This window comes from Camellia sinensis, chromosome 3, assembly GCF_055761805.1.
Source record: "Camellia sinensis isolate YWXY chromosome 3, ASM5576180v1, whole genome shotgun sequence".
NCBI lineage: Eukaryota > Viridiplantae > Streptophyta > Magnoliopsida > Ericales > Theaceae > Camellia > Camellia sinensis.
The window spans coordinates 111469444-111541532 of record NC_138963.1 but is presented as its reverse complement, the minus strand read 5'-3'; the positions used below and the strand labels follow the sequence as shown (position 1 = coordinate 111541532).

The 72089-nt window shown below is 37.3% G+C and overlaps 3 protein-coding genes and 1 long non-coding RNA gene across 5 annotated transcripts; 3 read left to right on the top strand and 1 right to left on the bottom strand.

Moving 5' to 3' along the window:
- The first annotated feature begins 19715 nt into the window (after window positions 1–19715).
- On the top strand, window positions 19716–21167 carry LOC114261465 (SSUH2-like protein). Of its 2 annotated transcripts, XM_028201740.2 has the most exons (5): window positions 19716–19841; window positions 19921–20148; window positions 20598–20657; window positions 20758–20804; window positions 20902–21167. In XM_028201740.2, exons 2-5 carry the CDS (start codon window positions 19939–19941, stop codon window positions 20987–20989), a joined length of 405 nt encoding a protein of 134 aa, XP_028057541.2. In that variant the 5' UTR covers window positions 19716–19841; window positions 19921–19938; the 3' UTR covers window positions 20990–21167. The 2 variants fall into 2 exon arrangements, with proteins under 2 accessions (XP_028057541.2, XP_082776672.1); XM_082920546.1 differs by lacking the exon at window positions 19716–19841 and having other exon boundaries at window positions 19852–20148.
- Window positions 21168–23038: 1871 nt separating this feature from the next.
- LOC145822730 (uncharacterized) lies at window positions 23039–23969 on the bottom strand. The gene is made up of 2 exons (XR_014364412.1): window positions 23832–23969; window positions 23039–23490 (listed from the first exon to the last, which is right to left on the bottom strand). It is a non-coding gene; the product is annotated as an uncharacterized LOC145822730 (long non-coding RNA).
- Window positions 23970–34709: 10740 nt separating this feature from the next.
- On the top strand, window positions 34710–35486 carry LOC145821762 (uncharacterized). The gene has a single exon (XM_082918324.1). It carries the CDS (start codon window positions 34710–34712, stop codon window positions 35484–35486), a length of 777 nt encoding a protein of 258 aa, XP_082774450.1.
- A 20409-nt stretch (window positions 35487–55895) lies between these two features.
- On the top strand, window positions 55896–58374 carry LOC145821761 (uncharacterized). The gene is made up of 3 exons (XM_082918323.1): window positions 55896–56920; window positions 57002–57789; window positions 58319–58374. Exons 1-3 carry the CDS (start codon window positions 55896–55898, stop codon window positions 58372–58374), a joined length of 1869 nt encoding a protein of 622 aa, XP_082774449.1.
- Window positions 58375–72089: the final 13715 nt, after the last annotated feature.

Below are 72089 nucleotides of genomic sequence, written 5' to 3'. Positions count from 1 at the left end.
ACTTTAAGGGTTCGTGGGAGAGGCATTTTCTCTTAGTGGAGTTTGCCTATAATAATAGCTTCTAGACAAGTATTAGTATGACACCGTTTGAGGCCTTGTATAGTCAACTGTGTAAATCTCTCGTGTGTTGGTCCGAGGTGGGTGATGCACCAATGTTGGGCCCAAAGTTAGTCCAAGAAACAACGAAAAAGGTTGCACTTATCCATAAGAGGTTAGCTATAACCCAGAATCGCCAGAAGAGTTATGCTGACCGCAGGAGAAAACCCTTGTCTTTTGAGGTGGGAGATCATGTCTTTTTGAAGATATCACCTAGGAGAGGTTTGATGCGATTTGGAAAGAGTGGGAAGCTGTCCCCTCGATTCATTGGGCCTTTTGAGATCCCAAAGTAGATTAGGGAGGTGGCTTATCATTTGGCCTTGCCGCCACAACTTTCCAAGGTTCATGATGTGTTTCATATTAGCATGCTTCAGAAGTATGAGCTGAATCCATTACATGTGTTGGATTGGACCGCCTTAGAGGTAGATGAGGATACCTTGTATGAGGAGAGACCGGTGAGAGTCTTGGATATTCGGGAACAAGTCTTGCGAGGCAAGACAATTCCCCTGGTTGAGGTATTGTGGAAACATCGTGGGGTTGAGGAAGCAACTTGGGAACGCGAGTTGGAAGTCCATAAGAAATATCTGGGCTTATTTGTTGATGTTTGAGCATGTAATGAAAATTTGTTATGTTAATGAAATATAAAAACATTGTGTATGTTTTGGATATAAGAGAACATTGTACATGTTGCGTATGTTTTAAAAACATGAATTTAATATAAACATTGTAAATGTTTTGGGAGTGTGGACTTTACTTTCAATATCGGAACTTGTGTATCAAATTGATGGAAAGGGATGACCGGAGAATGGATCTTGGTATTGGGATTGATTATCTATCGTTATTGAAATTAGTTTCAACTTAGTTTTAAAACTTGATTTAGAATTTAAGGGACGAAATTCCTTAAGGGGGGACATTATAGTGGTTCCGGTTTTGACTCGACCTTTGTTATATTCTGGACTCGGGTTTCTTGGTTGCGTACTGTTGAATATGTCTCGCTTATCTTCTTTTCCCTTAAACTTGGCTATTGGATTGTTATGGTTGTGTTTGGGACCAGTTGGTTGTTCAGTTTCCCAACTCTTGCTGCCCAGAATTTTGCTCTTCCACTCGAGCAACACTTCTTACGCTCGAGCAGTCTTTCCAAACTCTCAGTACTTTTGCAGATCTGCAAAACTACTAGGAGAGGGTTGTAGACACCCCATTTTTGACCGTCCTCAAGACTTGGACATCATCGTTTGAACACTCGATGATCATCCATGATTGTGTTCGTTTTGAGTTCTCGGAGGTCTCGGCTACGCGCCTCGCCTCAAGATCTCTCAACTTATTTGTTTTGTGCTTGGTCATGGACCAAACACTTGTGTTTTTGCTTCTAAGGTCAGGGAATGGCTTGTTGGCCATCCCCACACCTCACCGGCCATGGCTTGAGGCCACCGGACCTGTTTTCTTGCTACCCGCCAAAGGTATTGGCCGGTCGACATTGTTTGTGGTCGGCCGACCATTGTTTTAGTCAATTGGCCACTTTTTCTGGCCGAGACCTTTTCTTTGCCTTTTTCAGGCATTATCCATACCAGTTGTACCAGCTGGTAAGCATAGACCCTACCCTTCATACACGTGTATGGAGGATTTGCACCCTTGTTTTAAGCTTCTTGAGAAAGCTTGAACCTTTTAAACTTTTGTTTTAGCTTCTTGAGGAAGCTTGAACCTTTTGAACCTTTTTTTAGCTTCTCCAAGAAGCTTGAACCTCTTTAGCTTCTCCAAGAAGCTTGAACCTTTTTAGCTTCTTGAAGAAGTTTGAACCTCTTTAGCTTCTCCAAGAAGCTTGAACCCTCTTGTTTCTCTATAAGAGAGGGCCTCCCTCTCCTTTAAAGAGGTTCCAAAAGAATTTGTTTAAGGCAAGAAGCATATATCTCTCTTTCTCTCTATAATTTAGGCTTAGAAAGTGTTTGTTCTTGTCCTTTAGCACCACACCTCATAGCCATACACCTCCACCATTGACCTAAGGTTCTTGGAGGGTCTTGAGAGGTCTCAAAGAGCTGGTTTTTGGTCCAAGAAGTTGCTGGTCTTGTTGAGCTTCAAGGGTAATCGCTTTTCCCTCTTTATTCCCCATTTTTGCACAAGCTTTTAGCCTATCTTGCATGTTGTTTTGAGCTTAGTGTATAACTAATAAAGTTCTATTTTTTCATACTTTTGAAGTTTGTTTAAGATCACTTTTGTGTTTGGGGTTGTTTCCCCCCTCTTAGGCCTTGTTTGGCCTCATTTTTGTGCCTTTTTTGTGAGCTTCGGGACCACCTTGTATTGGCCTTCTCACCACTAAAATCCAGAGGGATCCAGAGGGATTTCAGTGGTGGTGATGGTGTTTTGAGGTCCTAAGAAGGAGAGGGTCATCCCCTCTCCTTGTTGTCTTCAATACTTGTCATATTTGCCTCATATGTGAGCACCATTGTTAAGTTCATGTTGGCCATGTCTTAGCTGGTATTTATGGTTATTTTTCTGTCATATGCCACTGTTTTTGCCTATCTTGGTCAATCCATGCTTGGTTTATACACTTGTAGTGTAAATTTTGCAAACTAGTCTTGTATGCTTCATGTTTGAGCATGTCCTTCTAGCTCATGTTGGCCTCATTTTAGTGGGTTTTTGGTCATATTTTAGTATGCCATGAATCTATTTTTGGCTGGTTTGGTGGTCCCTCACATGCTTCATAGGCTTGTAGTGTAACTCATGCTTACTAGCTTACATTGCATGTTGCTTTGGCCCTCCATTCTAGCACATTTTGACCTTGATCTAAACTGATTTTGTTCATGATTTGGGCTGCCTCAGCTCTGTTTTGTGGCCTCATGGTCGAAAAATGCTTGCCATGCATACTTGTTGTGTAATAGCATTAACTAGTTTTGAGTTTTGAGCACTCTTGCATGCCTAACTTGAAGTATTTGCATGTGTTGGCATCATTGAGCATGATATTTCAGAGCTTATATGGGTGCTACACTTCCATATTTTCCATGTTTTCAGTGCTCCTTAGAGTTGTGCTTGTATGCCCCATTTATGAGCCATTGCATGAGCTTCATGTAAATGCATTCTGAGCCACCATCCCAACACATTTTGCCACTGATTTTGGTCTGCATAGGGACTGTTTGGGATTGGTTTCATCATTTGAGCATCGCTTTGCATGTCTATAGTGTATTGCATTTCACTAGTTTTGGTGCTTAAGTCTTTAACAATGCATTACATTAGTGTTTGCATGCTTCGGAGTCATTTTTGGAGTCATTTAGTATGCCATTTCAGAGCTGAAATGTACGCCATTGTATGCCATGTTTCATCTTTGCCATGCTCTTGGGGAGTTGCATCTTGTGCTTTAGGCTCGGGGCCATTGCATTGTGCATGTTTGCATGAGTTTTGGTGCCTTGTTTGCATCATCTTGGCCGCTGATTTGGGCCTATTTGAGAGCTGCCCATATTGGTTTAAGACCATCCTTTGTATGTTGTTGCATGCTTGCCTTGTATGTTGTTGCATACTTGGCCCATTGCATATTGTTGTATGCTTAAGTTGTATTTTGCATGCTTGTTCGCTTGCATTTTGTCATGAATTTAATATGTTGTTACATGCTTGCATGTTTGCATGCTTGTTCACATGCTCATATTGCATTAGTTTGCTTGCATGTCAAGGTTGCATAGCATTGTGCATATTTGCATCCCTTGCCTCTTGATCAATTATGATAGAGGTTAGGATCATTGTGTGTTTGTATGCATTTCATTTGATATCAAATTGCACACTTGGCACCTTGGGTCATCATGCATTGAAATGCGTGATTGATGGCCCGAGGGTCGAGAACCACGCTCCTCTAAGTCTCAAACATGCTGAGGAGGGTGGTGGTGCATAAATTGCTTTGAAAATGCATTGCCATGTCTTGTCTGTCCTATGTTGCAGCAAACCAGTCTTCTGCAGGAAGAAATGGCCGGTCGGCAACTTTCAGTGCCGGCCGACTATAAATACCCAGCCGGTGATCTAATTTTTGGTCGATGACCATAATTCCAATGGCCGGTGGCCTTTCCTTTTGGCCGGTGACCTTCCACAGTGCTCAGAAGGTGGTTCAGAAGCATCCTTGGGACTTGTGCAGTTCTCAGAGGTGCAAAACAGTGTAAACAGAGGCAACATGTGGCATGGCAACGAGTTTCCGAGCGAGGCGAATCGAGTATGCATCATCCCATCATTCCGAGACAGGGCTGCGGCCACCTCCTTTTGTAATTAATTTGTTAATTAATTAGAATTTTGTAATATTTAATTAGCTAGAGTAGTTAATTATTTATTTGGTTTGTATTATTTATTCGTACCCTCCGAGAGGGGGCAATGTTGTAATAAGTGTGCGTGAGTATGTGCATGTCTTCTAACCCCCACTTTTTTCTCCCTTTTAATTACCTGCTTTCAATGGTTAGTTTTAGGGCACGTTTCAATTAGCATCCTTATGCTCGTATGTTTGCATCCATTCATCTGTCTTGCATGCACCGGGCTCTGCGCATCATACTAATTGCATTGTATTTCAATTCCAAGTGGAATACATGTTTTCTGTTGCATTTCATATGCCATGTTTAGAATAGCTGAGCCTATCTTAGTTGCATTTTGCATGTGTTGCATTAGCCATCTTAACATGAACTAAGATCATGCTTTGATTACTAACTAGTTTGTGTTTTGGCTTGGAGTACTCGGTGAGTGTTTATGCTTCAGCACCCTTGCATGCATGTGAGTGACTGCCATGATAGCATGCTTACCATGAGGCTATTTGCTTTTGTGATATAACTGCCCGAATGCCTGTGGGTGGAGATTGGGTTATTTGAATTGTAACAATGCATTGAATGAGAGTTTTAAGCCTACTTGAGATTAGCAAAATCATGTTTTCTAAGCCCACCTGAGGGTGGCAAAATCCACGTCTTAGCCTACTTGCGAGTAACACCTTCAAACCATTTTTCAAAATGAACATGAGATGTTTTGTTCCAATTTAGGCGACCCAGTCTATACTTGTATGCTGTGCATAGTAATTCTAGGCTAATAACTGGAATAAGAGCGCATATGTTTTCGATATCATGCTTAGTAGTGGCCGATCTTTGATCGGGCGAGCGGGGGTGCTCATAGCTGACCTTCTCTAATCGTACCCAAGTTCCCGAGCCGAGGCAACTTTCGTGATGACGGACACGTGGCCTTAGGCAACGAGTCAGGGTTTCCTAAATTTCCCCAAAAATAAATATTTAGGTGGCGACTCTGTATCTGGCAAAGCAGTCCATGTTTGGCACTTCTTTCTAAAAATTAGTTTTTCAAAAATGATTTGCCGGATTTGGACTCTTTGATGAATCATCGGTCTTGCATTGCACTCTGCGAGATTAGATACAAGACCGTGACATTGAGTCTTGAACTGTAGTAAGCCCAAATGAACAAAACGGGATTTCTCTCGGGGCGTTCGGGGACATCTACAAGTGTATTCTACGCTCGAGTGGGTATCCGCTCAAGCGGCCACTCTTACGCTCGAGCAATGTTCTTCTGTCTACAAAACTACTGGATGTGTGTATTATGCACTCGAGCGGTCACTTCTTACGCTTGAGCGGAAAAATGTATTATGTTTGACGCTCGAGCTTCAACTCTTATGCTCAAGTGGACTGTGCGTATATCAGTTCGCAGCAGCATCTTTTTGCATCACTTTTTCATCTCTTTCTCTTTCAAAACCCTATATCGAGACCCTCTCTCTCTCTCTCTCTCTCTAAAATCTACATTTTCTCTACTTTTTCATCTAGATCTAGTGATTTCTCCACCCTTGTGCCTTTGTCAAAAAGGGTGAGCACTTCAAGAGCTTTGTTTTGATCCGAATCAATCTTGGTTTCGGCGTCTTTGGAGTTTTTTCACTTCTCCCTCGGTCTTCTAAGCTTGAGGTAGGGATTTTCTATACTTTTATATGGTTTTTAACTTAGCTATTTGATGTTATATGGACAAGATTGGGATTTGGAGAATTGTAGACAAACCTAGGGTTTTGATTTAAAGTCAAAAGAGGGATTTCCAAATGAATGTATTAAAAATGGTTGTGGGTGTAAATATGAGGATGTATTGTGTTAGATTTATGGATTTTAATACATAGATTTGGTTTTGAAAGAAAATGAGGGATTTTGCCCCAAATTGTCTCCAATATTGACTTTGCATAAATAATGAAATTGGTATTGAAAATGTGAAATTGGAGGGTTATTTATATAAACGGTGTAGTTGGATATGTATTATCTCTCACCTATGAAAATTTGGCTAATTTATCTATCTTTGAGATTGTATATCTGTTTAGAAATATCTGTTTTGGGCTATCGATTGAGGATAGCCATGATTGTTGTAGAAAATTGCATGAGGACAAGGCAAATTGAAACTAATCTCTTATTGGTTGTCATTGAATATGACGGTGTTATAATACATTGTATATGTATGATATTTGGGAGAAGAAAGAGGATGTACTCGATATGTGGGAGGAGAAAGGGAATGGACTCTATTGAATTAAGTTGGCTTGTGTGTCCTGGGTGTAAGTCCCGAAAACCGGTGTGCATGGATGCCGATTCTTGCGGACGAAATTTTCGTAAAATGACAAATTGAAGTGTTGTGTATTGATTATGTATGCTTGAGAATCACTAAGTTATAGTCTCAGCTGGGTTATCCAAATAATAATGAACGTGACTCATGAATTGATATTAATGAAAATGAGCTAAGACGGACTGGAATAAAAGAATTTGGCATATTATGATCTTGTAAGATCTAATTGATTCTATAATGGGTATTAGACATGCATTTCATGCTTATATCTTTGTTAAGATTCATATATTGTGTTACATTGTTTCTACTGGACTTTGGCTCACCCTACTGGGAAAAACCATTTTCAGGTGCTGGTGATATGCCTCCGCCAAGATAGTAGCTTGGAGAGACTTGGAGCAAGGGTTCATTTTTGTTGTATTTAATTTGTAAGCTAAGGGCTTTAACTGTATTGAGCTAGACTCATTTTGTTGTAACCAAGGAATGACTTGGAAAGATGCAAGCCGTTAGGGCATTTAAATATCTGTTCAACTTTCATCTTTTGTTTACTAGTAACACATGTTGTAGATTCAGGATAAGACATTTATGAATGCATATCGCATGTGTCACCTTTTGAATATTAACTCTAATGAATGAAAGTATGTTGTTTCAATTCTATTTCTGCATATGAGATGGGTTTGTCATATTTATTTTGGGGTGTTTCGAAAACCCTAACTTTTCCTTTTGAGTAGAAAACATTAATTAGTGTGGAATCTCCTTAAATTCCTGTAATGTTATAAATAAAGAGATAAAAGATGTGGATGTTGATATGGTACTGGAATTGTGGCTTGGACCTTGGCTTTCTTTGAATGTTAAGTTGTGTTTCATCTCTTGCTATGTTGGATGCTTGTAAATGGAATGGAAATGTGATAAAATTGTTAATTATGCATGAGTCCGAGTAAGAGTCGGTTTTGAAAATGTAGTGTTGAGTTAGTACCCGTGCGGGGAGTTTAAAAGGTGCCCAAATGCCCTGTCTAGACTTATCGCCGAACGAATGTCAAAAAAATATTTTTGGGTGTCCACTGGTCCTGCTGTATTGTAGTCAGTAAAAGTGGAAAAACAGATGGTTTTGGGTGCCCACTCCCTGCCATATAATAGTTGGCAAATGTGGGGATGTTTTTTTAAAACAAAAGCAACTTGTGTTTTGATGTGGACTCTTACAAGGGACTCATGGCATGTTTTCTATTGATGTGATTGTGCGATTGTGTGTTGTAAGGTTGTGAAATGCAATTGTCATTGTTGATTGTCATGTTGTTTACCTAATTGATGAAGATTACATGTGTACACAAACTCCTCATAGTATTTTGTCTCAAGGATGCTATAAATTTATTTGAACAATTAAATGCTCGGTTAAATGTACTCCTACTAGGTATATAGCTCAACCCTATTTATTTTTCAGGAAACGATGAAGTACCACCTGGTTGATGGATTGGAACAAGCAATAGCTCATTTTGGGAAAAGTTGATTCATGGATGTTTTGGATTTTTGAATTGGAATTATGTATCAAGACTATTAAATTTATTTTGTCATTGTGGTATGCCCTAGAGGCTCGTAATTTGTAAAGTCATCTAGTTCAGTGAACTGGAATGCAAATTTCGGGAATTATGGGAATGTAAATGTTGAATTGTAATCTCTTAACTCCTAGTTCAACGAGGAATATGACTTTTTGGGTAGATTATTGTATTTATCTGGGCATGATTTTGTGAGGAATGGCAGGGCGTTACAATATTGACATATTGTCAAATATTGTATTATGTTTCATTGAGTTATATTTTCTGTGAGAAAATTTATTGAGATTTTAAGCAAAAGGTTTACTAGCACCTATAAAGCTAGTGGTGTAATTACTATTTCAAAAATAGTGGAGAAATTTTCAAGGAGGATACTTGGGGAGTGAACGTAGGTCCGACGTGCCGAACCACTATAAATCGCTGTGTTTGATTTCTTTTCCTTTGCTCATTTTATTTCATTACTTTATTTTATAGTGTTGAGCATATTTATTTATTTGTTATTTGGGTTAATTTTTAATTGGACAATTTATTTAGAAACTCAATTCAACCCCCCTCCCCCCTCTTGGGTTACCTACCTAGGATAACAATTGGTATCGGAGTTTAGGCTCTTGCATTTGACTTAACCGTCTAAGAGTAGATCATGGCAACCAATTTTGATGTTTATTTTGCTAAAGGACAATTACCCTCTAGACCACCATTGTTTGATGGCTCAAATTATTCTTCCTGGAAGCAAGAATGAAAATTTTCATTTAAGCTTTAAACCATGACCTATGGAGAATTATAGTCAATGGTCACAAGATACCCTCCAAAACTATTCAAGGGCGAATCTTGCCCAAGGAAGAACACGAATGGAACAATAATGATTTGAGAAGCATTCAAATGAATGCCAAGGCCATGAATATTTTATATTGTGCTTTAGATTCAAATGAGTTTGATAAAATCTTCACATGTGAATCGGCCAAAGAAATTTAGAATAAATTAGAGACCATACATGAAGGAAGCAACCATGTTAAAGAATCTAAAATTAGTAAGTTGGTTCATGATTATGAGCTTTTTAAGATGGAATCCCATGAATCTATTTTTGAAATGTTTTCTAAATTACTAATATTATTAATGTTCTAAAATCTCTTGATAAATCTTATACTAATGTTGAGTTGATAAGAAAACTTCTCAGATCTTTGCCAAAAAATTGGAAGTCAAAAGTGATTGCTATTCAATAAGTAAAAGATTTAACAAGATTGAGCATGGAAGAGCTTTTGGAGTCTCTCATGACCCATAACCTTGTAATGATGAATGGAAGCAAAAACAAAATTAAACCCGCATAGGGAGATAGCGATGAAAGTGACTCAAAAAACGATGACAATAACAATGAAGAATCCAACCTATGCCTAATGGCATTTGGAGATGATGATGAGGTAAACAACGACTCTTATTCTTTTGATGAATTACAAATCCGCCTTTGAAAAATTGCATGATGAATCTAGAAAACTTGGTATTAAAAATATTGCTCATAAAAAATTACTTTCAATTTCAACAAAAGAAAATGAATTTTTATCCAATAAAATTGAAGTGTTACAAAAAGATTTTTCAAATATAAAAGAAGAAAATGACATTTTGAAATCAAAAGAATTTCCTATTTTAAAAATTGAGCTAAATGATTTGAAACTTGAAAATGATGTTTTCAAAAATGAAACTGTAATATTGAAAAATAAAAATGAAGTCTTTAAAAATGAAAATGAAACTTTAAAAAATAAAAACAAAAGTTTAAAAAGGAAAAATGATTCTCTCAAGAATTCTTCAAGTGATTTGAAAATTGAAAATGATTCTTTAAAAGAAAAAATTGAAGATTTAAATAAAATAATTTTCAAGTTTACCCATGGAAGAGAAAATTTAAATAATCACTTGGAAATCAAAGATGTATTTTTAACAAGGCCGGTATTGGGTACAAACCCCGCAAGAAACAGATGGTTTATAAAAATTTCTTTGTTAAAGAATCATCATTTAGTAATCATAATATTGTATGTCATTATTGTAATAAGAATGATCACTCATTTTCATTTTGCCCTTACAAGAAAAATTTATTAGGGACAAATATGAAATGAGTTCCAAAATCAAGTAATCTTAAAACTAACATTCACGGATCCAAAAACGTTTGGGTACCAAAATCGAATACTTGATTTGTTTTGTAGGTGCTTTAAGGTGAAATCCGGTAAGAGAAAATGATATTTGGACAGTGGATGTTCAAAATATATGACCGAAGATAATATTAACCACATCTTCTCGGATGAATAGTAATCACGTAACATTCAGTAACAACAATAAATAATTGGTGTACGTGACTTCAGTAAAATTTGATTTTCTAAATTTGAAAATATTTCATTTGATGATATTGTTCTCATACTTACCTCTAATCGTCATTGATTTGCATATATGAACATATTATTACATATAAGATTATCATGACATGCCATACCATGTATACATGAATACATCATGCATAAATACGACACCATGCATGCTAGTACAGAATGGAGTAGAATATTACCATTACATGGTTCATGCCTCAAAATAAATATTGTTCAAAAATAATCAATTGCTATATCATATTTTGTGCTTGATTTTTAATATTTATGTTTGAAAGATTGTGATTTTTGTCATTACTTTGATTATCTTTATTGAATCACATTTGATTTTGATGATGTAGTATATTAATTAAATGTAATATTTTTCATGACACTTTATATGTGATACATTTTGAAAATTTGATTATGTACTCATTGATAAATGCATGACTTGATATAATTACATTTTTATTAAAAAAAAAATTCATGATGATTTGTATTATGATTGGATATTTTTTAAAGTCACAATAGAAATATTGCATAAACTTATTTTTTAAATCTTATAATGCAATTTATATATTTGAAAATGCTCCATGGGAGAAATATTTTTTCACAGAGGAAGTATCATCTTAGGAGGAGTTTTATAAAAATAAAAATAAATAAAAATAAATAAATAAACATTAAAAAATAAATAAATAAAATAAAATTATATTTTGATTATACGCATAATCTTAGGGAGAGTTTTTCTAAAAATATATTTTGAAATTATACTCTATTTTTATCTTACTTATTATCAGCCCACAATTTCTTTTTATAACAAAGAAGGAAAAGTTTTGATAAAGAGAAATTCTTGCAATTTTATTTCAGAATAATAAAATATTTCGAGATTACCTGTTAGTTCTGAGTAGGCTTCACAGATTTTTTTTACTTAACTTCTCTCAATAGCTTTTCATGAGCCTCAAGCTTAAACCTCTCTATTTTCGACCTATGTGAGTCTTGGCACTATAATGGTTTCATAATATTGCACCGCATTCTAAACTGTGAAATTTTATTCTCAATAATTCTCTTCATCTGACGAGTTTCAACAAGTTGTTTTAAAATGATTAGTTCTTCTTTTAATCGCTGATTCTCTTGGCTCCTTGCTTGTAGTTGTTGAGCCATATTAGAAACTACAATCATCGCCTGTATACTACGAGCCATAGTGTTATTGATAGCCTCTATATCACTATGATTACCAAATACACTAAGACTCTCAGTTACTGGAATAACGTGTGAATGCACTATAAGTAACCTTTTATTTGCCTGAATCTCAGACACCTCATTCATGTCAGAACCATTGATGACTAAGGCAAGGAATGACATGATTACACAGATAGTGAACAAATTTTTTCTGTAAGAATACTTGAAGGTTTCGTATCTCTGCACATCATCTATGTCACTTTTTATACACACCATAGCTACAATCATTGATGCATATCCTGTCAAATCTCATGTTTGACAACATTATAGGCGCTGATGCATGATTTGTTTTAGCGAATCTTGATAATGATCACGGGGGAGATATAAAAATAAAATATAAAAAATCATATTATTTGCTCTATCTTTGAATCATTGATCAATTGTGTTTACATGATTTTCATTTTGGGCACCGAAAATTTTCTTCTCTATAAATAATTCGTATATTAACCTTTTATTTTGATGATGTCAAAGAGGGAGAAGAAATATGATTTTTATATAAATGTTTTGACAAATAATTTGTTAATAAATTGGGAGAAAATATAATGCAAATAAATATTTATATTATGATTGTTGAAAATTTTTATGTTGCATTTATTCTGTAAAATTTTATGTCAAATTCATGTATATATGGCCATTATCAAAAAGCAGGAGATTGTTAATCATATGGTTTGATTTTGATGATGTTTAAAATATTATGGGATAAATTATGACTTTTTCAATATACATATTTTACATTCTTTGACACAAAATATTTATTGTGCATGTTTGAAATTCGTAAAACTTAATGTGCATAAAATCCATTTGTCACTATTCAAGATTTACGTTTTGAAAAAAATCCGTTTATCACTATTCACTTCGTTTGAAAAATTTGATATACTTACACGGGGTGGTGGATTATTTTTATATATCCAAGATTTTTACAATAACTACAAAGATTTTTGAATGGCGTATATAGCTTTAGATTGAATATAAATATTATTTAATGAGATTTTACTATACATCTTTTAATATTTTAATGAAAAAACGCTATGCAAATCGCTGTGCACTGATTGAATTCGAAAGGTTTTGGAAGAAAAATCAGTCGGTTATTGTGCGAACAGTATTCATAGAAAAGCGAACCTTAATCATTAATTTGCAAACCTATGCCTACAATTTTTGAGAAAGAGGAAAAAACGTGCGCGGGTGTCCATGTGACTCAGCAGATGCCTCGCAATGGAGCGGCTATTCCTTCAACAAATATATGTTCAATGGATATATTTTATGTTCAATGGATATATTTTATATTTATATAGAAGTGTTTTAGTGTGAAAAAAATAAAAAGTGAAGAAGGGAAAAATTTGTGGTATAGAAATATTTTTAAATATTGTATTATATTTTATTGAGTTATATTTTTTATGAGAAAATTGATTGAGAGTTTGAGCAAAATTGTAAAAGAGTTTTCTATATCTTATTCATATTTTGGGTGTTTAGGAAGTTGTTATTTTAGTAAGTTATTTTAGTTTTTAACTATTTTAGGAGGCTAAAATTTTTGTGTTTGGAAAGATAGTTGAATTTTTTTATAATTGAATGTGATATTTGTGAGAAAAAAAATGAAATGATTATAGATTTAATGTAACATTTTGTCTTATTGGCTATTTCAGTCTATTTTGTCTTTTAGTGCTATTTTAGCTAAAAAAGCTATAAAAAAAAAAAAAAACTTCTTGTAAAAACATAGAGTTTTTGTGAGTGATTTTTTGGATAAAATTACTTGGGTTAGGTGTGACTAGGCACCAGATTCAAAACTAGTTAGGATATTTTTGTGAGTGGTTTTTGAGATAAAATTACTTGGTTAGGTATAAGTAGGCACCGAATTCTAAACTAGTCAAAAAGATTGGGATTGGTCACTTGTTACAAAGGTTTATTTGCACTCGTGAAGCTAGTGGTGTAATTACTGTTTGAAAAATAGTAGAGAAATTTTCGAGGAAGATACTTGAGGAGTGGACGTAGGCCCGGGTGTACTGAACCACTATAAATCGCTACGTTTAATTTCTCTTCCCCTTGCTCATTTTATTTCATTACTTTATTTTATTTTGTTGAACATATTATTTATTTATTATTTGGGTTAATTTTTAATTTGACAGTTTATTTAGAAACTCAATTCACCCTCCCACTTAGGTTGCCTACTTGGGATAACAATAATGACATTAGAGGTGATTAGGGACCTTAATTATACCTTTAAACATGATCTAGTTAGGATTATACTTAATTGAAACTAAGCTAGTTATAAGTACAAGATAAATTTCCATGAATCTAGAGCCTTGATCAAAATTCTCCCATAAATCAAGCAATGTTGCCTTCAAAAGTACACTACAATTAGGAGTGTAAAAATGGCCACGGCCCGTGGGTGGCGTGAAGCCCGCCCATGGCCTGGGATAGGCCTGACCCATTTAAGCCCGTTTGGGCCCAAGCTCGAGCCCCTGGGCTAGGGCCTGGGCCATCGTTTTGAGGCCCTGCTCGGCCCGGCCCATGGCCCAGTCCATTGGCCTGCTTAAGGCCCACTCAAGGCCCAGCGTATTTTTTAATGGAAAATAATAAAAATATGATAGAAAAAATTTTAAAAAACAAAAAAAATGGTCAGGCCTGCCCAAGCCCGACCCAAGCTCGAGACCCGGCCCACCAGCCTGCCCAAGTCCTGAATACCTCTGGGCTTGGGCCTGGGCCTATTTTTTGTGGCCCGTGGGCCAACCTAGCCCAAATTTTGATGGGAGCCCACAAGGCCTGACGGGTCGGGTCAGATTTACACCCCTAACTACAAGTGTATTTACTAGGGTGGCTGGCCCGTGTAAATGATTTGAGGGGATTTTTCAACTTTATTTTGTATGCAGATTGATATAAATTGAAGATATTTGTGTACAAAAGATTAAATAAGAATAAAGGTACAATATATATATATATATATATATATAATGGTACTTGATTTGGGATCAAACTATAATTCTAATAAAGTATGAGGGTCTGGCTCAATTTATGAATTAGAATTCCTAATTTAAGTGTAGAATTTAATTGAATCGGGGTTAGGGAAAACAATTCGATTTAGGTTTCTTGTTTTCGAATTTAAAAAATGATCGATTGAACGAACATTATGGGAACCGGAAATCTAGGATTTTTGAGCGATCAATTTATAATTAAGGAGTTAATTAACTAGTGCTAGGATATTAGAAGTGATTCCTAATTTACTATTAGGGTTCCCATGGTTCCGATCGGGATGCGTTCTCAATTCTAGGGTTAAAATTGCAAATAAATGAGGAATCGATGGTTTTCATTGAAATAATTCAATAATCAGGGTCTTAATGGAAATACGAAATCCAGGGGCCTCACAATTAGAGTTTGTACGAGTTCGCCTGCGATGCGTTTTCTATTCTACGGTTAAATATGCAATTAAACGAGAGATTAAGAGCTTTTATTGTAATAATTCAAAAGTGAAAGACTAAATAGGATTTACAAAAGTTAGGGACCTCACATCAACCCAAACCCGCCCCTTCCTCTCTCTTTCTCTATCACCGTTCTTTCTCCACACCAAAACCGTAGCTCCAATCTCCACCTTATCCTCTTGTCGCACTGCCCCTAACCTCCACCTTGTCCCTCTATCACCACCACCACCCCCACGTCCTCCTTTGTGTCTAAATAAATAAATAAATAAATAATATAAAGAACACCATCACCTGCGATGGTACGATGACTTGGATCTGGAAGCATGATGGTGTGATGGATTTGGTAAACAACGCGACGACATGCTATCAGAACCCAAATCCATAGGTATGACCGACTGTGAGCTATAGGCTAAGGCCCATGGGCCACGAAGGCCTAAATATCCACATGAGCTACCAATTGAAATAGATACTCCCTCCGTCCCATAATATTAGTTCCTTATTCCATTTTTCATTGTCCTAAAATATTTGTCCCTCTTCAAAAATCAAGTACAAAAATAATATAAATTTCCCATTTTGTCCTTCTTTTAAATTCATAAATAATATAAAAAGTACAATTATGACATTGATATTCCCAAAAAGGTATACTATCAAAGGGTAATTTTGGAAAATCAACTTTTTAAAAGTACAATAATTGTACTACCAAAAAAAGTTGGATTCCCCAAAAGGGACCATTAATTTGGGACGGAGGGAGTAATCATAAACGAATATCTTCATATGAGTTTATAATAATAGGACCTACAAGGCCCAAGCCCAAAATGTACAACTGAAATATCATAAACGAATAATAAAGTTCAAGCGGACTTTATGACAAATACACTTTTTATTTATTAGATAGGTTCCTAAGAGATCACTGGAATTAGGTCCATGATAAAACAAGTCCTCTTCTAATGTTCCAACTACTCACCTGAAATGTTAATGAATGGAATGAGCTCACAATCAGTGAATGGAAAACATACATAGTAAAATACAATTTTTAAACGGGGAATAAATTAATTGATATAGCGACATAGCATGGTATACAGTGATAAATATAAATAAAAAATAAAAAAAGGTTACATTTTTCCTCAATAATGATTTTTGAATCAACTGTAGCAAGAAAATAATGACTCGTCTCAATTTTTCAAAATAAAAGTAATTGTACCAAAAATCATTTGTCGATGTCAAATCAAGTCTCAACGATTTATATGGGAACCATAATCAATAACTGTAATTGCCAACATTATAACTCAGGGCAACCTTGGCTCTTAGATCCAATATCGCACGTTAGAGTCACCCTAGGATGGCGCCCGAGTCTTTCTCTATGTCGATCCGGATTAAGGTCATCTGATGCATCAAAAATGTTCCTTAAGTCGTTGAGCACTAGAGTTATCACAGTCCTGTCATAACAGCTGTGCCTTTTCTCTAGATGCTAGATTACCACAGTCCCATCACAACGGTTGGACTTTTCCATGTACTTTTAACAAATTTCCAATCCACAATCACAAAGTCTCATAATAAAAATATATAGCATTGGCCACTTTAATATCAAAACAATTTATTGTATGCTAGTTCAATACATAATCATAATTAAATATTATAACTTTTCTAAAATAATTTTTCAGGCTAATTGGAGAATTTTTATGAAAACAAGGAGCATGCTAAACCACTCACCTGATGTTAAAAAATACAAAGTTGAATGATTATTGATATCGTCAATCAAATATAAAATATAATTTCTATTAATATGCTAAACTAATGATTGAAGAAATTTAAATGCTAAAAATATGTAGCACAATCATCTATGATCGAAGTCGCGCAATTTGTCTTTTTCCCAAAGTACCATTATCAAGTCATTATTCCATCTCTTTTTAAGTTATCAATCAGATCATCAAATAATTAGATCTCAACCGATTAATTTACATATTTAAGTTCAGGGAATAACCTATTAAAATTTCATGGCAATCGGTTGAGGTTTCTCTGTTGATCGTCTCAGATAGTCATATAAATCAACCCATTTCATGATCAGAATCAAGGTAAAATAACCTCAAATATGAATTTCACACGTCGAAAAATCCTAGGATTTTCATTTTTTCGAGGTCAAAGTCTTACCCAATTGAGTTCAGGCCACTAGGGTATAACATAAACTTATAGATGTGAGCACATAGAATAGTTTCTTATGTCTTGCTTTTATAAATGTCTATCTAATTATTTTTTGACAGAAGTTAGTCTTAGGAATAATTTGAAAAAATTTAAAATATAAAGAGTGAAAGTAAAAAACTAGAAAAAATAAAAAAAATAAAAATTTAAGAGTCAAAGTGAGAAAGTGATAAAAGATAAGGGAGGCAAAGCGTAATTTATCCACAAATAAACCTTCACGTAGAGAGGAGAAAATCATCATGAAAGAAAGAAAACTTCTACATAAAGAGATATTATTATAAAAAATATAAAATAAAATAAAATGAAAAATTACCACTAAACAAACAAAACCAATCACTTTCACGAACCCTTCATCGTTATAACCAATAACTTTGGTATCTTAATCCCGGCCTCTTCATTACAAAATAAAACATTCTGAATCTGAGTAGTCACATAGCATATAATAACGCATTCAACAGTATCGGATCTCGATTGTGAATCAGATCTAAGTCTAAATATGAAAGCTTCCTCGATGACAAGTCAATGATAGAGATAAGAAGAACGGTAGTGGCTAGCACGGTGATAAAAATCGCTGGAGAATAAATGGAAGGGTGAGGAAGATTAAAAACATGCTGATTCTTGGCCCTTTTTAAATGCATCTAATCTTGATCAAAAAAAAAAAAAAAAAAAATTGACTAAATTTGAAAAAAAAAAAATAGTAAAGATAAACGAAAACCCATTAGGTTTTAACTTTGTAACAAAATAATTCTTGAGATTTTTGTCAATTTAAAACTTAATCTTTTGATTTATTTTTAATATAAACTATATGCCTATTTTTGTTAGGCAAAACTAGCGTAAAATGAGTAGTTTAATTATTAAACTCAGTGTAAGCATACATCAAATATCTAAAACATCTATTTAATTAAATTTAATGACTAAAATATTGATTTTTCCATTGACTTTACTTAACAAAAATAGGTCAAATGTTTTAGATGGAAAACAAATTCAAAATTTAGGATTTAAATTGATAAATTAAAAATTAAAGATTTATTTTATTATAAGACTCAATTTTTGAGATTTTTTTTGTAAATTTTTTTTTTTTTTATATTGGGTAGGGTGATCTCTACCTGGTAATTAGTTTTTCAACTTCCATTATATAGTAACATTTCATATTCTTTTTCTTTTTTCACTTTTAAATTCTTATCAAAATTCATGATCAAACTACATCCTAAATATCTCGATGACATATAAGCTTTGGAATGAAAAAATGGTACCCAAAAAAAAAAAGGTAAGGCTACACATCATGTAAAAATAACATGAAAAATTTTATGAAATTAATTCAAAGGTGATTGTATAATATATAATAAAATATTATAAACTAATTTTAAGAGTAGAGAATTTTCATAAAAACTTTTCATAATATTTTTCTTCAAATTCTTAATATTATTGAAAAATAATTTATATATATATATATATAAAAATAAAAATAAAAATAAAAATAAAAAAGAAAGAAAGAAAGAAAGAAAGAAAGGACAAAAGAGTTAAGTCTGATGCTTTTTGGTTTTTAGATTTTAACGGCACAAGAACCACATATTTGGGGAGTGGGGCAGGAAGAGTTTTGGCCTTGGGTTCAAGATTAAATGGGAGGTTTATTTATTTATATATCGGTATTGTTAGGGGTCAAGAATTTGACCCCAAAAAAACATATAAACAAAAATATATTGATTTGATTTTCAGAATTTTCTTTTGAAAAAAAAAAAACTTAAAATTTTGTTTGATAAAAAGAAATTAAAAAAAATTAAAAAAATACTTATTATATTTATATAATTTTGTGGGAAAATTAGTGAAACATCCCTTTCCAACTTTGTGTAGTTGGAGAGGTCCAAAATGTTTATTTATTTATTTTTATTAGATAAAGTCTCTCAATATTTTCATAAAGAAAATTCGACTCAGAGAAATTTTGTCCGGCTGAGATAAATTTCAGCTCCGACTCAGAAAAATTTCAAAATTTCTTTGGTATGATCACAAAAAAGCTTTGAAATTTCTTCGTGAAATCAAAGAAATTTCTCTGTAAAAATTGAAATTTCTCTAAGTCGGACAAAATTTCTTTAAGTCAAATTTTTTCTGTAGAAATGTTGAGGGATCTTAACTATTATGAAAAATATTGTATGTCTTTTATCTTATAAAATCTTAATATTAGGGGCCTTAAAAAAAATTTCCCTAATTTTATCTTTTGAAAAGACTAAAATAAATTTTAATAATTAAAAAATATTTTTTGATATTAATTTTATCAAATAAGTTTCTTTTTCTTCAAAAAAAAAATTATAATTTTTTTTTTTCTCACAAACAAACCAAACAAGGCCATTGTGGTCCAAATTTATTTCAAGTATGGGCCCTATTATATTACATCACACTATTTTTCTTTGTTAATAATTTTCTGATTGAATTCTTGGTTCCTAGAGAGGGGATACATGGGATACCATTAAGAGAAATATGTGGGTGTCATTAAACTCATTATCCACTACAACCATCTTCTTCATTTTCTAACATAGTGCTTAAATCTGTGTATTACAGTACAAGATAAAAAGAGAAATGGCCAAGACTTTTATTTGCTTCAACAACTGGATGACTTTGCCTGCAGCAGCTGCATATGCATATGCATTACCAATTCGCGTTCATCCGAATGTGCATAAAAGTGATATTAATCAGCAACAACATCAACATAGAGGCCGCCCGAGTTCTACTACTAGTACTACTTTTACCACAAGTGCAACCAAATCTGGTGGCTTCTTTGTCAACTCAGTATGCTCTTTTTGCCTTGTAGCTTTACACAAATATATCAATTTGACTTGTATAGATTGGCACAAATATATCAATTTGACTTGTATAGATTGGAATATCATAAGAACCTCAATGATATATCATAGCTGAAACCAGTCGATTCATATTTTACGAAGATTGCTTTCTTAATAATGGTGTAATTAGTCTAAATAAAATACATGAAAGGATTTTAAAAAAATTGTCCTTTTTCCTAGAGGCAGTGGAGTAGGGATAATAAAGATTTTTTTTTTTTTTTAAATTTAGAAAATATAAGGATGAAAATGTAGCAGAATTGTCTTTTTCATCAACATCCCATATAAATCTTGTGTCTCCCTTTGTCCTTAATTGTTTTTCTTTTATCTTATGCTAATTAGTAATACTGCATATTTGGTAATGTTCATATCATGGCCTTGGTTGGTGGTGGTGTGTAGATCATAAAAAGGTGCCAAACATGTGGAGGCCAAGGTGCGGTTGAGTGTTCTGGATGCAAGGTTGTCATATATAACTCTTTATTTATCTCATTTTCAAATTCACAATATATAAAACTTAAATTCAAATTCACAATAACATGTTTGATATCCATTTACTCAGGGTACAGGAAAGAATAAAAAGAATGGGAACATCTTTGAGCGTTGGAAGTAAGTCTTTCTCTTATTTTACGATGAAATAGAAAATATATCAGATTTTTCCTTCTAATTAATTTGTATATTTTAATACATCTATGAATTTTTTTAGATGCTTTGATTGCCAAGGATTTGGGTTAAAGAGTTGTCCCAGCTGCGGAAAAGGCGGGTTAACACCAGAGCAAAGAGGAGAGAGATAATGTGTATGTCTTGCTTATGTATATACAATAAATAGCTTTCGTGCACAACTCTGTAACTTATAAATTTCAAAATATTAACTGAACACATGTTTACAAAGAGTTGAGAAGTTCATGCCTTGTAGCATAATTTGTATCTGTTATTGGATATCCCTTATAATAAGCAATTATATTTAGAGTATTGCTACTTAGGCTCAAAAGTTAGACTCACTCTTTTGATTCAGTAATGTGTCAAGAAGATAATTAGTTGATAATTAAATATTCTCTAATTATCAACCAATAGAAATTGGGTCTAAAAAGTGAACAACATGTATATCATTTTCCATTATATTTATATAGTTAGATTTGCATCTTTTAATCTAAATTTTGGTTGCAAATAGCTGAATGGTTGGAGGTAGACAATTTTTATGCCTATTTTTGTATATGGAAGTTGAGATATAATGCTCTCGTGTTTGTTTGTTTTTGTTTTAAAATTACTTCTTGTTTCCTATTTGATGTTCATATAAAATTTTACTTGTCCTAATCTTAGAATGCACTTTGTACTCTCATCTGTCGGACAGGCAAAGTGGAAAACAAAGAATCCAGAGAAGCATTACACCTACTCTTTCTTCTTTTAGAAACTTCATTTATCTGTATCAGTTTAGGGTTTGGTTGGTTGGTCTGTTTGTCTGGCAGTGAGCAGTGTTTATTTTTTTTTGATCAGCTAAAGAAATAGCTTTATTGATAAGACTACGAAGATATTACATCAATAAAGAAAAAGATGAGTACAAAGAATATCAAAGCGGAACATCTCAATCCCAACTAAGTTGGCACCAGGACATCCACTCAATCATATGCTAGCACACTATCAAAAGTTGGTGAGAGACCAACGATGAAGAAACATCCAGGACCAAAAAAAATGCACAAGAAAAACTCCCACTAGCCATGCCCCACAAAATACACCAGAAGATAAACCCAAGAGCCACGTAAATAAGCACACGAGCAAAACAAGAGGCAACAGACACAAGGACAAAACAGAGCACCAACAAGTCACCAAACCAGGGCACCAGTAAGGCAATCCTCCAGAACAACCACCAACCAAACAAACAACCCAGAAGTAGAACCAACAAGGCAGTGAGCTAGAGCAAACTCTAATCAAATCCCATAACTGCTGTGATACCCTAATGAACTCCAACGTGCAACCCTCCTATAAACACCTCGATATACCTGATGGGAAGCTCAGTAGATGGTTTAAAGAAAAACCTCTACATTCCCATTTCATTGAGCAGTGTTTATACCAGCAAAAGTTTGCTTGGACTGACTCAACTCTATCCATACAGCCAAAGGAAAATACAACATTTTGCAAATGGGCAATTTTAACAACATGAGCAAGGACTGATTATATTATGCAATCCACACCATACCCATCCACCAACCTTTGGAGATGAGAGATGGGATGGCAACAGGTTAATCTTGAAATGAGTGGCCAAAATGTCTACTCTTAGGCTATGTTTGGATAGTGGATTTGATGGGGCAATGGAAAGGGAAAATGAAATAGAAAAGAAAAGGAAAAAGAATTGACAGAATTCGTATTCCAAACTATGTTTGGTTGAGTTGAGAAATGGAGAAGGAAAAGAAATCATCTTTCTCTCCCTTCTCTTGGCGTTTCTCACTACCATTCTTGGATGACCAAAAAAACACATGTTTTGAGAGCAGTTCCTTTTTACTTTTTACATTTTTTTTTTTTTTTTGCTGAATTTGCTGGAGTTTTTTTTCTTCTTATGCAATTGATTTTTGTTGCCAAATATTTCTGACGGCAAGATCATCACCACTTTCCAAGTTTGTTTTCTAACAGATTAATTAGAGACATAAGGGAAATGAGGTTATGGAGGATCACTATTATTTGTTATTTCATTTCTCTCTCACTTTCTTTTCCCCTCTATTTTCCAATATAACTAAACAAAAAGTGCAATTTTGTTTCCTTTTTCATTTCCATTTCCCTTATCAAATCTACCATCCAAACACTACCTTAAACAGTCACTAATTTGGAATTGGAACTCATGAAACCATGAATGGATATAAAAGATGCATAGACATCTATATATATTTGTTGCACAGAGGCACAACTATTTTTTATTACAAAAGAGAGACTACACTTGGTAATTTTGTACACATGTATGTTTTGTTTTGAACTAAGATTATTGTAACAAACAGTGTTTTAGAGAACACAAAAACTGATGGCAAAACACACCACTATGAAGAGACAAACTGCACTTGATTGTAGTCTCATTATTATATAATATTATTTATATATATATATATATATAAGGAGGGTGCAATGTTGTAGCATTAGCAGGTTTCAGAGGTTCCATCATTGAAGTAAATGGTGCAACCCTTCCCTGCCAAGCAACAGTTGCATGCCGGACTGAGCCTCTGACTGCCTGATGACTCGCATATCATGTAGTCTGCTCTGAAACAATACAGAGGGCAAGCTTCGGCAGTGTTGTACTCCAATAAAAACATGCCTGTCAGCATCCAAAACACCCAAAACATTTTTATTTTTTTTTTTGTAAAAACAGAACAGTATTGTTACAGAGCGATATATCGTGATTCGTGCGAAAAGAACAGGATGTGACAACGAAAGCATGATATTAGCAGCAGATGTTGTGTACTAAACTAATTAGCTGTGATTTTTGCATAACATGCTCGTAGTTTTTTTTTTATCAGCAAAGTGAAAATTTTATTAAAATCATGCACATAGTTAATCACAATACTATCTTAAAAAGTTTATCGGAAGAAAGAGAAACTACAAATCTGTAAGCCATGAAAATAGAACAAATGGAGAGGACGAGGATAGCATACATACCACACACAAGGAGTAAAACTAAGACACTAGCTCTGTTTGCTTCCATGCTTTCTTACCTCTGTTTGGACATTGGAGGGGGTTGACCTGGAGTCATTTATAAGGAGAGGGATTTGCTGAAACGCTTAGGATTGTTTGTTTGGTTGTGTCTTCACAAACTAAACAATCAAAAGTCTGAAAACACACAACGTTTTTTATTATTTTCACAGCTCTCTAAAAAGGATAAATTATACTTTGTTCCTTTAGATTTGACTAACTTTTTACTTTCACATTTTTTTTTTTTTTTACTTTGCCCTTTATATTTTAAATTTTTCTCAGTTTATTCTTAAAGGTAATTTATATTCAAAATTAGACCAAAAAAAAAAAAATGCATAATAATTATATATATATATATATATATACAAATTGGAGTTTAAGTTTATATTAGAGATGTGAGTTGTGGGAACCCGAATATAGAAAAAAAAAATGAAGTAAATAATTAAATAGTAATAATAATAATTTTACAATTTCAAATATTTTGATAGTAAATCCTAAAGTACAAATTAAATATTTGGGGGATCTTTAATTAATTTTTAAACTATAAATAAATTTTTAGGGAAGTCCACAATTTTTAAGACTATTGATAATAATCTTAATGATAGTAACAACAATAATAATAATAATAATAAACTAGTTAGTAAGGGGTCATTTTGAAAATTTATTATAGGTGGATAAAACCCTAATGGTGAGCTATCAATCCTTTTCTTAACTACCCTAGTATCAGCCGTGAGATATAGAGAAACGAAAGAGGGAAAGAGACGGCTTGTTTCAGTTTTGTGGTGCCTATTAGCATGGTAATCTTCCTCACTATCTTCCTTTTTGTTCTTATTTTCTTTATTTGATTCCTTGTGCCGTTGTGAGGGTTGTGTGGCTGGTCGATTTTGGCATTATTTTATATAGATATACCTACATGCATACTTATGCTAATGTAGCAATAGAGTTAATTGGGTAGTCAAATATATTACATGTGCATCTCGGTTAAGAGTGGTGCATCTGTGGCAAAGAAATTGTTGGGCATGCCGGTGTGTGTTTTATTATTTCTTTATATTTAATTGGTGGTTTGGTTATGCTGTGGAGGAGTAAAAGAGGGAGGTATTTGTATTTAATAATGGATTTTCTTGTGTAAATGGGTTGCTGGGAAGTTTTGTGTTGCAATGGTGGATGGAAATTCTTGATCCTAAAAACATAAACTTTAAATTTTGAGGAATCATATCAAACCGAGGAATTTTGAACTGAAATTTTTACGGTAGATTAATTACATATTGAATTGCATATCTGAATTTTTTTCATAATTTTTGGGAGTCAAAATCCATATAATCTAATGCATTCAAATCTGTACAGAAAACTGGTTTTAAACAGTAATTTCGGGAGTGTTGTTCTCTTTGGGTATAAATCCAAAAATTATCAAATCAGCATCATTAGAACCGGTTACGAGTCTAGTTTCGTACGTTTTTGGCCTTGCGTTGATTGCTCATGTATACTAAGAGAACCGTCAATTTCTTTAAAGTCTGCAGAAAACAATCTGTTTGGGCATAATTAATTATAAATAATTATTTTGATAGGCAAATCAAGTGAAACCAATTAGGTTTGAGACTTAGGATATATTAGTTGATAAATGGAGGGTTTTAGAATTTTTCGAACAACGTGGAGTGGGTTTTTAATTTTCAGAGTTAGCAAATAGATTGGAAAAACTCTGTTTTATCTTAAAGTCACTTTTAGTTAAGTTTCGATTGAAACCCATGTCTGGGGTGATTTTTGACCTTGAAGAACATTAACTTAGGTATTATTTAAGAGTAGCGGTGAGTGGGGTTGAGTTGTGTTAGTGCGCTTTAGTGTGGGGTACTTAGTTTATTATTCTCTTTAGTATTTTCAAATTAGTAGTGACGTATAGTCTTCATACTTGGTTTAGGGCACTAGTTGGACTATTATACTCAATTCGAGGATTACATTATTTCATTCTAGGTGAGTAGTTTCATGCTACGTATTTTTATAAATGTTCCCCTACCTTGAACTGTTAGAAAAATAAATTGTTGTCTCAGGACTAAACTGTTTTGATAAATTATTATATTATCAATGGAATCAAATTATTTCTGAAACATGTGTGAACTTGGCATACTGCAAACTATTTGTTTTGGTCTCATGTTTATAACGATGAACTACCATGTTTTGCGAAACTGGTGTCTATTGATTATTGGGACCATATGTGTATTTACTCCAAGAAAATTATTCCACTGTGTGTGGTGACTCTGGCCACTAGGGAACAGATCCGGGTTGGACCGTGATGACTCTAGTGCTCAATGATTGTAAGGAAAAGACCTACATTAAACTAGGTGACCTTCAATCAGATCGTCTTCGAGAAAAGGCCCAGGTTGCCACCCTGAGGATGACTCCTAGTTCGATATTGGATCCAACGGGACTTATAGCCTTGAGAACTGTGTGGCATATTATTTGTTTTTTCTTTGGTACCCAGAAAATTATCAGTGTTCATGTTGTAATCTGTTTTAAGTGGAAAATGTCATTTATCATGTTCTTGAGAGACATGAGTATTTTAACTGTTGAACTATGGAACCTTCTTTTAGAAACAGATTCTCTTTACCAAACTATATGGCAATCTAGTTTCTGTGATACATATCTTACTTTGGAATTGAACCCTGTTCCCAAAACTGTATTTACTATCCATGTTGCTACTCACTGAGCTATCAGCTGACTTAGTTGTCTACCATTTCCAAGTGTTAGAAGGACTTAGAGTGGACTCATGGCGTAGCGGTGACTCAATTGCATGAACCTCTAGGGCATTTATTTAATTTGTTTTAGGTTGCTTTGTCGGGTTTTGTGCATACATTGTGGTTGGGTTTTATTAAGAATTATTTTATTTTGTGGGCGGTTAGTGTCCCATTTAGTATATATATATTTTTAGGAAGTTGGTTATGACTTGTTTTGCACTTGTGGCATGTCACTAGATTGAGTGTTGATTTATTTATTTCTGGGCTATCATCACATTTATTCTTTATGGTTTTGGGTTCATGTTTAGGCTTACGTGTGCCTTGGGCCAAGTCCCTGTGGGCCACGGCCGGTCATGCCCGGATTTGGGGTGTGACAATTGTGGTATCAAAGTTGTAGTTATCGAGTTACATATCTTGCATTTCATCATTTAGACGAGGTCCGAGTCCCTATAGTCCTTAGTCGTGTTTGGTTAAGTTAGTTTTGTTTAAGCTTGTGTTGAGCTTTTCTAAATTTCATTTTGAAGGATAAGAGATGGCACCTAGGAGAAGAAGTGTCAATGCTCTTGGAACTGATCAATCAGCCGCTAATCGTAGAGTTCCCCCTGTTCTTATACCCCATACCGCACCACCTGTTGCTCCAGTCGTCCCTGAAGCACCAGGAGTTGTTCCTGTTGCACTAGCCGCACAGGTTTTACAGTCATTGTCGGGATTATTGAACAATCATGTAGCCCCACAACCAGCAGTTCACCCAGCTTTAAGTTTGGATAGAGGTTCCTTATTTGAGAGGTTTATGAAGGCAAAACCTCCAAAATTTCAAGGAACAGTGGACCCTACGGAGGCAGAGGCATGGGTACTGGAGATGGAGAAAATATTTGAGGTTCCAGGTTGTTCAGCAGACCAGAAGGTGGCCTTTGCAGCTTTTAGGTTCAAGGGTCAAGCAGAGCATTAGTGGCGCATGGTGAAGCGTCAATATGAGGGTAGAGAAACAGAGCTAGTGTGGAGCAAGTTTCTAGAATTGTTTAACGAGAAATACTTCCCTGAAGCGGTGCGAAGGCAGAAACAAGTGGATTTTCTCAATCTAAAGCAAAATGGCATGTCAGTGGCTCAGTATGAAGCCAAGTTTGTGGAGTTGTCGAGGTATGCCCCACATCAGGTGGCCACAGAGGAAGATAGAGTGATGTTGTTTGAGAATGGCTGGCGGTCGGAGATCTATGCAAAAGTAGCTATTTTGGAGATGAAGACATATTCCGCATTAGTAAGCAAGGCATTACTAGCTGAAAAGAGAGCAGAAGAGGAAAAGAAAGCTGAGAAACAAATGGCCAAGGAACCACAAAACAAGAGGCTTAGGGAGAAGAGACAAAGAGGGCATCGTAGTGGTGGTAACAATCCTATCAAGAAGCCTTACACCCAAGGTCAGGTTAGTAATGGCATGAAGCAGCATAATCGGAGGATTTATGATAGATGTGGTAGGTCACATTCTGTTGGGTATAATTGTGATGGCACAGCTCGAATATGCTTCAAGTGTGGCAAGCCTGGGCATCTGTCTGCACAATGTAGGTCCAAGGGACTGGGAGGCCAGTCAGTAGCACAGTCATTTCAGGGGCAAGGGCAGAGATGAACTTTTTATAGCAGTGGGTTTAACCAGAAGCAGAATAATGGCAAAAGTGGGACTACCTAAGGTCAAACATCTGGGAATGGGACTCAGGAAAAGAAGTCAACGGCTACCCAAGGACGTGTTTATGCACTCACTAGAGAGGAGGCTGAGGTTGCTCCATCTGTGGTGCAAGGTACACTCCTTATATCATATGTACCTGCCAGAGTTTTAATTGATTCAGGATCTACACATTCTTTGCTGCACCTAAGCTTTTACGTTGTTTGTCTATTCCTCGTGAGCCTTTGGATGCATGTATTGATGTGTCTACTCCATTAGGAAAAACAGTAGTGTTAGGGGATGTTTGTAGATCTTGTGAGATAGAGTTAAATGGTAGAATTTTTCCAGTGGATTTGATTTCTTTAGAGATGAAGGATTTTTATGTGATTTTGAGGATGGATTGGTTAACAAAGCATCATCCCTCTATTGATTGTTTTAGAAAGAGGGTAGTTTTTGCTATGCCGGGGCAACCTGAGTTTTTCTTTCAGGGAGATGGGAATGAGTCTTCTATTTGTTTTATTTCTTCCCTTCAGGCTAACCGAATGTTGAGAAAAGGGTGTCATGGTTATTTAGCTTGTGTGGTGAGTACAAAACAACCAGAACAGAGGTTAGAGGAGTTGGCTGTAGTGAGGGAATTTGTTGATGTTTTTCTAGAGTATCTACCTGCTCTTCCTCCAGACCGTGAGGTCGAATTTTCCATTGACTTGGTCCCCAATACAACACCTATCTCTCAAGCACCCTATAGAATGGCACCGCTAGAGTTGAGGGAGTTACAAACTCAGTTATAGGAGTTGCTAGACAAAGGTTTTATTAAGCCTGGTGTTTCACCTTGGGAGCATCAGCGTTGTTTGTGAAGAAGAAGGATGGGTCTATGAGATCGTGTATTGATGATAGAGAACTGAACAAAGTCACAGTGAAGAATAGGTATCCTTTGCCACGCATTGATGATCTATTTGACCAGTTTCAAATATTCTCTAAAATTGACTTGAGGTCAGGCTATCACCAGTTGAAGGTAAGGGATGGTGATGTTCCTAAGACTGCTTTTAGAACCCGTTATGGGTATTATGAGTTCTTGGTGATGCATTTTGGTCACACAAATGCACCAGCTGCATTTATGGATTTAATGAACAGAGTATTTAAACCCCAACTGGATAAATTTGTGGTAGTGTTTACTGATGACATCCTAATTTATTCGAGGAGTAAGGAGGGGCATGAGCAACATTTGAGGGTAGTACTGCAGATCCTTAGGGAGAAGTGACTGTATGCAAAATTTAAGAAGTGTGAATTTTGGTTGAGTAGTGTATCCTTTTTGGGTCATGTAGTGAGTAAAGATGGGGCATTTGTGGATAGCACCAAGGTGACAGCAATTGTTGATTAGCCATGACCCACTTCTGTGACAGAGGTATGTAGCTTTCTAGGGCTTATTGGGTATTACAGACGGTTTGTGGAGGCTTCTCCCGTATTACTTTGCCACTTACCAATCTCACCAGGAAAGGGATAAAGTTTGAGTGGAATGATGATTGTGAATGTTGTTTCCAAGAGTTTAAACAGAGATTGACATCAGCTCCAATCCTTGCCTTACCTACAGATGGAGGTGGTTTTGTTATTTATAGTGATGCTTCATGACTAGGTTTAGGATGTGTACTCATGCAGCATGGGAAGGTGATTGCTTATGCATCACGACAGTTGAAAATACATGAGAGAAAATATCCTACGCACGATTTGGAGTTAGCAGCAGTGATTTTCGCTCTTAAGATCTGGCGGCATTATTTGTATGGAGAGCCATGTGAGATTTACACTGATCATAAGAGTTTGAACTATATTTTCACATAGAAGGAACTAAATTTGAGGCAAAGAAGATGGCTTGAGTTACTAAAAGATTATGATGTGAATATTTTATATCATCCGGGGAAGGCAAATGTGGTTGCAGATGCCTTGAGTACGAAGGTCGCAGTTGGAGATGTAGCTGCTTTGTCTATTGAGAGTTGTTTGGTGGAAGACATGAGACATTTGAGGCTTGAGGTTGTTACGCCTGGTAATAGGGCTTATCGTAGTCAATTGACAGTTCAACCGACCTTGAGAGAATGGATTCGTTTGGCACAGGAGATTGACCCCCAGTGTGAGCGTATTAAAGGAGAGATGGCAGAGGGTAAGCATGTAGACTTTGTGGTTAGTGATGATGGGTTGCTTAGATTCCGTAGCCGAATTTGTGTTCCTGCTGGTGGTGATTTGAGGAAGGAGATTATGACGGAGGCACATAGTTCTAGTTACAACATTCATCCTGGAAGCACTAAGATGTATCGGGATCTTCATGAACATTTTTGGTGGAATGGTATGAAGGGAGATATTGCAGAATTTGTGGCTCAGTGTTTGGTGTGTCAACAGGTTAAAGTAGAACATCAAAAACCTGAGGGGAAACTACAACCCTTACCTATACCAGAGTGGAAGTGGGATCATGTTACAATGGACTTCATGTGCGGATTACCTCGTACTAGTAGTAATCACAATGCAGTTTGGGTAGTTGTTAATAGATTAACCAAGTCAGCACATTTTATTGCAGTACGGATGACCTATTCTCTAGCTCGATTTGCACAGTTGTATGTGAAGGAGATTGGTAGATTGCATGGTGCACCAGTGTCAATAGTATTAGATCAAGACCCTCGTTTTGTGTCTAAGTTTTAGGGTGCGTTACAGTCAGCTATGGGCACCCAGTTAAAATTTAGTTCAGCTTATCACCCTCGGACGGATGGGCAATCAGAGAGGACTATTCAAACCCTTGAGGATATGTTGAGGGCTTGTGTTTTGGAATGGAGAGACAATTGGGATGATTATTTGCCACTTATGGAGTTTGCATATAAGAATAGTTATCATTCTAGTTTGGGAATAGCCCCTTATGAGGCTTTGTATGGGAGGAAGTGTAGGTCTCCTTTGTGTTGGTATGAGGTTGGTGAGAGGCAAATGTTGGGACCTAATTTGGTGGAGGATGCTACATGGAAAATTATCACCATCAGAGAGAGATTATTGACTGCTCAGGGTAGACAAAAAGTTATGTTGATCATCGTAGGAGAGACTTAGAGTTTTATGTGAGGGATATGGTATTCTTGGAAGTATCACCATGGAAAGGAGTGATCAGGTTTGGAAACAAAGGAAAGCTGAGTCCTAGATACATTGGTCCATTTGAGGTATTGGAGAAGGTTGGTGAGGTTGCGTACCGTGTTGCTCTATCCCCTAGGTTGGCATGAGTGCATAATGTGTTTCACGTGTCTATGCTAAGGAAATATGTGCACAGTTCGTCGCATGTGATAGATTATGAGCCACTTCAGATTAGAGAGGATTTTTCATATGGGGAGATGCCTGTTCAGATTTTGGATTCGAAAGAGAAAATGCTGCATACAAAGGTCATTAAAAAGGTATTGTGGCATAATCATCTAGTTGAAGAGGCGACTTGGAAGCGCGAGAACGGGATGCGCGAGAAGTACCCACATCTATTCTCATGATTTACTTAGGTTAGTTTCGAGGATGAAACTTTTCTTTTCGCCGTGGGGGGGGAGGAGGGCGAAGAATGTGAGAACCCGAATATAAAATAAAAAAATTTAAGTAAATAATTAAATAGTAATAATAATAATTTCACAATTTCAAATATTTTGATGGTAAATCCTAAAGTGCAAATTAAATATTTGGGGGATCTTTAATTAATTTTTAAACTATAAATAAATTTTTATGGAAGTCCACAATTTTTAAAACTATTGATAATAATCTTAATGATAGTAACAACAACAACAACAACAACAACAACAACAACAACAACAATAATAATAATAATAATAATAATAATAATAATAATAATAATAATAATAAACTAGTTAGTAAGGGGTCATTTTGAAAATTTATTATAGGTGGATAAAACCCTAATGGTGAGCTATCAATCCTTTTCTTAACTACCCTAGTATCAGCCGTGAGATATAGAGAAACGAAAGAGGGAAAGAGACGGCTTGTTTCAGTTTTGTGGTGCCTATTAGCATGGTAATCTTCCTCACTATCTTCCCTTTTGTTCTTATTTTCTTTATTTGATTCCTTGTGCCGTTGTGAGGGTTGTGTGGCTGGTCGATTTTGGCATTATTTTATATAGATATACCTACATGCATACTTATGCTAATGTAGCAATAGAGTTAATTGGGTAGTCAAATATATTACATGTGCATCTCAGTAAAGAGTGGTGCATCTGTGGCAAAGAAATTGTTGGGCATGCCGGTGTGTGTTTTATTATTTCTTTATATTTAATTGGTGGTTTGGTTATGCTGTGGAGGAGTAAAAGAGGGAGGTATTTGTATTTAATAATGGATTTTCATGTGTAAATGGGTTGCTGGGAAGTTTTGTGTTGCAATGGTGGATGGAAATTCTTGATCCTAAAAACATAAACTTTAAATTTTGAGGAATCATATCAAACGGAGGAATTTTGAATTGAAATTTTTACGGTAGATTAATTACATATTGAGTTGCATATCTGAATTTTTTTCATAATTTTTGGAAGTCAAAATCCATATAATCTGATGCATTCAACTCCGTACAGAAAACTGGTTTTAAACAGTAATTTCGGGAGTGTTGTTCTCTTTGGATATAAATCCAAAAACTATCAAATCAGCGTCATTAGAACCGGTTACAAGTCTAGTTTCGTACGTTTTTGGCCTTGCGTTGATTGCTCATGTATACTAAGAGAACCATCAATTTCTTTAAAGTGCTGCAGGAAACAATCTGTTTGGGCATAATTAATTGTAAATAATTATTTTGATATGCAAATCAAGTGAAACCAATTGGGTTTTAAACTTAGTATATATTAGTTGATATCTTGAGGGTTTTAGAATTTTTCGAACAACGTGGAGTGGGTTTTTAATTTTCAAAGTTAGCGAATAGATTGGAAAAACTCTATTTTATCTTAAAGTCACTTTTAGTTAAGTTTCAATCGGAACCCATGTCTTGGGTGATTTTAGACCTTGAAGAACATTAACTTAGGTATTATTTAAGAGTAGCGGTTAGTAGGGTTGAGTTGTGTTAGTGCGCTTTAGTGTGGGGTACTTAGTTTATTATTCTCTTTAGTATTTTCAAATTAATAGTGACGTGTAGTCTTCATACTTTGTTCAGGGCACTAGTTGGACTTTTATACTCAATTCGAGGATTACATTATTTCGTTCCAGGTGAGTTGTTTCATGCTACGTATTTTTATAAATGTTCCGCTACCTTGAACTGTTGGAAAAATAAATTGATGTTTCAGGACTAAACTATTTTGATAAATTATTATATTATCAATGGAATCAAATTATTTCTGAAACATGTGTGAACTTGGCATACTGCAAACTATTTGTTTTGGTCTCATGTTTATAATGATGAACTACCATGTTTTGCGAAACTGGTGTGTATTGATTATTGGGACCATATGTGTATTTAGTCCAGGGAAATTATTCCACTGTGTGTGGTGACTCTGGCCACTAGGGAACAGATCCGGGTTGGGCCGTGATGACTCTAGTGCTCAACGATTGTAAGGGAAAGACCTACATTAAACTAGTTGTCGTCTTCGAGAAAAGGCCCAGGTTGCCACCCTGAGGATGACTCCTAGTTATTGGATCCAACGGGACTTATAGCCTTGAGAACTGTGTGGCATATTATTTGTTTTTTTCTTGGTACCCAGAAAATTATCGGTGTTCATGTTGTATTTTGTTTTAAGTGGAAAATGTCATTTATCATGTTCTTGTGAGACATGAGTATTTTAACTGTTGAACTATGGAACCTTCTTTTAGAAACAGATTCTCTTTACCAAACTGTATGCCAATCTAGTTTCTGTGATACATATCTTACTTTGGAATTGAACCCTGTTCCCAAAACTGTATTTACTATCCATGTTGCTACTCACTGAGCTATCAGCTAACTTAGTTGTCTACCATTTCCAAGTGTTAGAAGGACTTAGAGTGGACTCATGGCGTAGCGGTGACTCAATTGCATGAACCTCTAGGGCATTTATTTAATTTGTTTTAGGTTGCTTTGTCGGGTTTTGTGCATACATTGTGGTTGGGTTTTATTAAGAATTATTTTATTTTGTGGGCGGTTAGTGTCCCATTTAGTATATATATATTTTTAGGAAGTTGGTTATGACTTGTTTTGCACTTGTGGCATGTCACTAGATTGAGTTTTGATTTATTTATTTCTGGGCTATCATCACATTTATTCTTTATGGTTTTGGGTTCATGTTTAGGCTTACGTGTGCCTTGGGCCAAGTCCCTGTGGGCCACGGCCGGTCATGCCCGGATTTGGGGTGTGACAATTGTGGTATCAAAGTTGTAGTTATCGAGTTACATATCTTGCATTTCATCATTTAGACGAGGTCCGAGTCCCTATAGTCCTTAGTCGTGTTTGGTTAAGTTAGTTTTGCTTAAGCTTGTGTTGAGCTTTTCTAAATTTCATTTTGAAGGATAAGAGATGGCACCTAGGAGAAGAAGTGTCAATGCTCTTGGAACTGATCAATCTGCCGCTAATCGTAGAGTTCCCCCTGTTCTTATACCCCATACCGCACCACCTGTTGCTCCAGTCGTCCCTGAAGCACCAGGAGCTGTTCCTGTTGCACTAGCCGCACAGGTTTTACAGTCATTGTTGGGATTATTGAACAATCATGTAGCCCCACAACCAGCAGTTCACCTAGCTTTAAGTTTGGATAGAGGTTCCTTATTTGAGAGGTTTATAAAGGCAAAACCTTCAGAATTTCAAGGAACAGTGGACCCTACGGAGGCAGAGGCATGGGTACTGGAGATGGAGAAAATATTTGAGGTTCCAGGTTGTTCAGCAAACCAAAAGGTGGCCTTTGCAGCTTTTAGGTTCAAGGGTCAAGCAGAGCATTGGTGGCGCATGGTGAAGCGTCAATATGAGGGTAGAGAAACAGAGCTAGTGTGGAGCAAGTTTCTAGAATTGTTTAACGAGAAATACTTCCCTGAAGCGGTGCGAAGGCAGAAGCAAGTGGATTTTCTCAATTTAAAGCAAAATGACATGTCAGTGGCTCAGTATGAAGCCAAGCTTGTGGAGTTGTCGAGGTATGCCCCACATCAGGTGGCCACAGAGGAAGATAGAGTGATGTTGTTTGAGAATGGCTTGCGGTCGGAGATCTATGAAAAAGTAGCTATTTTGGAGATGAAGACATATTCCGCATTGGTAAGCAAGGCATTACTAGCTGAAAAGGGAGAAGAGGAGGAAAAGAAAGCTTAGGAACAAAAGGCCAAGGAACCACAAAACAAGAGGCTTAGGGAGGAGGGACAAGTAGAGCATCGTGGTGGTGGTAACAATCCTATCAAGAAGCCTTACACCCAAGGTCAGGTTAGTAATGGCATGAAGCAACATAATCGGAGGATTTGTGTTGGATGTGACAGGTGACATTCTGTTGGGTATAATTATGATGGCACAGCTCGAATATGCTTCAAGTGTGGCAAGCCTGGGCATCTGTCTGCGCAATGTAGGTCCAAGGGACTGGGAGGTCAGTCAGTAGCACAGTCATTTCAGGGACAAGGGCAGAGACGAACTTTTTATAGCAGTGGGCTTAACCAGAAGCAGAATAATGGCAAAAGTGGGACTACCCAAGGTCAGACATCCGGGAATGAGACTCAGGAAAAGAAGTCAGCGGCTACCCAAGGACGTTTTTATGCTCTCACTAGAGAGGAAGCTGAGGTTGCTCCATCTGTGGTACAAGGTACACTCCTTATATCATATGTACCTACCAGAGTTTTAAATGATTTCGGATGTACACATTCTTTTGCCGCACCTAAGCTTCTACGTTGTTTGTCTATTCCTTTAAGCCTTTGGATGAATGCATTGCTGTGTCTACTCCATTAGGAGAAACAGTAGTGTTAGTGTCATGACCCGAACCCGCGCCTATAGGTTAAGGACATAACCGGCCAGTAATCCTAAGATTACCTACGGCCTCAAACCAAATCAGACATAACTCAGCAGAGTAAGGGGGCCAAACGGAAGCAAAATTTAAAACTTTGTCCATAGAGTTGTGCTTACATGGCACATCAAAATCAAACATACATATGTACATTAATAACTCATAATAGAAATACAGTACCATAAAGTTCTACACAGACAGGATCATCCAAAACTAAGTCAACCCATGAAACTATATACAGACATGTTCGAAGACTTCGCCAACATGACAACAGAAGACAAAATGACAAAAAGGCGAAGATGAGTCTCGTGCGTGAGACGCAAGAGCTGACTCTTCAAAACCTTTGTTGTTCCACACAAACTTCACTGGGGCTGGGTTTGGACTTCTCTTGGCTCACCTACAAACACATGAATGAGCGTGAGCGATAGCCCAGTGAATAATATCAAATAAGAAAGTTATACAAACGGTACGTAGAACAACATGTTTCAAACGGCCTTGGGCCCAAATTCATATTTCTATTTAACATATATCTACACACAATTTAAGTCAAGTGACTGTGGTTCCAAACATACTGGCCTTTGGCCATTTATCTTCCCATATCAAACTAGCCTTTGGCCCATTCAACTTTCATTTATATCAAACTGGCCTTTGACCCATTCAAACTTTCATTTATATCAAACTAGCCTTTGGCCCATTCAAATGACAAAACGGCCTCTGGACCATCCATTCATGTCAAAACAGCCTCTGGCCCATTCATTCATGCCAAAATGGCCTCTAGCCCATCCATTCATCCATTCATGTCAAAACGGCCTCTGGCCCATCCATTCATGTCAAAACGGCCTCTGACCCATTCATTCATGCCAAAACGGCCTCTGGCCCATTCATTCATTCTTTATCAAAACGGCCTCTGGCCCATTTGCTCATTCTTGTCAAAACGGCCTTTGGCCCATTCATTCATGTCAAACTGTTACTCATGTCAGATTATCATTCGTATCAGATCGTCATTTGTATCAGACAATTATGCATGCCAGACTATCATTCGTGTCAGATCATCAGACTATCATTCATGTCAAATCATTTGTATCAGATCATTATTCGTATCAGACGGCCTTTGGCCTAATACATAACATAACAGATATTTGTCCCCAATTTAGTATAGCAACTTACAAGACTTGTATGAAATTAAGCAATTGGACAAATAACATACTTCAGATATCTTTATTATGATATTACTCACAGTGATCGGCTTGTGGATTTGCCCTAGAGCTTGACCGTACACATCATATAACACATATGGGTCGCAAACGATTCAATCCGTCCTTTAATTCACTTATTCCTCTTTAGGCTTCATTCTTATCTCTTTAACTCAATTACAATGCTTAATGTATGCCTAAGAGTGCTTGCAAGTGAAAAAGAATGGAAAACGAAATACAAAACGATCACACAAAATTTCCAGAAATAGGGTCCCTGCTCGAGCATGGACTTCCCCGCTCGACCGGACCCAAAAGTCCTGCAAAAGTACTGGCGATATCGAATTTACGCTCGAGCGTGCATTCTGGTGCTCGAGCGGAAAGCCTCTCTACATGGCTCCCCGTTCGAGCGTGAACTTCCCCTCTCGAGCGGACACCATGTTTGCAAAAAGTGCTGGGAGCACGAAATTCACGCTCGAGCGGCGGTTTCCCCGCTCGAGCGGACATCAAACTTTCTGGAAATTCCAGAACTGTTCTTGGAGTTCAATTTTGATGTTCGAAGGTCTCAACTCATGATTTCAGTCCCAAAAACATATAAACACATTATATTTCAAGGGTACACAAACAATATGGAGCTAATTACTCAAAATCATGGTTCAATTCTCCAAAATCAATCAACATTCTCGTATAATCATGGCTTATGCTTTCAAATCCCATATGGGCTTCATATCTTCAATAATCAAACATGCATGCAATCTTTTAACTCCAATTTCAATTCAATTGGGCCAAATGATGCTTAAACACATGAAATTCATCCAAATCATGCTTGCATGTATGACCCTACAACTCAATTCTTCATGATTAACAAACTACATGATAGATTACACAATCCTTGCTCATTTATGATGATTCTATGCATGCATGTACATTCTAACTTCATTTTCAACTAAATCTTTGCCATGAGCTACCAAATCACTAGAATTCACAAAATCACAAGTTCAACTCATGAATTAGGGGTTGATCACTCACGTAGGAGCTTCAAACACTCAAGTTCTTTGGAGTTGAACTTCAAATCTCCAAGCCTTAAGCCAAAATTGCACAATTCTCCCCCTTTCTCTCTCTAGCCGACCCTCTCTCTCTTCGTAGAGTTGAAATCAGCCAAATATTGAACAAAAGAGAAGGAACGAACATATAATGGCCTTTATAAAGCTCCATTTCAAATACATTATTTTAATGTTAAATAATTGAGCACTTACTCATTGAATTAATCTATTTAATTTGATCTGAATCAATTTTCAATTAAATTTCACCGTAGGCTCTAAAAATTATGACAATCACAATGGCGCAATCGATTTCGGGTTTCGTGGCCGATAAGACCTTCAATTTAATTTTCCAAAGCAGAGAATCAAACAGATATTCCTACGGTGAATAGATAGAAATTCAAAACCACATATTTTCACATAAGTGGCACACAAAATCATATCAAACATATAATCACATTCATAATAGGAACCAACTAGCATAATACGGAACAGGGTTATCACAGTTAAGGGATGTATGTAGATCTAGTGAGATAGAGTCAGATGGTAGAATTTTTCCAGTGGATTTGATTTCTTTAGAGATGAAGGATTTTGATGTGATTTTGGCGATGGATTGGTTAACGAAGCATCATGCCTCTATTGATTGTTTTAGAAAAAGGATAGTTTTTGCTATGCCGGGGCAACATGAGTTTTTCTTTTAAGGAGATGGGAGAGGGTCTTCTATTTATTTTATTTCTTCCCTTCAAGCTAACCGAATGTTGAGAAAAGGGTGTCGTGGTTATTTAGCTTGTGTGATGAGTACAGAACAACTAGAACAGAGGTTAGAGGAGTTGCCTATAGTGAGGGAATTTGTTGATCTTTTTCCAAAGGATCTACCTGCTCTTCCTCCAGATTGTGAGGTCAAATTTTCCATTGACTTGGTCCCCAATACAACACCTATCTCTAAAGCACCCTATAGAATGGCACTGTTGGAGTTGAGGGAGTTACAAACTCAGTTACAGGAGTTGCTAGACAAAGGTTTTATTAGGCCTAGTGTTTCACCTTGGAGAGCACTTGTGTTATTTGTGAAGAAGAATGATGGGTCTATGAGATTGTGTATTGATTATAGAGAAATGAACAAAGTCACAGTGAAGAATAAGTATCCTTAGCCACGCATTGATGATCTATTTGACCAGTTGTAGGGAGCTCAAGTATTCTCTAAAATTGAGTTGAGGTCAGGCTATCACCAGTTGAAGGTAAGGGATGAGGATGTTCCTAAGACTGCTTTTAGAACCCGTTATGGGCATTATGAGTTCTTCGTGATGCATTTTGGTCTCACAAATGCACCAGCCATATTCATGGATTTAATGAATAGAGTATTTAAACCCCAACTGGATAAATTTGTGGTAGTGTTTATTAATGACATCCTAATTTATTCGAGGAGTAAGAAGGAGCATGAGCAGCATTTGAGGGTACTACTGCCGATCCTTAGGGAGAAGAGACTGTATACAAAATTAAAAAAAGTGTGAATTCTGGTTGAGCAGTGTAGCCTTTTTGGGTCATATAGTGAGTAAAGATGGGATATCTGTGGATAGCACCAAGGTGACAGCAATTGTTGATTGGCCACGACTTGCTTCTGTGACGGAGGTACGTTGCTTTCTAGGGCGTGCTGGGTATTACAGATGGTTAGTGGAAGGATTCTCCCGTATTGCTTTGTCACTTACCAATCTCACCAGGAAAAGGATAAAGTTTGAGTGGAATGATGATTGTGAACGTTGTTTCCAAGAGTTTAAACAGAGATTGACATCAGCTCAAATCCTTGCCTTACCTACAGATGGAGGTGGTTTTGTGATTTATAGTGATGCTTCAAGACAGGGTTTAGGATGTGTGCTCATGCAGCATGGGAAGGCGATTGTTTATGTGTCACGACAGTTGAAAATATATGAGAGAAACTATCCTACGCACGACTTGGAGTTACCAGCAGTGATTTTCGCTCTTAAGATCTGGCGACATTATCTGTATAGAGAGTCATGTGAGATTTACACTAATCATAAGAGTTTGACGTATATTTTCACACAGAAGGAACTAAATTTGAGGCAAAGAAGATGGCTTGAGTTACTAAAAGATTGTCATGTGAATATTTTATATCATCCAGGGAAGACAAATGTGGTTGCAGAAGCCTTGAGTAGGAAGGTCGCAGTTGGAGATGTAACTGCTTTGTCTATTGAGAGTTGTTTGGTGGAAGACATGAGACGTTTGAGGCTTGAGGTTCTTACGCCTGGTAATAGGGCTTATTGTAGTCAATTGACAGTTCAGCCGACCTTGAGAGAACAGATTCGTTTAGCACAGGAGATTGACCCCCAGTGTGAGCGTATTAAAGGAGAGATAGCAGAGGGTAAGCATGTAGACTTTGTGGTTAGTGATGATGGATTGCTTAGATTCCCTAGCTGAATTTGTGTTCCTATTGGTGGTGATTTGAGGAAGGAGATTATGACGGAGGCACATAGTTCTAGTTACAGCATTCATCCTAGAAGCACTAAGATGTATTGGGATCTTCATGAACATTTTTGGTGGAATGGTATAAAGGGAGATATTGCAGAATTTGTGGCTCAGTGTTTGGTGTGTCAACAGGTTAAAGTAGAACATCAGAAACCTGCAGGGAAACTACAACCCTTACCTATACCAGAGTGGAAGGGGAATCATGTTACCATGGACTTCGTGTGCAGATTACCTCGTACTAGTAGTAATCACGATGCAGTTTGGGTACTTGTTGATAGATTAACCAAATCAGCACATTTTATTATAGTACAGATGACCTATTCTCTAGCTTGATTTGCACAGTTGTTTGTAAAGGAGATTGTTAGATTGCATGGTGCACCAGTGTCAATAGTGTTAGATCGGGACCCTCGTTTTGTGTCTAAGTTTTGGGGTGCGTTACAGTCAACTATGGGCACCCAATTAAATTTTAGTTTAGCTTATCACCCTTAGACGGATGGGCAATCAGAGAGGACTATTCAAACCCTTGAGGATATGTTTAGGGCTTGTGTTTTGGAATGGAGAGGCAATTGGGATGATTATTTGCCACTTATGGAGTTTGCATATAACAATAGTTATCATTCTAGTTTGGGAGTAGCCCCTTACGAGGCTTTGTATCGGAGGAAGTGTAGGTCTCCTTTGTGTTGGTATGAGGTTGGTGAGAGGCAAATGTTGGGACCTGATTTGGTGGAGGATGCTACATGGAAAATTATCACCATCAGAGAGAGATTATTGACTGCTCAGAGTAGACGAAAAAGTTATGCTGATCATTGTAGGAGAAACTTAGAGTTTTATGTAGGGAATATGGTATTCTTGAAAGTATCACCATAGAAAGGAGTGATCAGGTTTGGAAAGAAAGCAAGCTGAGTCCTAGATACATTGGTCCATTTGAGGTATTGGAGAAGGTTGGTGAGGTTGCGTACCGTGTTGCTCTACCCCCTAGGTTGGCAGGAGTGCCTAATGTGTTTCACGTGTCCATGCTGAGGAAATATGAGCACCGTTCGTCGCATGTGATAGATTATGAGCCACTTCAGATTAGAGAGGATTTTTCGTATGATGAGATGCATGTTCAGATTTTGCATTCGAAGGAGAAAATGTTGCGTACAATGGTCATTAAATTGGTTAAGGTATTGTGGCGTAATCATCTAGTTGAAGAGGCGACTTGGGAACTCAAGGACGGGATGCGCGAGAAGTACCCACATCTATTCTCATGATTTACTCAGGTTAGTTTCGAGGACGAAAATTTTCTTTTAGGGGGGGAAGGAGAATGTGAGAACGCGAATATAAAAAAAAAAAATTCATTAAATAATTAAATAGTAATAATAATAATTTCACAATTTCAAATATTTTGATGGTAAATCCTAAAGTGCAAATTTAATATTTGGGGGATCTTTAATTAATTTTTAAACTATAAATAAATTTTTATGGAAGTCCACAATTTTTAAGACTATTGATAATAATCTTAATGATAGTAACAATAATAATAATAATATTAAACTAGTTAGTAAGGGGTCATTTTAAAAATTTCTTATACGTAAATGAAACCCTAATGTTGAGCTATCAATCCTTTTCTTAACTACCCTAGTATCAGCCGTGAGATATAGAGAAACGGGAGAGGGAAAGAGACGGCTTGTTTCAGTTTTGTTTTGTCTATTAGCAAGGTAATCTTTCTCACTATCTTCCTTTTTGTTCTTATTTTCTTTATTTAATTCCTTGTGCCATTGTGAGGGTTGTGTGGCTGGTCGGTTTTTGGATTATTTTATATAGATATACCTACATACGTACTTATACTAATGTAGCAATAGAGTTAATTGGGTAGTCAAATATATTACATGTGTATCTCGGTTAAGAGTGGTGCATCTGTGGCAAAGAAATTGTTGGGCATGCAGGTGTGTGATTTATTATTTCTTTATATTTAATTGGTGGTTTGGTTATGCTGTGAAGGAGTTAAAGAGAGAGGTTTTAGTATTTAATAATGGATTTTCTTATGTAAATGGGTTGCTTGGAAGTTTTGGGTTGCAATGGTGGATCGAAATTCTTGATCCAAAAAAACATAAACTTTAAATTTTGAGGAATCATATCAAACCGAGGAATTTTGAACCGAAATTTTTACGGTAGATTACTTACATATTGAATTGCATATCTGAATTTTTTTCATAATTTTTGGGACTCAAAATTCATATAATCTGATGCGTTCAAATCTGTACAGAAAACTGGTTTTAACCAGTAATTTCGGGAGTGTTGTTCTCTTTGGGTATAAATCCAAAAATTATCAAATCAGCGTCATTAGAACCGGTTACGAGTCTAGTTTTGTACGTTTTTGGCCTTCTGTTGATTGCTCATGTATACTAAGAGAAGGGTCAATTTCTTTAAAGTGCTGCAGAAAACAATCTGTTTGGGCAAAGTCTATTGTAAATAATTGTTTTGATAGGCAAATCAAATGAAACCAATTGGGTTTGAAACTTTGGACATATTAGTTGATATCTGGAGGGTTTTAGAATTTTTCGAACAACGTGGAGTGGGTTTTTAATTTTCAAAGTTAGGGAATAGATTGGAAAAACTCTATTTTATCTTAAAGTCATTTTTAGTTAAATTTCAATCGGAACCCATGTCTTAGGTGATTTTAGACCTTGAAGAACATTAACTTAGGTATTATTTAAGAGTAGCGGTTAGTGGGGTTGAGTTGTGTTAGTGCGCTTTAGTGTGGGGTACTTAGTTTATTATTCTCTTTAGTATTTTCAAATTAGTAGTGACGTGTAGTCTTCATACTTGGTTCAGGGCACTAGTTGGACTTTTATATTCAATTCGAGGATTACATTATTTTGTTCTAGGTGAGTAGTTTCATGCTAGGTATTTTTATAAATGTTCCCCTACCTTGAACTGTTGGAAAAATAAATTGTTGTGTCAGGACTAAACTGTTTTGATAAATTATTATATTATCAATGGAATCAAATTATTTTTGAAACATGTGTGAACTTGGCATACTGCAAACTATTTGTTTTAGTCTCATGTTTATAATGATGAACTACCATGTTTTGCGAAACTGGTGTGTATTGATTATTGGGACTATTTGTGTATTTAGTCCAGGGAAATTATTCCACGGTATGTGGAGACTTTGGCCACTAGGGAATAGATCCGGGTTGGGCCGTGATGACTCTAGTGCTCAACGATTGTAAGGAAAAAACCTACATTAAACTAGGTGACCTTCAATCAGATCGTCTTCGAGAAAAGGCCCAGGTTCCCACCCCGAGGATGACTCCTAGTTCGGTATTGGATCCAACGGGACTCATAGTCTTGAGAACTGTGTGACATATTATTTGTTTTTTTCTTGGTACCCAGAAAATTATCGGTGTTCATGTTGTAATTTGTTTTAAGTGGAAAATGTCATTTATCATGTTCTTGAGAGACATGAGTATTTTAATTGTTGAACTGTGGAACCTTCTTTTTGAAACAGATTCTCTTTACCAAACTGTATGCCAATCTAGTTTCTGTGATACATATCTTACTTTGGAATTGAACCCTGTTCCCAAAACTGTATTTACTATCCATGTTGCTACTCACTGGGCTATCAGCTGACTTAGTTGTTTACCATTTCCAGGTGTTAGAAGGACTTAGAGTGGACTCATGGCATAGCGGGGACTCAATTGCATGGACCTCTAGGGAATTTATTTAATTTGTTTTAGGTTGCTTTGTCAGGTTTTGTGCATACATTGTGGTTGGGTTTTATTTATAATTATTTTATTTTTCGGGCGGTTTGTGTCCCATTTAGTATATATATATTTTTAGGAAGTTGGTTATGACTTGTTTTGCACTTATGGCATGTCACTGGATTGAGTTTTGATTTATTTATTTCTGGGCTATCATCCCATTTATTCTTTATGGTTTTGGGTTCATGTTTAGGCTTACGTGTGTCTTGGGCTAAGTCCCCATGGGCCACGGCTGGTAATGCCCAGATTTGGGGTGTGACAATTGTGGTATCAGAGCTGTAGTTATCGAGTTACATATCTAGGATTTCATCATTTAGACGAGGTCCGAGTCCCTATAGTCCTTAGTCGTGTTTGGTTAAGTTAGTTTTGTTTAAGCTTGTGTTGAGCTTTCCTAAATTTCATTTTGAAGGTTAAGAGATGGCACCTAGTGTGGAGCAAGTTTCTAGAATTGTTTAACGAGAAATACTTCCCTGAAGCGGTGCGAAGGCAGAAGCAAGTGGATTTTCTCAATCTAAAGCAAAATGACATGTCAGTGGCTCAGTATGAAGCCAAGTTTGTGGAGTTGTCGAGGTATGCCCCACATCAGGTGGCCACAGAGGAAGATAGAGTGATGTTGTTTGAGAATGGCTTGCGGTCAGAGATCTATGAAAAAGTAGCTATTTTGGAGATGAAGATATATTCCGCATTGGTAAGCAAGGCATTACTAGCTAAAAAGTGAGCAGAAGAGGAAAAAAAAGCTGAGGGACAAAAGGCCAAGGAAACACAAAACAAGAGGCTTAGGGAGGAGGGACAAGTAGAGCATCGTGGTGGTGGCAAAAATCCTATCAAGAATCCTTACACCCAAGGTCAGGTTCGTAATGGCATGAAGCAACATAATCGGAGGATTTGTGATAGATGTGGTAGGTCACATTCTGTTGGGTATAATTGTGATGGCACAGCACGAATATGCTTCAAGTGTGGCAAGCCTGGGCATCTGTCTGCACAATGTAGGTCCAAGGGACTGGAAGGTCAGTCAGTAGCACAATCATTTCAGGGGCAAGGGCAGAGACAAACTTTTTATAGCAGTGGGTTTAACCAGAAGCAGAATAATAGCAAAAGTGGGACTACCCAAGGTCAAACATCCGGGAATGGGGCTCAGGAAAAGAAGTCAGCGGCTACCCAAGGACGTGTTTATGCACTAACTAGAGAGGAGGTTGAGGTTGCTCCATCTGTGGTGCAAGGTACACTCCTTATATCATATGTACCTACCAGAGTTTTAATTGATTCAGGATCTACACATTCTTTTGCCGCACCTAAGCTTCTACGTTGTTTGTTTATTCCTTGTAAGCCTTTGGATGCATGTATTAATGTGTCTACTCCATTAGGAGAAACTGTAGTGTTATGAGATGTTTGTAGATCTTGTGAGATAGAGTCAAATGGTAGAATTTTTCCTGTGGATTTGATTTCTTCAGAGATGAAGGATTTTGATGTGACTTTGGGGATGAATTGGTTAACAAAGCATCATGCCTCTATTGATTGTTTTAGAAAGAGGGTAGATTTTGCTATGCCGGGGCAACCTGAGTTTTTCTTTCAGGGAGATGGGAATGAGTCTTCTATTTATTTTATTTCTTCCCTTCAGGCTCACCGAATGTTGATAAAAGGGTGTCATGGTTATTTAGCTTGTGTGGTGAGTACAGAACAACCAGAACAGAGGTTAGAGGAGTTGCCTGTAGTGAGGGAATTTGTTGATCTTTTTCCAAAGGATCTACCCGGTCTTCCTCCAGACCGTGAGGTCGAATTTTCCATTGACTTGGTCCCCAGTACAACACCTATCTCTAAAGCATCCTATAGAATGGCACTGTTGGAGTTGAGGGAGTTACAAACTCAGTTATAGGAGTTGCTAGACAAAGGTTTTATTAAGCCTAGTGTTTCACCTTGGGGAGCACCTGTGTTGTTTGTGAAGAAGAATGATGGGTCTATGAGATCGTGTATTGATGATAGAGAACTGACCAAAGTCACAGTGAAGAATAGGTATCCTTTGCCATGCATTGATGATCTATTTGACCAGTTACAGGGAGCTCAAATATTCTCTAAAATTGACTTGAGGTCAGGCTATCACCAGTTGAAGGTAAGGGATGGTGATGTTCCTAAGACTATTTTTAGAACCCGTTATGGGCATTATGAGTTCTTGGTGATGCCATTTGGTCTCACAAATGCACCAGCCGCATTCATGGATTTAATGAACAGAGTATTTAAACCCCAACTGGATAAATTTATAGTAGTGTTTACTGATGACCTCATAATTTATTCGAGGAGCATGAGCAGAATTTGAGGGTAGTACTACAGATCCTTCGGGAGAAGAGACTGTATGCAAAATTTAAGAAGTGTGAATTTTGGTTGAGCAGTGTATCCTTTTCGGGTCATGTAGTGAGTAAAGATGGGGCATCTGTGTATAGCACCAAGGTGACATCAATTGTTGATTGGCCACGACCTACTTCTGTGATGGAGGTACGTAGCTTTCTAGGGCTTACTGGGTATTACAGATGGTTTGTGGAAGGCTTCTCCCGTATTGCTTTGCCACATACCAATCTCACCAGGAAAAGGGTAAAGTTTGAGTGGAATGATGATTTTGAATGTAGTCTCCAAGAGTTTAAACAGAGATTGACATCAGCTCCAATCCTTGCCTTACCTACATATGGAGGTGGTTTTGTGATTTATAGTGATGCTCACGACAGGGTTTAGGATGTGTACTCATGCAGCATGGGAAGGTGATTGCTTATGCATCACGACAGTTGAAAATACATGAGAGAAACTATCCTATGCACGACTTGGAGTTAGCAGCAGTGATTTTCGCTCTTAAGATCTGGCGGCATTATTTGTATGGAGAGTCATGTGAGATTTACACTGATCATAAGAGTTTGAACTATAGTTTCACACAGAAGGAACTAAATTTGAGGCAAAGAAGATGACTTGAGTTACTAAAATATTATGATGTGAATATTTTATATCATCCGGGGAAGACAAATGTGGTTGCAGATGCCTTGAGTAGGAAGGTCGCAGTTGGAGATGTAGCTGCTTTGTCTATTGAGAGTTGTTTGGTGGAAGACATGAGACATTTGAGGCTTGAGGTTGTTACGCCTGGTAATAAGGCTTATTGTAGTCAATTGACAGTTCTGTCGACCTTGAGAGAGCGGATTCGTTTAGCAGAGGAGATTGACCCCCAGTGTGAGCGTATTAAAGGAGAGATCGCAGAGGGTAAGCATGTAGACTTTGTGGTTAGTGATGATGGGTTGCTTAGATTCCGTAGCCGAATTTGTGTTCCTGCTGGTGGTGATTTGAGGAAGGAGATTATGACGGAGGCACATAGTTCTAGTTACAGCATCCATCATAGAAGCACTAAGATGTATCGGGATCTTCATGAACATTTTTGGTGGAATGGTATGAAGGGAGGTATTGCAGAATTTGTGGCTCAGTGTTTGGTGTGTCAACAGGTTAAAGTAGAACATCAGAAACCTGCGGGGAAACTACCACCCTTACCAATACCAGAGTGGAAGTGAGATCTTGTTACCATGGACTTCGTGAGTGGATTACCTCGTACTAGTAGTAATCACGATGCAGTTTGGATAGTTGTTGATAGATTAACCAAGTCAGCACATTTTATTACAGTACAGATGACCTATTCTCTAGCTCGATTTGCACAGTTATATGTGAAGGAGATTGTTAGATTGTATGGTGCACCAGTGTCAATAGTGTCAGGTCGGGACCCTCGTTTTGTGTCAAAATTTTGGGGTGCGTTACAGTCAGCTATGGGCACCCAGTTAGATTTTAGTTCAGCTTATCACCCTCGGACGGATAGGCAGTCAGAGAGGACTACTCAAACCCTTGAGGATATGTTGAGGGCTTGTGTTTTGGAATGGAGAGGCGATTGGGATGATTATTTGTCACTTATGGAGTTTGCATATAATAATAGTTATCATTATAGTTTGGGAGTAGCCCCTTATGAGGCTTTGTATGAGAGGAAGTGTAGGTCTCCTTTATGTTGGTATGAGGTTGGTGTGAGGCAAATGTTGGGACCTGATTTGGTAAAGGATGCTACAGGGAAAATTATCACCATCAGAGAGGGATTATTGACTGCTCAGAGTAGACAAAAAAGTTATGTTATCATCGTAAGAGAGACTTAGAGTTTTATGTGGGTGATATGGTATTCTTGAAAATATCACCATGGAAAGGAGTGATCAGGTTTGGAAAGTAAGGAAAGCTGAGTCCTAAATACATTGGTCCATTTGAGGTATTAGAGTAGGTTGGTGAGGTTGTGTACCGTGTTGCTCTATCCCCTAGGTTGGCTTGAGTGCGTAATGTCTTTCACGTGTCTATGCTGAGGAAATATGTGCATAGGTCGTCGCATGTGATAGATTATGAGCCACTTCAGATTAGAGAGGCTTTTTCGTATGAGGAGACGCCTATTCAGATTTTGGATTCAAAAGAGAAAATGTTGCGTGCAAAGGTCATTAAATTGGTTAAGGTATTGTGGCGTAATCATCTAGTTGAAGAGCGACTCTGGAACGCGAGGACGGGATGCGCGAGAAGTACCCACATCTATTCTCATGATTTGCTCAGGTTAGTTTCGAGGACAAAACTTTTCTTTTAGGGGGGGGGAGAATGTGAGAACCCGAATATAAAATTAAAAAAAATTTAGTAAATAATTAAATAGTAATAATAATAATTTCACAATTTCAAATATTTTGATGGTAAATCCTAAAGTGCAAATTAAATATTTGGGGGATCTTTAATTAATTTTTAAACTATAAATAAATTTTTATGGAAGTCCACAATTTTTAAGACTATTGATAATAATCTTAATGATAGTAACAACAACAACAACAATAATAATAATAATAATAAACTAGTTAGTAAGGGGTTGTAGACGTCCCCCGAACGCCCCGGGAGGGTGAGTCCCGTTCTGTTCATTTGTGGGGTCACTACAGCTTGGACTCTCAAATTGTCACGGTTCTTAATCTGAACCAAAGAGTCCAAATCCGACAAATCGTTTTGAAAAACAGATTTTTGAAAAGTAGTGCCAAACATGGACTGCTTTGCCAGATACAGAGTCGCCACCTAAATATTTTTTAAAATGGGGAAATTTAGGAAACCCTGACTCGGTGCCGAAGGCCACATATCCGTCATCACCGGAGTTGTCTCGGCTCGGGAGCTTGGGTACGATCGGGGAAGGTCAGCTATGAGCACCCCCTTTCGCCCGGTCCGAAGACCGGCCTCTACTAACCATGATATTCGATTTTGAAAACGTTATGTGTTCTTATTCCATTTATTAGCCTAGAATTACTATGTTATGCACGCAGCAAACAAATATAGACTAGATTGCCTAATTTGGAAAGAAACATTGCATATCCGTTCGTTTTGAAAATGCTTTGGAATTTGCTACTCGCAAGTAGGCTAAAACACGGATTTCAATGAGTTTTTCCAACTCAAACAATCCAACCTTCACCCACAGGCATTCAAAACATTTTATCACATAAGCATCTAGCCATATGGCAAGCATACTGTCATGTTAACATTCACACGCATGCGAGATGCTAAAGCGAAAATACTTACATTGTACTCCGTGCCAAAACAGTAAACTAGTTAGCAAACATGCGTGTCCTAGTTCATGTTAAATTGCCTAATGCAACACATACAAGATGCAATTAGATAGGCTCGGCTAACCTAAGCATGGTATATGAAATGCGATCAACTATCACATAGTCAATTTTTGAATTGAAGTACAAATGCAGTTAGCGTGATGTACCGAGCCTAATGCATGTAGTACAAATGCATGAATGCACGCATGCATAGCATAAGGTATGCTAAATTAAACGTGCCCTAATCTACCATCATAAGCAGGTAAATAAAAGGGAAGAAAGACATGAAGTTGGAAGACATACACACACTCACGCACACTTATTACAGATTTACCCTCACTCGGAGGGACCAATTAAACATTACAAATTAATTAACTACGCAAGCTAATTAATAATTACAAATTAATTAATTTAATTAACAAATTAAATTAAGCTAAGAAAACAGATAAACCACCTCGGGAAACGCGCCGCCATGCATAGGCTGCCTCTGTTTTCCTTCATTCACTCCTTTGGAGGCTGTCAAAACCTCAGTACTACATCCCTGGACACTGGGGAGTGCCACCGGCTGAGTGGAATTACCACCGGCAGTGGTGTGTGGCCATCGGCACAAAATGAAGCTGTCGGCAGAGGAATTGTTGCCGGTCGGCACCTTACACTACCGGTCGGCAGAGTGTTCCTGCAGAATCTGCAAATGACAGCAACAGAGGGCAAGGCAAAGCATGGCAGCACAATTCAAGGCATATATGCACCAACCATGTCCCTTATCATGATAATGACTCAAAGGGGCATGTGCCTCGATTCTCGGACCACCAATCACGCATTTCCATGCATGATGGCCCGAAGAACCAAGTATGCAACTTTGATTTCAAATGCATGCAAACCAATCAAACCAAACAAGGCCCAATTCCTATCATCAAGTCAAGGAACAAGGCATGCATGCAAGATGCAATGCAACCTAAGCATGCAAGCTAAGGATGCAACATGGCATGGCAACTAACTTATGCAAGCATACAAGCAAACATAGGGGCATGCAAATGGATGCAAAGATGGACTTATGCATGAATTAGGCAGCTCTAAATAGGCCTAAAACAGTAGCCAAAATGCTAAAATGAGGGGCCAAATACACATGCACACATACACATGTTGAAAGGCCAACATTTAAGCACAAATTGAACAACCCTCAAACACGTTTGAAAGGGGGAATCATGGACTAATTAGCATGCAACATAAGCATTGAAAATGCATGTTAGGATGGTGCCAAACCAAGCAACAAAATCAAGCCAAACATGCAACAAATAGTCCAAATGTTCAAAGCAAACCAATGGGGCATTGAACTACACTTAGAAAGACCAAACATGGCATGAACTCATTGACCAAAAACAGAGTTTTGGGATATTAATACAAGGCCTAAGGACCACTTAGATGGCATCTAAATGACTCAAAAACAAAGGCATGCATAAACACCAAAACATGGAGCATTGCTACACAAGCTTCCAAAGCATTAAAGAGGCACGCAAGGCAATCAAACAAGCATGGAAATGGGACTGAAATAACATGTGGGGGGACCCCAAATCACCAAATCGATGCAAAGATGTCGTGCTACACATGCACATACTCAAGGCCAACAAGCCCAAATACAAAGGAGCTATATCAAGCATGCCAAAATCAACCCAAACAACCTAGGACAGACCTAGAACATGGCAAAACATGCACAAAATCTTCACAAGACTAAGCCTAAAACATGCTCCAACAAAGGCTAACAACCTAAGACATGTTAAGGCATAACAAGGCATTACAAGGCAACTATGCTAAGCATGCATGGAGTACCAAAACCAACTTAAAATCATGTTATATTATGGATATATAAGCATGAAAAACAGCCTAAACATGCTCAACACACACTCAAGCATAATGCTCTCTCAAGAGGCCAAAACATGCCCTTTTTAAGGACAACAAGGAGAGGGGGTGGCCCTCTCCTTCTTGGGACTTCAAGGCATCACCTTCACCACTGAAATCCCTCAAGATTTCAGTGGTGAAGAGACCCCAACATCAAAATCCCGGAGCTAGCACAAAATGGCTCAAAATGAGGCCTTTCAAGGCCTAAGGGGGGTTCAACCACCCTCAAACAACAAAACACTCTTAATAAACAATAAAGAGGGCCTAAAAACAGAACTTTTTTGTATTATACAATAAGCACAAAAACAGCTCTAAGATAGGTAGAAAATCAATGCAAAAATGGGGAATAAAGGTGTTAGTTTCTTACCCTTGATGACCCCTTCACAAATGGTGCTCCAATGGCCTCCTTTAGCTTGAATCCAACACCAAAACTTCAAAACCAATCCCTTAGAACCTCAAGAGCCAAAGGAAGATGAAACACTATGTGTTTGTGTGCAATAGTATGGACTAAACACACTAAAACACACACAAGAGGGAAAAAGAGAGAGATAAGGTGTAACAAACCCTAACCCTAGATCTCAAACCCTAACAATGGCTGTCTAAGCTCTCAAAATATCTTAAAATGTCTAACCTCCCAAGCCAAGAGACCTCTCCTCTCTATATGGCACTTCTTGTCTTGTAAAGCTTACAAGACAAGCTTCACAAGAGGGAGATCCCTCCATACACGTGTATGGAGGGGAGCAAAAGCAAGACAGCTGTCTTAAAATATCTGCAAAAGCAGATGCACAGTAATCGGCCGGCCAAAAATGCCATCTTGGCCAAAAAGAGTGCCGGCCGGCACTAAAAAGTGCTGACCGGCAACAAATAGTGCCGGCCGGCAATATACATTGCCGATGGCAGCAAAAACCAGCCGGTGACCTTTAGCCACTGCCGGTGGTGGGTGGGGATGGTCTACAAGCCCTACCCTGCCTCTCAAAGGCAAAACACAAGTGTTTGGTGTGAAACCAGACACTAAACAGTCGAGTTCGGAGATCCTGAGGCAAGGCACGTGAGCCGAGGCCTCCGAGAACTCCAAACGAACACAAACATGGATGATCACCGAGTGTTCAAACGGTGACGTCCAAGTCTTGAGTACGGTCAAAAATGGGGTGTCTACAGGGGTCATTTTGAAAATTTATTACAGGTGGATAAAATCCTAATGTTGAGCTATCAATCCTTTTCTTAACTACCCTAGCATCAGCCGTGAGATATAGAGAAACGGGAGAGGGAAAGAGACGACTTTTTTCAGTTTTGTGGTGTCTATTAGCAAGGTAATCTTTCTAACTATCTTCCTTTTTGTCCTTACTTTCTTTATTTAATTCCTTGTGTCGTTGTGAGGGTTGTGTGGCTGGTCTGTTTTTGGAATATTTTATATAGATTTACCTACATACATACTTATACTAATGTAGCAGTAGAGTTAATTGGGTAGTCAAATATATTACATGTGTATCTCGATTAAGAGTGGTGCATCTATGGCAAAGAAATTGTTGGGCATACAGATGTGTGTTTTATTATTTCTTTATATTTAATTAGTGGTTTGGTTATGCTGTGGAGGAGTTAATGAGGGAGGTATTTGTATTCAATAATGGATTTTCTTGTGTAAATGGGTTGCTGGGAAGTTTTGGGTTGCAATGGTGGATGGAAATTCTTGATCCTAAAAACATAAACTTTAAATTTTGAGGAATCATATCAAACCGAGGAATTTTGAACCGAAATTTTTACGGTAAATTAATTACATATTGAATTGAATATCTGAATTTTTTTTATAATTTTTGGGAGTCAAAATCCATATAATCTGATGCGTTCAAATCTGTACAGAAAACTGGTTTTAACCAGTAATTTCGGGAGTGTTGTTCTCTTTGGGTATAAATCCAAAAATTATCAAATCAGCGTCATTAGAACCGGTTACGAGTCCAGTTTTGTACGTTTTTGGCCTTGTGTTGATTGCCCATGTATACTAAGAGAACGGTCAATTTCTTTAAAGTGCTGCAAAAAACAATCTGTTTGGGCATAATTAATTGTAAATAATTATTTTGATAGGCAAATCAAATGAAACCAATTGGGTTTGAAACTTTGGACATATTAGTTGATATCTGGAAGGTTTTAGAATTTTTCAAACAACGTGGAGTGGGTTTTTAATTTTCAAAGTTAATGAATAGATTGGAAAAACTCTGTTTTATCTTAAAGTCACTTTTAGTTAAGTTTCGATCAGAACCCATGTCTTGGGTGATTTTAGACCTTGAAGAACGTTAACTTAGGTATTATTTAGCATTAGCAGTGATTGGGGTTGAGTTATGTTAGCGCGCTTTAGTGTGGGGTACTTAGTTCATTATTCTCTTTAGTATTTTCAAATTAGTAGTGACGTGTAGTCTTCATACTTGGTTCAGGGCACTAGTTTGACTTTTATACTCAATTCGAGGATTACATTATTTCGTTCTGGGTGAGTAGTTTAATGCTATGCATTTTTATAAATGTTCCCCTACCTTGAACTGTTGGAAGAATAAATTGTTGTTTCAGGACTAAACTGTTTTGATAAATTATTATATTATCAATGGAATCAAATTATTTCTAAAACATGTGTGAACTTGGCATACTGCAAACTATTTTTTTTGGTCCCATGTTTATAATGATAAACTACCATGTTTTGCGAAACTGGTGTGTATTGATTATTGGGACCATATGTGTATCTAGTTCAGGGAAATTATTCCACTGTGTGTGGTGACTCTAGCCACTAGGGAACAGATCCGGGTTGGGCCGTGATGACTCTAGTACTCAACGATTGTAAGGAAAAGACCTACATTAAACTAGGTGACCTTCAATCGGATCGTCTTCTGGAAAAGGCCCTGGTTGCCACCCTGAGGATGACTCCTAGTTTGGTATTGGATCCAACGGGACTTATAGCCTTGAGAACTGTGTGGCATATTATTGTTTTTGTCTTGGTACCTAGAAAATTATTGATGTTCATGTTGTAATATGTTTTAAGTAGAAAATGTCATTTATCATGTTCTTGAGAGACATGAGTATTTTAACTGTTGAACTGTGGAACCTTCTTTTTGAAACAGATTCTCTTTACCAAACTATATGCCAATCAAGTTTCTGTGATATATATCTTATTTTGGAATTGAACCCTGTTTTCAAAACTGTATTTACTATCCATGCTGCTACTCACTGAGCTATCCGCTGACTTAGTTGTTTACCATTTCCAGGTGTTAGAAGGACTTAGAGTGGACTCATGGCGTAGCGCGGAGTTAATTCCATGGACCACTAGGGCATTTATTTAATTTGTTTTAGGTTGATTTGTCGGGTTTTGTGCATACGTTTTGGTTGGGTTTCATTTAGAATTATTTTATTTTGTGGGCGGTTTGTGTCCCATTTAGTATATATATATTTTTAGGAAGTTAGTTATGACTTGTTTTGCACTTTTGGCATGTCACTGGGTTGAGTTTTGATTTATTTATTTCTGGGCTATCATCACATTTATTCTTTATGGTTTTAGGTTCATGTTTAGGCTTACGTCTGCCTTGGGCTAAGTCCCTGTGGGCCACGGCCGGTCATGCCCGGATTTGGGGTGTGACAATTTTGGTATCGGAGCTGTAGTTAACGAGTTACATATCTTGCATTTCATCATTTAGACGATGTCTGAGTCCCTATAGTCGTTAGTCGTGTTTTGTTAAGTTAGCTTTGTTTGAGCTTGTGTTGAGCTTTTCTAAATTTCATTTTGAAGGTTAAGAGATGGTACCTAGGGGAAGAAGTGTCAATGCTCTTGGAACTGATCAATCAGCCGCTAATCGTAGAGTTCCCCCTGTTCCTATACCCCTTACCGCACCACCTGTTGCTCCAGACGTCCCTGAAGCACCCGGAGTTGTTCCTGCTGCACCAGCCGCACAGGTTTTACAGTTATTGTTAGGATTACTAAACAATCATATAGCCCCACAACCAGCAGTTTACCCAACTTTAAGTTTGAATAGAGGTTCCTTGTTTGAGAGGTTTATGAAGGCAAAACCTCCAGAATTTCACGGAACAGTGGACCCTACGGAGGCAGAGGCATGGGTACTAAAGATGGAGAAAATGTTTGATGTTCTAGGTTGTTCAGCAGACCAGAAGGTGGACATTGCAGCTTTTAGCTTCAAGGGTCAAGCAGAGCATTGGTGGCGCATGGTGAAGCGTCAATATGAGGGTAGAGAAATAGAGCTAGTGTGGAGCAATTTTCTAGAATTGTTTAACGAGAAATACTTCCCTAAAGCGGTGCGAAGGCAGAAGCAAGTGGATTTTCTCAATCTAAAGCAAAATGACATGTCAGTGGCTCAATATGAAGCCAAGTTTGCGGAGTTGTCGAGGTATGCCCCACATCAGGTGGCCACGGAGGAAGATAGAGTGATGTTTGAGAATGGCTTGCGGTTGGAGATCTATCAAAACGTAGCTATTTTGGAGATGAAGACATATTCTGCATTTGTAAACAAGGCATTACTAGCTGAAAATGGAGCAGAAGAGGAAAAGAAATCTGAGGAACAAAAGGCCAAGGAACCACAAAACAAGAGGCTTTGGGAGGAGAGACAAGTAGAGCATCGTGGTGGTGGTAAAAATCCTATCAAGAAGCCTATTAATGGCATGAAGCAGCAGAATCGGAGGATTTGTGATAGATGTGGTAGGTCACATTCTGTTGGGTATAATTGTGATCGCACAGCTCGAATATGCTTCAAGTGTGGCAAGCATGGGCATCTGTCTACACAATGTAGGTTCAAGGGACTGGGAGGCCAGTCAGTAGCATAGTCATTTCAGGGGCAAGGGCAGAGACGAACTTTTTATAGCAATGGGTTTAACCAGAAGCAAAATAATAGCAAAAGTGGGACTACCCAAGGTCAAACATCTGGGAATGGGACTCAGGAAAAGAAGTCAGCGGCTACCCAAGGACGTGTTTATGCTCTTACTAGAGAGGAGGCTGAGGTTGCTCCATCTGTGGTGCAAGGAACACTCCTTATATCATATGTGGCTGCCAGAGTTTTAATTGATTCAGGATCTACACATTCGTTTTCCGCACCTAAGCTTCTATGTTGCTTGTCTATTCCTTTGGATGCATGTATTGTTGTGTCTACTCCATTAGGAGAAACAGTCGTGTTAGGGGATGTTTGTAGATCTTGTGAGATAGGGTTGGATGGTGAAATTTTTCCAGTGGATTTGATTTCTTTAGAGATGAAGGATTTTAATGTGATTTTGGGGATGCATTGGTTAACGAAGCACCATGCCTCTATTGATTGCTTTAGAAAGAGGGTGGTTTTTGTTATGTCGGGACAACATGAGTTTTTCTTTCAGGGAGATGGGAAAGGGTCTTTTATTTGGTTTATTTCTTCCCTTCAGGCTAATCGAATGTTGAGAAAACGGTGTCATGGTTATTTAGCTTGTGTGGTAAGTACAGAACAACCAGAACAGAGGTTAGAGGTGTTGCCTATAGTGAGGGCATTTGTTGATGTTTTTCCAGAGGATCTACCAGGTCTTCCTCCAGACCGTGAGGTTGAATTTTCCATTTACTTGGTCCCCAATAAAACACCTATCTCTAAAGCACCCTATAGAATGGCACCGTTGGAGTTAAGGGAGTTACAAACTCAGTTACAGGAGTTGCTAGACAAAGGTTTTATTAGGCCTAGTGTTTCACCTTGGGGAGCACCTGTGTTGTTTGTGAAGAAGAAAGATGGGTCTATGAGATTGTGTATTGATTATAGAGAACTGAACAAAGTCACAGTGAAGAATAGGTATCTTTCGCCACGCATTGATGATCTATTTGACCAGTTGCAGGGAGCTCAATTATTCTCTAAAATTGAGTTGAGGTCAGGCTATCACCAGTTGAAGGTAAGGGATGAGGATGTTCCTAAGACTGCTTTTAGAACCCGTTATGGGCATTATGAGTTCTTGGTGATACCTTTTGGTCTCACAAATGCACCAGCCACATTCATGGATTTAATAAACAGAGTATTTAAACCCCCAATTGGATAAATTTATGGTAGTGTTTATTGATGACATCCAAATTTATTCGAGGAGTAAGGAGGAGCATGAGCAGCATTTCAAGATAGTACTGCAGATCCTTAGGGAGAAGAGACTATATACAAAATTTAAGAAGTGTGAATTCTGGTTGAGCAGTTTATCCTTTTTGAGTCATGTAGTGAGTAAAGATAGGGTATCTGTGGATAGTACCAAGGTGACAGCAATTGTTGATTAGCCACGACCTACTTTTGTGATGGAGGTACGTAGCTTTCTAGGGCTTGCTGGGTATTACAGACAGTTTATGGAAGGATTCTCCCGTATTGCTTTGCCACTTACCAATCTCACCAGGAAAGGGGTAAAGTTTGAGTGGAATGATGATTGTGAGCGTAGTTTCCAAGAGTTTAAACAGAGATTGACATCAGCTCCAATCTTTGCCATACTTACAGATGGAGGTGGTTTTGTGATTTATAGTGATGCTTCACGATAGGGTTTAGGATGTGTGCTCGTGCAGCATAGGAAGGTGATTGCTTATACATCACGACAGTTAAAAATACATGAGAGAAATTATCCTACGCATGACTTGGAGTTAGCAGCAGTGATTTTCGCTCTTAAGATCTGGTGGCATTATTTGTACGGAGAGTCATGTGAGATTTACACTGATCATAAGAGTTTGAAGTATATTTTCACACAGAAGGAACTAAATTTGAGGCAAAGAAGATTGCTTGAGTTACTAAAAGATTATGATGTGAATATTTTATATCATCCGGAGCAAGCAAATGTGGTAGCAGATGCCTTGAGTAGGAAGGTTGCAGTTAGAGATGTAGCTGCTTTGTCTATTGAGAGTTGTTTGGTGGAAGACATGAGACGTTTGAGGCTTGAGGTTGTTACGCCTGGTCATAGGGCTTATTGTAATCAATTGACAGTTCAGCCGACCTTGAGAGAACGGATTCGTTTAGCAGAGGAGATTGACCCCCAGTGTGAGCGTATTAAAGGAGAGATCGCAGAGGGTAAGCATGTAGACTTTGTGGTTAGTGATGATGGGTTGCTTAGATTCCGTAGCCGAATTTGTGTTCCTGCTGGTGGTGATTTGAGGAAAGAGATTATGACGGAGTCACATAGTTCTAGTTACGGCATTCATCTTGGAAGCACTAAGATGTATTGGGATCTTCATGAACATTTTTGGTAGAATGGTATGTAGGGAGATATTGCATAATTTGTGGCTCAGTGTTTGGTGTGTTAACAGGTTAAAGTAGAACATCAGAAACCTACGGGGAAACTACAACCCTTACCTATACCAGAGTGGAAGTGGGATCTTGTTACCATGGACTTCGTGTACGGATTACCTCGTACTAGTAGTAATCACGATGCAATTTGGGTAGTTGTCGATAGATTAACCAAGTCAGCACATTTTGTTGCAGTACGGATGACCTATTCTCTAGATCGATTTCCACAGTTGTATGTAAAGGAGATTGTTAAATTTCATGGTGCACCAGTGTCAATAGTGTCAGATCGGGACCCCCGTTTTGTGTCTAAGTTTTGGGGTGCGTTACAGTCAGCTATGGGCACCCAATTAAATTTTAGTTCAGCTTATCACCCTTAGACGGATAGGCAGTCTGAAAGGACTATTCAAACCCTTGAGGATATGTTTAGGGCTTCTGTTTTGTAATGGAGAGGCAATTGGGATGATTATTTGCCACTTATGGAGTTTGCATATAATAATAGTTATCATTCTAGTTTGGGAATAGCCCCTTATGAGGCTTTGTATAGGAGGAAGTGTAGTTCTCCTTTGTGTTGGTATGAGGTTGGTGAGAGGCAAATGTTGGGACCTGATTTGGTGGAGGATGCTACACGGAAAATCATCACCATCAGAGAGAGATTATTAATTGCTCAGAGTAGACAAAAAATTTATGCTGATCATCGTAGTAGAGACTTAGAGTTTTATGTGAGGGATATGGTATTCTTGAAAGTATCACCATGGAAAGGAGTGATCAGGTTTGGAAAGAAAGGAAGGTTGAGTCCTAGATACATTGGTCCATTTGAGGTATTGGAGAAGGTTGGTGAGGTTGCGTACCGTGTTGCTCTACCCCCTACGTTAGCAGGAGTGCATAATGTGTTTCACGTGTCTATGCTGAGGAAATATGGGCACAGTTCGTCGCATGTGATAGATTATGAGCCACTTCAGATTAGAGAGGATTTTTCGTATGAGGAGATGCCTGTTCAGATTTTGGATTCGAAAGAGAAAATGTTGCATACAAAGGTCATTAAATTGGTTGAGGTATTGTAGCGTAATCATCTAGTTGAAGAGGCGACTTGGGAACGCGAGGACGGGATGCGCGAGAAGTACCCACATCTATTCTCATGATTTCCTCAGGTTAGTTTTGAAGACGAAACTTTTCTATTACGGGAGGGTCGGGGGGGGGGGGGGCGAGATTGTGAGAACCCGAATATAAAAAAAAATTAATTAATTAATTAAATAGTAATAATAATAATTTCACAATTTCAAATATTTTGATGGTAAATCCTAAAATGTAAATTAAATATTTGGGGGATCTTTAATTAATTTTTAAACTATAAATAAATTTTTATGGAAGTCCACAATTTTTAAGACTATTGATAATAAACTTAATGATAGTAATAACAATAATAATAATAATAAACTAGTTAGTAAGGGGTCATTTTGAAAATTTATTATTGGTGGATAAAACCTTAATGGTGAGCTATCAATCCTTTTCTTAACTACCCTAGTAGCAACCCTGAGATATAGAGAAACGGGAGAGGGAAAGAGACGGCTTGTTTCAGTTTTGTGGTGTCTATGAGCAAGGTAATCTTCCTCAGTATCTTCCTTTTTGTTCTTATTTTCTTTATTTAATTCCTTGTGCCGTTGTGAGGGTTGTGTGGCTGGTCAGTTTTGGGATTATTTTATATAGATATACCTACATACATACTTATACTAATGTAGCAATAGAGTTAATTGGGTAGTCAAATATATTACATGTGTATCTCGGTTAAGAGTGGTGCATCTGTGGCAAAGAAATTGTTGGGCATGCAGGTGTGTGTTTTATTATTTCTTTATATTTAATTGGTGGTTTGGTTATGCTGTGAAGGAGTTAAAGAGAGAGGTATTAGTATTTAATAATGGATTTTCTTGTGTAAATGGGTTGCTGGGAAGTTTTGGGTTGCAATGGTGGATGGAAATTCTTGATCCTAAAAACATAAACTTTAAATTTTGAGGAATCATATCAAACGGAGGAATTTTGAACTGAAATTTTTACAGTAGATTAATTACATATTGAATTGCATATCTGAATTTTTTTCATAATTTTTGGGAGTCAAAATCCGTATAATCTGATGCGTTCAAATCTGTATAGAAAACTAGTTTTAAACAATAATTTCGGGAGTGTTGTTCTCTTTGGGTATAAATTCAAAAATTATCAAATCAGCGTCATTAGAACTGGTTACGAGTCTAGTTTCGTGCGTTTTTGGCCTTGCGTTGATTGCTCATGTATACTAAGAGAACGGTCAATTTCTTTAAAGTGCTGCAGAAAACAATCTCTTTGGGCATAATTAATTGTAAATAATTATTTTGATTGCCAAATCAAGTGAAACCAATTGGGTTTGAAACTTAAGATATATTAGTTAATTTCTAGAGGGTTTTAGAATTTTTTGAACAACGTGGGGTAGGTTTTTAATTTTCAAAGTTAGCGAATAAATTAGAAAAACTCTGTTTTATCTTAAAGTCACTTTTAGTTAAGTTTCCATCAGAACCCATGTCTTAGGTGATTTTAGACCTTGAAGAACATTAACTTAGGTATTACTTAAGAGTAGCGGTGAGTGGGGTTGAGTTGTGTTAGTGCGCTTTAGTGTGGGGTACTTAGTTTATAATTCTCTTTAGTATTTTAAAATTAGTAGTGACGTGTAGTCTTCATACTTGGTTCAGGGCACTAGTTTGACTTTTATACTCAATTCGAGAATTACATTATTTCGTTCTGGATGAGTAGTTTAATGCTATGCATTTTTATAAATGTTCCCCTACCTTGAACTGTTGGAAGAATAAATTGTTGTTTCAGGCTAAACTATTTTGATAAATTATTATATTATCAATGGAATCAAATTATTTCTGAAACATGCGTGAACTTAGCATACTGCAAACTATTTCTTTTGGTCTCATGTTTATAATGATGAACTACCATGTTTTGCAAAACTGATGTGTATTGATTATTGGGACCATATGTGTATTTAGTCCAGGGAATTTATTCCACTGTGTGTGGTGACTCTGGCCACTAGGGAACATATCCGTGTTGGGCCGTGTTGACTCTAGTGTTCAACAATTGTAAGGAAAAGACCTACATTAAACTTGGTGACCTTCAATCGGATCATCTTCGAGAAAAGGCTTAGGTTGCCACCCTGAGGATGACTCCTAGTTCGGTTTGGATCCAACGGGACTTATAGCCTTGAGAGCTATATGGCATATTATTTGTTCTTGTCTTGGTACCTAGAAAATTATTGGTGTTCATGTTGTAATCTGTTTTAAGTGAAAAATGCCATTTATCATGTTCTTGAGAGACATGGGTATTTTAACTGTTGAACTGTGCAACCTTCTTTTTGAAACAGATTCTCTTTACCAAACTGTATGTCAATCTAGTTTCTGTGATATATATCTTATTTTGGAATTGAACCCTGTTTTCAAAACTGTATTTACTGTCCATGTTGCTACTCGCTGAGCTATCAACTGACTTAGTTGTTTACCTTTTTCAGGTGTTAGAAGGACTTAGAGTGGACTCATGGCGTAACGGGGACTCAATTGCATGGACCTCTAGGGCAATTATTTAATTTGTTTTTGGTTGATTTGTCGGGTTTTGTGCATACATTGTGGTTGGGTTTTATTTAGAATTATTTTATTTTGTGGGCGGTTTGTGTCCCATTTAGTCTATATATATTTTTAGGAAGTTGGTTATGACTTGTTTTGCACTTGTGGCATGTCACTGGATTGAGTTTTGATTAATTTATTTATGGGCTATCATCACATTTATTATTTATGATTTTGGGTTCATGTTCAGGCTTACGTGTGCCTTGGGCTAAGTCCTTGTGGGCCACGGCCGGTCATGCCCGTATTTGGGGTGTGACATGAGTTATATATAATAAAATATTTTTATGTCACGTGACTGTTAATGTGTTATTTTCTATTTAATTTTTAACATAAATTAGTTTGAGGAGTAGATTAGGAAAAACTTGAAATATGAGGGTCAAAGTAGGGGAAAAAAAAACCAACAAACAAACAAACAAACTTTAAAGACAAAGTAGGAAATTGACCAAACATAAAGGGGTAAAGTATAATTTACCCTTTTAAAAATCAAAAATAGCTTTTTAGTGTTTCTTATAAGATAGGTTGTTTTTAGAAAAAATAAAAAAATAAAAAATAAAATTCCAAAATTATTTAAAAAGGGGTTTATTGGTGAGAAATACATATTTATAGGGGATATGATATTAGAACTGCGGATTAATCTTTTTTTGTGATAAAAATATTTTGGAAAAAGATGTTGAAGCCAAAAAAAAAGTTGACAGTGATCAACTACCACAATTGGTGGTGATAAAATGGACAAATAAATAATACTTGTATAAATAAATGACATTTGAACATAAATTTTATTCTAGTCTTAAAAAAAAAAATAAAGTTTGAACCTTGTGATTCAAAAATTTCAAAAATCGACTTTTGAGATGAGTATCTTTTATGAAGTCAGACAGACCATTAGTGAGTTTGCAAAGTGCGTAGTCAAAATTCAATAGCTTTGGGTTTGCTCTACATGGCCTAAGAGTTTCAAACATATTCATGATAAGGAGGGGGTTGTTTACTTTGACTATTGAAGAGGTTTAGTTATATGGAAAAAGCATTGTTAAGAATGCTGCTTTGTATGTATTATATGATTTGTACCAAAACTTCAACCAAATCAAAGGATGCAACTGTGTTGAATCATTAGTTTACGTCTAATGTTAGATATGAAGAATTCAACTATAGAAAAATATTTTAAAAAGTATTTTGGGAAGAATTCAACTCATTTTTTTCATTAATTTTACTTAAAATAATTCCTGAATTCTTAATTGTATCAATTTGAACACTAATCTTTTGATTTGTTTTCAATTTAAACCATTCACCTATTTTTATTAAGTAAAACTAACAAAAAAAAGTTTTTTATTTATTAAACTCAATATATATACATAAAATGTTTAAAATACACTTTTATTGAGTTTAATAATTAAAATACCAAATTTTTTTTTATTAATTTTACTTGGTGGAAATAAGCAAATGGTTTAGATTGAAAACAAATCAAAAGTCTAAGATTTAAATTGCCAAAATTATAAATTCAGTGTTTGTTTTGTTAAAATACTCAAACCTTGAGTTTTTTTTTTTTTTTGGGTAATTGTCCCAAAAAAATATCAAAAAAATTAAATATGTGATTCAAATTCAGATATTGTGTGGTGGATCCTATACTTAGGTTATGTTTGATAGGTGACTTTCATTGTCACCTTTTGACTTTTAAAAAATTTGAAGTATTTGATAATAATTTTTAACTTTTTTCTCAAAAAAAAAAAAAAAGTACAAAAAGTAAAGATTTTTCATATAATTTTTTAACTTTTGTAATTTTTATTTATTTATTTATTATTATTATTATTATTATTATTGTTTAACTAAAATTCAATCTCCCCAAACACACTCCTAAAATAAATTTGGACCACGCATGATATTTTTATATATTTGGATTCTTTAGTCTCAAGCATTCAATAAAAGAACAATTCCAGTGGTCATTGTTGTTTTGATCAAGTTATTGTCTAGTAGTTACCAAAGATATTTTTGTATATTTGGATTCGTTAGTCTCAAGATTCAACAAAATAACAATTCCTGTCTAAGGTCATTGTTGTTTTGATCAAGTTATTGTCTAGTAGTTACCAAAGAAACTAGGGAGTGTTTAATATGATTTAGTATTTAAAATTACATTGATCAAATGATAATTAATTAAGTTTGTTTGATAATCATAATTGATATCATTTAAAAATTTAAGTACCTCTTAACATATAGGTTAAAATTTAAGAAAATTTTAAGTTATATAATACTTATTTAATTTTAACTAAATACTAAATATAAATACTAAATATTAGTATGAATATGCAATATTAATATAAGGGATCACTAGGGGTGAAAGATAAATTGATAGAAAGAGAATTAATTGTATGTATTATTGATGTATTGAATGTTGTATATTACAAATGGTGAGGAGCTCTTTATATAGGAGAAGTTTACAGACAAAATGTTTGAGCTCATGATGGAAAGTGAAGCACTAGCACTGAAAGGCACCGAAAGGGAGGCTCACTATCTACTAATATATTATACAATCTAACAGCCCCCCTCAAACTCAATGAGGATAGGTACAAACCGACTTGAGTTTGGAAAGGAACAAAACGTGAAAATAAACTAATACATAAATAAAAGATGATAGTAGACACTGTATGGTCGTGTCAGACCGTTGGTGAAGACACTGTATGGTCGTGTCGGACCATTGTAGGAGCTAACCGGAATCAATGTCGGGACAGTTTACGGGGTCATGCCGGACCGTTGTAGAAGCTGACCGGAATCAATGTCGGGACAGTTTACGGGGTCATGCCGGACCGATGTAGAAGCTGACCGGAATCAATGTCGCGACAGTTTATGGGGTCATGCCGGACTGATGTAGCAGACAGTTTACGGGGTCGTGTCGGACCGTTGTAGAAGACAGTTTACGGGGTCATGTCGAACCGTTGTAGCAGACACTGTGTGGTCGTGTCAGACCGATGTAGAAGACAGTTTACGGGGTCATGTCGGACCGTTGTAGAAGATTGTGGTGGTGCACCAAGGGGGCGACTTAGGGAGTGCGCCATGAGCGACTTATACATGATACTGTGTATAACCCCCCCTCAAACTCAAATAGGTGTGAAGATAGAAACCTATTTGAGGTTGAAACAAAGGGATTGATAAAGCTGACCGGTGTAGAAGACACTGTATGAGTGTGTATATAGGCTGCCCAAAAGATATACATGGATATAGAGATCGAGCCCTCAAAAGTCGTGCCCTCAAAAGGTGTGCCCAATCTTTCAAAAGGCGTGCCATCAAAAGACGTGCCATCAAAAGGCGTGCCCAATCCATAAAAAGGTGTGCCATCCAAAGGCGTGCCCAGTTTGTCGTCGAGCGCCGAGCGGCGCATGATGCGCGTATCTGCCTTGGCTATAAGACGGAGGCTGAGGCTGAGGCGAAGACAAACAACTTGCGAAGAAAAACTTCTGAAAAAAAAAAAAAGTCTGTGTTTGCGGAGAGAGAAACTCTGTAACACTCTGTAAACATTATGTAACCAACCCTTCTCTGAAACACTCAGCAACCCATAACATGGCCTCTTCTTCCCGTCCAGCTACCCAGAACATGGCATCCTCTTCCCGTGGTCTGCTCACGCTCTTTCCAGAACTGAACGAGTCCACAAGAGAAATAACTGGGGCGGTGGCCAGTGAACCTCAACCAAACACCTCTGGTTTTGCTCCGTTAAACTTTCCGATGCGGTCTGTAGAGCAAAAAATGGCGGTGCAAACGGATATTGAGGCCAATCAGTATACGTTGAAGTCATGTGTGGAAACCATGACTGCGGTCACAAACTTGTCGCACCGGCTGCAGAGTAGAACAAATGAGGTGCAGCAGTTAAACGCCCAACTGGCTCTGCTTCAGCGCATGTATAAGGATGCGCGAGCAGAGATAAGTGTGCTAAAGGCGGAAAACAAGGAGCTGAAGCGGAAGGCCACCGTGATGTTCCGATTTGGAGGTCCGCCATATGCTGCAGTGGAGGAGTACGGGGGAGTGAACGTGCTCGGTGGACTAGGAAGCACTGAGGCAACACCGTCAAGGGCCGCCCAGGACGGAGGCAAGAAGAAAAGACCGGCGGAAGAGGCGAAGAAGTGAGGTCGGTGGGTGGCCTTCTGCAGAAAAGAAAACAAATCTGTTGTTGTTGTGTTTTTTTTTTTTTTTTTTTTTTTTTTTTTTTTTGTGGTGTAAAATGTGGATCGGGGTGAGCCCCGACATGAATAACATGAGTATGGTGTGGAGCTTTGTTTTTTTTTTTTTTTTTTTTTTTACTCAAACCCAAGTTCTCCGGATGGAAGGCTAAAAATAGAGAGGTAGGGTGAGAAAATAAAATATAAAAGAAAATAAAAAAGAAGAGAAGTGTGTGATGGTTAAAGGAATAAAAAAAATAAAAAGGAAATGGGAGATTCAAATGTGTTGGAGCGGGTCCTACCACTAATGGAAAAGGAAGATGATGGGTGTGCAAACCATTTTGTGTTTCGTGTTCTTGTCAAAAGATGGAGTAAAATAAATAAAAAAAAAAGAAAAGAAAGTTGAGTGGGGAACATGAGAATTTTTTTTTTTTTTAATGGAAAAATGAAGATAAAATAAAATAAAGAAAGTGGGGATAGTGGGATCAGACTGATTGATTAAACAATTTGGGAAAGATGGGTTGTATGAAAAGATGGGAACAAGCCCATGTGAGAATGGCGGTGGAGATTTTCACACAGCCAAGTCTCAGCTCAGTGGTGGTGATAAGATTTTCAAAAAAGCTTGTGAGTGTGAGAGAGAGAGAGAAAAATTTGTGCAGACATATTCTTCTAAGGATCTTGAAGGAATACTTGTCAAAAAAGTCGAGGAATGCCCACAGACAAACTATAATCAGGACAGTGTAGTGGAGTTGGTGGAAGAATCTGCAAATCACGTTTTTGATGTTGAAGGAAATGAAAGTAAAGATGTTTCACCAAACTGGTGGGGCTATAAATCTGGGTTTGTGTCAGGAGGTTATCTTGGATTGGGGTGTGAATTGTAGGAGTGTATCTGGGTGTGTTGTGTAGCTCCAAGGGTGTGTGTTTGTCAGTGTGTATGTGTGTGGTGTGGAAGGAGAGAACCAGCCACAGAGAGAGAGCTTCGGAAGAGACCATGCGAGAGAGAGCTTAGTGTATGTGTATATCTGTGTCATAGGAGAGGGAAAGAGTTGTCATGCACATGTGTGTCCTCAGTATCTCAGTGTGTGAGTGTTTTTTTTTTTTTTTTTTTTTTTTTCAAAACCGAGTGAGAGAGATGAGGTCGTGCCTGTGTGTCTTGTGTATGGTGAAGCTTAGTGTGTGCGGTGTGAAGCTCAAAAATGAAGCTGCCGTGGTGAAGCTAACATGTGGTGTGTTGTTCTGTATGTGGGTTCTTCTCCCCCCGCTCTCACCCGAGTGTGCTGTGTGTCTCTTTTGAACGCCAACCCAACTCCATGTTAGACTAAAAGCTGTTGACTGGGTTGTTATTTTATTTTTTTTATTTTTTATTTTTTTTTTATTGATGAGGGAGAGAGGACTTGTCAGCCATCTCCTCGAGGGCGGAGGCGGAGAAGCGACTGGCGCTACTGGTGGTGGAGGCGAAGAGGCCGGGGGCGGAGATGAGGCTGCTGGTGGTGGTGGAGAAGTGGATGGCGGCGGCGAGGTAGTGGTCGATGATTGAGCTGATGATCATGGGTCTGTGAATTGATTGAGTGATGTGGTGCTTCCCGTGGCTGCTGCTACTGTGGCGTGGTGATGGCAGCGGTGGTGTCTGTGGCAGTGAGGTGCCGAGAGGGAGAGGGAGGTTTGAATTGGTTGAGATCCGGCAGGCGGTCAAGGCAAGGTTGCCGCCCGCCGGAAGGCGAAGAACACCAAGATCTTTAACCTATAACTCTGATACCATGTAAGTATTAATGTATAGAGAAAGAGAGAATAAATTGTGTATATATGATTGATGTATTGAATGTTGTATATTACAAATGGTGAGGAGCTCCTTATATAGGAGAAGTTTACAGACAAAATGTTTGAGCTCATGATGGAAAATGAAGCACTAGCACCGAAAGGCACCGAAAGGGAGGCTCACTATCTACTAATATATTATATAATCTAACAAGGGGAATGGAGCGAGGAGAAGCGAAAGGTGTGAGGCGAGGTTGGATTCCTGTTCTTCCACGGAGATCACGACGGAATGGGGAAGCTCAAGGAATTCTTATAGTGTTTGTGGATAATATATCAGAATCTATGGACCCAAAAGGTTTGTTTGTCTTGTTCTCCAAATTTAGGGTGGTAAAAGACGCTTTTATTCCAAATAAGAGAAGACAAGCAACGTGATCTAGGTTCCACTTTGTGAGGTATGATTGTTCGGTGGCGACTGATATGGCAATCCAAAAAGAAAATGGGTACGGGTTGATAATAGAGGCCTGAAAGTGAAAATGGCAAAGCTTGGTAGGGTGGTTCAACCAAGAGGGGGTCACCCAGCACTTCAAGGGCGGGGAGTGAAGGAAATGAATAAGGTCAGAGTTAATAGTAAGTTAAGGATGGAGTCGCGCTCTTACGCAGACATTGTGAAAGGGAATGAAGGTTAGGGCGGTAAGAATCTGATTGCCAAAACAGAGGAGATTAACAATGGTTGGTTATATGAGAGTTTAATAGTTAAGTTGAAACCATACTGCATATTGACAGAGTTCAAACAAGAATGTGAGAAAAGAGGAGTGAAAGATCCTGTATTTCGTGAAGGTGTAGGGAAATTGGTGGTAATTTTGTTCAACTCAAAAGAAGAGATGAAGTCTGAAGTTAGTAAGATGAAGCAATGGAGTTTTGCATGGGTGACTTTATCTCAGGGTAGAAGAAGGATATGGTTGTTGAACAGGAAAGTGCAGGTTGGTTAAGTCTGTGTATCATTTAATTTGTCCAGTTCAATTACTTTTAGAAATATTGGAAGTTTATGGGGCCAGATGATCGGGATTGACAATGATACTCTGCAAATGACATCGTTACAGTGTGGTAAAGTAAGAATTGTCACAAAAAGTGATGGGGTCCATCAACATGGTGATCACGTTGGCATGCAAGTATAAGTCTTATCCTATTAGAATATGTGAAGAACAAGTAATCACAGTCAATTCTGATAGTCGAGAGGATCCACAAATGGGAGAACAGTTGTCGTATTGTCACGAAGTGAAAGCTTCCTGTGACGATAATGGTGGGTGTTGCAGAAACTCTAAGGATGGCAAGGAGGATGATGATGAGGTGGACGTTGAGCTAGTTGGTGAGGTGGCCAATGAAGCTGTGTTGGCACCAGTTGGAAGGGGGAGCAGCATTAATGAGGTGGAGAAGAAGATACAGGATATTGCTGACACAACTGTCTCTAGAGTCATTGAAACAAGTAGTGGTTTGGGGGTAGGTGGTGCAGGTGGCGCATGTATGGAGATGGAAAGGCGTTTGTCTGAAATTCAAATTCAATTTGATAATAAAGGAAGTCAACAAGGTGTTTGAGAAGTTTGAGTGGGTCAGAGTTGCAGCGGCCCAATATTAAGCTTGAAGTTGTTATTGGGCCAACCCATGATAATGGGTATTTGAATAAAATGTGTGGTGAGTGTGATAGCCATCCAAAATCCAATGGGCTGGGCCTGGAGGAGGATGTCATTATTTCAAAGGATAATAGAGCAGGTCCATTGCTTATTCAATCAGGAAAATCACTGATGGTAAGGGCAAAGATGGGGGGTTGAATCTTCACGAAGAAATGGAGTTCCAAGCAACGAGAAAAGGCAAGTAACAGTGGTTCAACACATAGCAAAGTGTAAATCTAAGATCTCAAACAAAAGAGTTAGAAAAAGAGAACCCTCTGGAAGTAAGATTGATAAAGGAGCGTTAATTAAAGCTGTGATTGCTGCTGCCTCTCACTCTAAATCACAGGTAAGTAGCTCAAGTAGGGTTTGGTATCTTCTGAATGAAGCCCAGGAAACCATGCAAATTGGGAAATTATTGGGGATTGATTTTAAGGAATAGGAAAATGAGGTTCAAGAAAAATTAATGGAGCTCGAAGAGAAGGATATGGAGAGAGTAGTGACTATGAAGGGGCCGGCTAAGCAACTCTAAGCTGTGTCCTCCGGTGAATTTGGTGTTTTACATAGGTCTTGTAATGAAGATTTTAACTTGGAATGTTAGGAACTTGGGCAGGTCTTGTAAGAGAAAGAAGATAAGAGAGTTAGTTCGAGAAAGGGGTGTGGATATGGTAATGCTGCAAGAAACAAAGAGAAATGTGATGTCAAAACTGTTTGTTAAATCAATGTGGCCATGGGACTATTTTAATTTCTTGAATGTGAATGCAGAAGGGAGTGCTGGGGGTCTTATTTGCATTTGAAAACCTGAGGTATTGCCATGGTTGATTGTTGTTGTAACAGAAGTTTCATTTTATTGTCATGTATTTTCCGTAGCTCTTTTAATTGTGTGATTGTTAATGTTTATGGGCCGAATGATGTTGTTAAGATAAGGCTATTGTGGGATGTGATGGGTAACCATAGAGTCTCTTTTCGTTATCCGTGGTGCTTGGGGGAGGACTTCAATGAGATCAGATCCAGTGGTAAGAGAAAAGGGGTGTTTACAGAGAGATAGATAAAAGATTTTGGGGAGTTTATTGAAGAAATGGAAGTTATTGATATTCCGATGTTGGGAACAAAGTATACGTAGAGTAATTCCGTGGATGGAGATAGGTGGAGTGGGATTGATAGATTTTTTCTTAATCCTGAGTGGCTAGAGTTATTTGATTTTAAAGTCTGGGGTCTGCCTAGAATCTTATCTGATCACTGTCCATTATTACTTATGGAAGACCAAAGGGATTGGGGTCCCAAGCCCTTTAAATTTCTCAATTCTTGGTCCTTGTATCCTGGTTTTTTACCTTTGGTTAAAAAGACTTGGGTGGAGGCTCAAGTGTTTGGATGGGTTGGTTTTGTTGTCAAGGGAAAACTTCTCATCCTTAAATCAAAGCTGAAGGAGTGGAACAATGAGGTTTTTGGCAATGTTGATTCCAAACTAAAAGTTGTTGAAGCAGAGCTTCATGTCTTAGACCTGGAAGCATAGGGTAGAAGTCTGAAT

Excerpts from the sequence above, each read along its gene's own strand:
- LOC114261465 (XM_028201740.2), top strand. The coding sequence starts at position 19,939 with ATGGCCAAGACTTTTATTTGCTTCAACAACTGGATGACTTTGCCTGCA. Across the intron at positions 20,149-20,597 it reads GTGGCTTCTTTGTCAACTCA|ATCATAAAAAGGTGCCAAAC; the intron begins GTATGCTCTTTT and ends GGTGGTGTGTAG. Across the intron at positions 20,805-20,901 it reads AACATCTTTGAGCGTTGGAA|ATGCTTTGATTGCCAAGGAT; the intron begins GTAAGTCTTTCT and ends GAATTTTTTTAG.
- LOC145821762 (XM_082918324.1), top strand. The coding sequence starts at position 34,710 with ATGGCACCTAGGAGAAGAAGTGTCAATGCTCTTGGAACTGATCAATCT.
- LOC145821761 (XM_082918323.1), top strand. The coding sequence starts at position 55,896 with ATGGTACCTAGGGGAAGAAGTGTCAATGCTCTTGGAACTGATCAATCA. Across the intron at positions 56,921-57,001 it reads TTCAAGGGACTGGGAGGCCA|CAAAAGTGGGACTACCCAAG; the intron begins GTCAGTAGCATA and ends GCAAAATAATAG. Across the intron at positions 57,790-58,318 it reads ACAGGAGTTGCTAGACAAAG|TGAGTAAAGATAGGGTATCT; the intron begins GTTTTATTAGGC and ends TGAGTCATGTAG.